Here is a 68,811-nt window from a genome sequence, read left to right as displayed (position 1 = left end):
CACACCTTTAATATGTTGGCTTCCCTGCCTGCAACTTTATTGTTTTGTTTCAGTGTCACTGCTCTCATCATTTTTAGACATCGAACAACACTAAACGGAAGATAGTCCAATGTAGCAGCTAGCTGGTGAACCTAGCGAAGCATTTATCATCTTCAGAGGTATTTTCCTCAGGAGTTGGTGGAGACCAAACACAGAGCCAACAGAGAGTAAAGATGTGACTTTAATTTGTCATTTGTTGCACAAACAGGACTAAAGCAATGCTAATGTTGTTCAATTTCATGCTGGACGTGCAACTGTATTGCCGGATATGTCTGCCTTCAAGTGGCCAAAATATTACTTACTACAGGTTAATGCAGTCTTTTCAGATCAAACCATTTTGTACAGAGCCAGATGCAATTCTCCGGTTTACTGGATTTTCATAGTTTTTCATTTTTGGGGTGAATTGGAGCTGGGATCACATTGTAATCAATGGACATCATAGTTACCTGTAAAATCATTACCTGAACAAAAGAAGATGGGCTGCATAGATTGAAATTGCAACATGAATCCTCTGTAATCTGCTTACAGCAGCTTTGCAGTGAGTCACCACACGCTCTCTGTGTGTTGTTGTTGTTCTAGGAATCTGCCCCTGGCCATTGCCATTTCCATGCCCATCGTGTCCATCATCTACCTGCTGACCAACGTGGCGTACTATGTGGTTTTGGACATGTCATCTCTGCTGGCCAGTGATGCCGTTGCTGTGGTAAGAGACACTCTGTTCCCTGAGAGTGAGGATTCCCTCTGCTGCTAAATATAGTCCTGAAATTGTTGACCCAGGATGTTTTGCACTCTGACTTGAATGAACCATGTCAATCTGAAACCCTCAGACATTTGGCAATGCAACCCTCGGGCCATTCAAGTGGATCATCCCTGTTTCAGTGGCCATGTCCTGCTACGGGGGACTCAATGCTTCTATCATCTCTGCCTCACGGTAATCAGGAAGTGCTGAACAGACGCTGACTTTAGGCTTCTATCGCTAGGAGTGTTTTGCTAGTAACTTTCCATCTTTGTTGATTGTGCAGGTTGTTTTTTGTCGGAGCCAGAGAGGGCCACCTCCCCAACAGTCTGAGTCTGATTCACCTGCAGCGCTACACACCCATACCTGCACTGCTGTTCAATGTGATGATCATTTATCTTTACAATCAGATTCCTCTACTGCATACATGCACATGTCACTTCCAAGTACAAACAGTTTTCACATGTCACAACTGGAACATGAATTTATTATTTGTGCTCTGCAGGGGTTAATGGGTCTGATCTTCCTGTGTGTAGAGGACGTGTTCCAGCTCATCAACTACTTCAGCTTCAGTTACTGGTTCTATGTGGGTCTGTCTGTGGCTGGCCTCATCTACCTGCGCATCACTCAGCCAAACAGACACAGGCCTGTGAAGGTGCTGCTTTTCATTGTTCAGATCATGCTGAGTGAATTACATGGATATGGTACTTTGTGCATACTGTACATGCACAATGTTACAGGTCCTGTGTACTAATATTTAAAGTATTGTCATAGTTTGAAGGTTTGATTTCTGTAATAATTACATTTTGAACCCCATATTTATACATCTGCAGTTACATTTTTGATGCAGTGAAATGCAGAGTGACACACTCTCCAGGCTGTGCAAAAAGGAATAATAATTAGAACAAAAGTTAAACAAGAGAATAATAGAAAAATAAATATAATATAATATAAGCAAAATATGTATTAAGACATTAAAGTGTATGTTTGCCCAGTGTGCAGGTGGCCCTTACATATATACAAATGTAAAAGGTACAGTTGTGAGGCAAACTACACAATTAAATGTTTTAAGTTGATTCTCAGATATCAGTTTACAAACTAACGTGAGCTGTGTTTTTCTCTCCACAGTTGTCTTTGTTCTTCCCCTTCATTTACTGTCTGTGTAGTCTGTTCTTAGTGATCGTTCCTCTGTACTGGGACACCATCAATTCTCTCATAGGAATTGGCATTGCACTGTCTGGGGTGCCCGTCTACTATGTGGCCATTTACCTGCCTAATGAGAGGAGACCCAAATTCATACGCAAGTTAAACGGTAAGCTCAAAAGTCTGTGTGCAGAAAGATATTTGTGCAGCAGAATGTGTGTTTTAATGACGTGGAGCCGTGTTCAAACATGTGAAGAGAGAGGTGACAAAAGGAAGACATTTCCCTGACGTGAAGCATGAGATTATTAACCACAAGCATACACCCTTCACCCAGTTTGTCAAATATGTGTCACATGATTTGATAGCACGATACAAAATGCAGCATTAATCATCTTGGATTATGAGAGCAACTGTTACTGACCTCTCCATGTCCACATCTTCATTCCTCTCACCTCTTTTCCTCCTCCAGACTTTGCCACCAGATCTGCTCAGATGCTGCTCTACTGCTGTCTGACTGAATTTGACACTGAGACCGAAGCACAAGCAGGTGGTAAAACGCAGTGAGCTGCAGACAATCCATCGCTCATTAGCCAGCTTTCTACTGGAGGCCTCCGTCTTGTCCATGTGTCAACGTTCATCGCTCTCACGAATGCAGAAAGGCAAAGGTCTTGCATGGACAGAGTGACGTGGTGCAGGCTCACAACATTTGTGAGGATTACTCCTCCCAGGTCAAGTTAAAAAAAAGTCCGGACATCTCAAATGACTCACCACAAAGGAGCAGGCACTTGAGAAACTGCAAACTTTGGCTTTCTTGTGAAAAGGCGAGATCAAGGAATATCTTCTATGAGGATTTCATCAAACTATGGAATAAATATGCTCACTTTTTCATTTTTTAGACTTGTGTGAAGATACAAACCAATTACTTTGTGCCTGACATTGTTTAAAACAAATGCATCAGATAATGAATATGGGGTTGGAATTTAATCAATCAGTCCGGAGATATTTGTAGAGTTTGTTTGTGCAAATGGAAACAGCAAAACATTGTCAATGTCAACCAATATTCTGGGATTGGTTCCTATGAAACAGTCCTTTGTTTAAGGGTTATTCATCTCTCAATTTAAATGGTTCATGTCATTGTTATGTTTCATGAATACAACTTCAGAATCATAGTGTATTTCAGACAAGAATTTAGTTTTGACCAATTTGATGAAGCTTTTCACCAAACAACAACACACTCATGCAGACCTTCCACTGCAGTATGTGACTGATCTTTGGTACGTGCTATGTTCTCACCATTTTATTTCAGAGCAGGTTTATAGAAGCAAACAACCTCCTGCTACTGGATGGAGTTCACTCACAAACTCACTCATTCGCCATTTGCAGGCTTCAGCCTCTCCACAAGGGGAAGCTGTTTCCTTATTGTCAGATATGGCAACCTGAGCCTTTTACGGGAGAGAAAACTAGGACTGGCCTCGATTAAAGAAATCCTTAGTTGAACACTCATACAATTTTGTCAACTAATCGATTGATTGATCGATGAGCTGAGTTCCTCCACAACAGAATCACACTAAAAAGCACCACTATGACCATAAGCCATTCAGCATGAAAAATGCATTAACAATACATAATCGACTAAAGAAGCCTTTGTCCACTGAAATGAAAATGACGAATTAGTTGATTAATCGACTAGGAGGTAGCCCTAGCAAGAGATGGTGCACGTCATGTCGTTGCAATTTATTTGTCTGCTTCGAGGTGGTGCAGGTTGGACTGGAGCTGCAGGTTAATGTATGTATGGTCCCATTTATAAGATGAAGCATGGAGTGCTGACTTTGACAATCGCTACTTGTTTTATAAACTGTAACACTTGTAATTTTAGACATTTCGTTTATCTTGAATGTATCTGTTTATATTTCTGTTTCTTCGTCACATTGCCTTCTTAAAACTGCATATGTGTTAATGCATCCTATTATTGAATTATTTTTAGTATAATTTTCTAAAAGCCACTGTTAACATTCACAAAACAAAAGGAATGTTCTTTACAACTTTGCAATAAATAATGTATTCTTGTCAATCAGACTGACAATTAAAATGAGATGTCATGATGAAACCTGACTGTCTGTCAAATGGACTGACAGACTTCATACGCACTCACAAGCTGGTGGAGTCACATCACATATCACACATATCACCCTTTCATCGTATTATTGAGTTATACTTTGTTTCCAACAGAAGCTCACAAAAAGCTATATTTTTGTTCTGTTTCAATTCATTTATTGTACAATCATCATGGTTCATCAAATATTTAAACACTGTTTAGGGGCATCAGCTGTTAAAACATCCTACAGTTTCCATATCGTTGGGTTTCATGTAAAACAAACAACTGGTTCCAGCTATTTGTATCAAATCATTTTAAACTGCAATTACAAAGCATGTTTTAGATTGATAACACATATCTTGATGAGGTCCATTTGAACATAAAAAATATAGGAGCCAGTTTTCTCTGAGCCTTATTATTCCCACACATGAAGCGACATTAGAAGATCTCTTTTTAAAGTAAGGTGCAGTTGGCGGTATCGAACTCAGGACAGATCCACTTGTTGCTGAACTGATTGTATCCCTCAGCACTGATCAGGTCACTTCCTGACCAGAGAAAAGCACACAGTTATTAATTTTCATCGTTTCTTATGAAGTAAAACATGGACATAGATTATTGAATGAACACTCATGCTGTCAGATGAAATATTTACCGTCCAGCAGGTTCTGGAGGCTGCAGTAGTTTGTGCTGTTATCAGCTGGATCTTTGGAGAACTCAGATACTGCCTCTCCCTGCACATCAGAAACACGAAAAGGGAAACAGGTTGTCAAAGAGGAACGTCAGTGACTGAAGCTGATTTACTTCTGAACTCTTGAGAATTTTATTTCAGTAGCTTTAAAAAAAATAACATCTCCCCTCGTTGTGTCACATTTCATCTGATTATTAAAATCCATGCTGCGGCTGTTAATGTTCACAGAGAAAATGCTGCATCTTCTAACCAAGTCGAGATGGATAATGCTTTATGATGCTGTGTGTGTTGCTGGAAACCCATTGGGCTAAAGGGTCAAATGCATGTTAGACAAGGTGCTTGTGAATTCAAAGCTCTGTGCAGCCTAATTTCTCACATGTTATCTTGGCTATGGGGAGACCACAGGACTCACAAGACACTCATTAGTCATGTTTGGGCAGAGAAATAGAAAGCTTTGATGATCAACCGTATCTAAAGTTGATCTATTATTGATTTCCTAAAGTTTTGAACGCTATATGAGCCTTTAAGTTATGCCAGTAATAAACATAACGCTCACTGTTTGGCATCTCGTGCAAAGACGTCACTGGAAAGCTGGTGAGCCAGATTAAAGCCTGGCAGATCGGGGAAAGCTGTCTGTATGCAGGATCGACCTCCGATATCTCATTTCTGACTCATGTATTGTTGAAGTATAATACATCAATTATTTTTGTGAAAATAATCCACATTTCCAGCATCAATTTGTGACCAAGTAGAGACAGATAATGCTTTCTGATGGTGTTTCAAGATGTCATCATACATGCGGTGACTTAAATATATAAACATGGTAATAGTTGCACCATTAGATCAAAACATGTATATAATTACATCTGGTATAAGTCCTGTGGTCTTGAACAAAGCTTTTCCAGCAGAGCTCAAACTAAGCTTTTAATTGAAGACAGTTCCAGTTCTGTATGAGCTGCAAACGTCTGTTTACTCATTCAGAAAAATATTTTAAAAAGCACTTACAGTCATTTTGCAAACGATGGACTGCTCGAGAAGAAACTGGAGGTCGTTGACTTGTTTGGTTGCTGGAGACGTGTGCGTGGCCTTGATCAGGTACGGAGCTGTCGACACAAGCTGCAGAGTATTTCACATTCAGTCAAGTCAAGGTGTTAGAGTTACACTGTGCACCAGGTACTACTTATCATAGCATCCACTGGCTGGCAGTAGGGAACACAATATGAAAGGATAAATATATATTTGATTCAATTTTAGTTCTTACACCAGCTTCTTCAGACACTGTTGCAAACAAGTGGCCAAATGCATTATGGCCTATTTTAAAAATTTGATTAAGGACAATGTACATTGTCTCTATGAGGACATACTAACATGTTTACATCATCAGGTGGCTTCCTGCATTCTGATTCTCATTTAACTTATTAAACGGAAATGTGGATTCTTTTCACAACATTGTTTTAATGTATTATACTTCAACAATGACTGAGCTGTTTCTCACCTCGTACGAGCACTTCTCTCCTGCATACAGACAGCTTTCTCCGATCTGCCAGGCTTTAATCTGGCTCACCAGCTGTCGAGTGACATCTTCGCACGAGATGCCAAACATCCTGCAGAGCAGAGCAGTGCGCGTAGGTGTATTACTGGCATAACTTAAAGGCTCATGTAGCATTCACAACATCTGAAAATTCAATAATAGATCAACTTTAGATACAGTTGATCATCAAAGCTTTCTATTTCTCTGCCCAAACATGACTAATGAGTGTCTTGTGAGTCCTGTGGTCTCCCCATAGCCAAGATAACATGTGAGAAATGAGGCTGCACAGAGCTTTGAATTCACAAGCACCTTGTCTAACATACATTGGACCCTTTAGCCCAATGGGTTTCATGCAAGGCACACACCATCATAAAGCATTATCCATCTCGACTCGGTTACAAGATGCAACACTTGCTCTGTGAACATTAACAGCTGCAGCATGGACTTTAATAATCAGTTGAAATAGAGAAAATACAGAAAATTAGCTTAAAGATTCCCCAAAAGCACCCACATAGCACTCACACACAGTTTGATTCAACACAATCAAATCTATAAATACTAAGAAATGAACATTACCATTTGACTTTGCACTGTGAGGTTTTGTCAGCCAGTGAGATGGTGAGTGTGGCCCCCAGAAGGAGAGCTGAAGCTATGGACAGGAATCTCAGGTCCATACTGGATGCAGGTGGAGCCGGCCAGAATCCAGTGTGTGGTCAAGTGGGAGGACGACGTCTGAATGTGTCTCCTCTCTGCACAGAGGGTTTGAAAGACCAGCTCACGGGTCATGTGGAAAACTGGAAGAGAGAAGAGCACAGCATCGATTAACATGCACCACAACATGGGAGAGAAAGAGGAGTGGAGGAAACTAAATAGATCAATATAGCAGAGGTAACGCAAGCAAAGTTATTTTCACAACAATTAGACTATTTTATTATGTGGAACCATTTAAAATAGGTCTGAAAAAAAAACACGTTTTAAATCGATTTCATACATTCTGCAACCATTGCTTGCAATTGAGGATGGTTTAAACTTGCAGAGAAGTGGATCTTGGTCATAAGGAATTAATTACATATCTCACATTCCTCCAGTGTACATGCAGATAGTTTGGGTATAATTTGCATGAGCAGGTTTTGAGATTAATATAATAGTTGTGTTTGTGGTGCTCACTACATTGACAGATTACATAAAAACAGCACAAAACAGAAACATTTCTCACTTCACTGGCTCGTCAGCTGCTAAATGATGTTAACTTTGTCTGCTGAGCAGGTGATGTGATGTGCAGGTGATGAGCCGTGTTTTCTTTGTTGCTGAAAACAGAAGCCTGCTGTGGCTAAACATTACATGAGGGCAGTGGGTGTGAACCAACAGTTAAAGTGTGGCTACACCAAAACAATTAGCTGAAAGAAGACTCAGAAACAAGTTTTCAAATTGTAAAGAATCTTTGACAAATAATTAAAATAACCGCCTCCCTCACAATGACCAAGATTCATATACATTTGCATATCGTAACTCAAGCACTGAACATAGAGTGGTGTAATCAGTGACCAGAATTTGTTTCACCAGAAATAATCAAAGAAAGAGTCGTCAGCAGCATTTATGTTTCTGCAACTACATTTCCACACTTCGCATGTGCATGATGACGTAACAGACGTCAGATGTACTGAGGAGCTGCAGTCTTATAAAACTAAGGTTCTGTTGTACTTGAGGAGTCTGATCAAATAATCGTTATCTGAGCTCAGTGACCAGAACCTATGTGAGCATGGAGTTTGAAAACCTTTTATATTGGACCCTAATGACCACCAAGTGGGTAGAACATTGTTATAAATGTATCATCATCTTATGATAAAGTGCTGAGCAATGAGTCCGAAAACCCGGAAATTAGCCAGCATTTTTGCACTTTCAGTTCCCATGAAAGTTGAGGTTTTTTTGATACGTTTTTGGTATGATGCCTGAAATGAGGTCTATGCTTAAGAGATTGTATAGTTTTGTTCTACAATATAAAATACGTCAGTAATAACATTTTGAGGCTTTTATGTGTCTTTAAAAAGGCAGCTGCTAGCAAGTGGCTAAATGAGACTACAAAACGTCATCACACAAATACAATGGAGTAGTTAATTAGCATAACAATAGCTTTTCAAAAATCATAGAAGTGGCGTTAATTTGTGAAGATTATCTTGCTGATCAAAACATGTATAGTATAATAAACATGTGTTTGCCACAGAAGTTTTTTTTTTCAATAATCCAAGATGGCCCTTTGTCGATGCTAACTTCCTACAAAAATAAATCATCTCTGCAGCACTCTACGATCTTTGTTCAAGAAATCGAAACAACACTTTATGGTCATTGGAGTACTTGATCCTCTTCCCCTTGGTGATAGCAACACGGTTTAACAGCACCACTGACACCACACTGGAGATTATCTGTTCTCACACTGATTACAATCTGTTTTCTTTTGAGACCATGACACAGATACTGCCTATAAATAGCTTTTGTCATGGAGCATGATCCACATGACTGTGCCCACAGAAAAGAGTCCTTTGTATTCTCTTGACATAACATTTCGGAAAGGTGTTATGTTAAAATGAAATAAAAGAAAATATAAAAAACTCTATATTTGATATTGGGTGGTTAAAAAAAAAGTAGGCTTATAATGTGAGCAGGTTGTGTCAGAGAAGGGCCATCCCAAACCTCTAATTTTCAGCCTGCCCTCTACAGGCTAAAAGCGGAACTGCAGCAAAAGTACATAAATCTAACATTCATTGGAAATTCCCTGATAATTCTTAACTTTTTTTATGGCCATATTAATAATTACATTCATATAACTGTCTGTAGTCAAATAAATGCTGTCTGATTTTAAATCTTAACATTATAATGTATTCTAAAAATGTAAAACAATCCACAAATATTAGTAAACACACAGACAGTTAGTTTTTTCTTACCACACAAGTTTGCTGATGTGTCAGTGCACATGGCTGAAGCAGCCTATTTTACTTTGTGTATCAGTGTCCTTCCTTATTGTCTAACCTTTTTCAATCAGCCCTTGTTTGAAGATTGTGATGCCGCCTGGGAAACTACCATGATGTCACTAGGAACATTTCCTGATCCTGAACTAAACCCTCTTACTATTTGGATTTTACTGAGTCAAAAATGCTCTTCAGGACAATCGACAGTGACATTCATTTATCTGCTTTAACTTGGTTGATTGTTTAGGCTTTTTTTGAGTGATGTACCCCCTGTAAAGTACCTCCTAACCAGCACAAAGCATTCTCGGTTGAAAAAAAAATGTAATACACAGCGCTGTGCAATCAGTGTCTGATTTAATATAGAATATATACAATTCAGTTTATGAACTTACACTTATATTTGATTGAATATGTATTAATTAACTATTTTTAAAGGATTTTTGAACGGATGTTACTTTTACATCTATATTTTGTAAATCTCATGTACCCAGTACACGTACCTCTATTCGAGAACTACTGGTTTAGGCGTACTTGGCTGGAAGTCATTCATTATTCCAGTCATTATGTTCTGCAAATCATTTTCACTTCTGCCAACAGTTTTTCTGTCACTAATGAAACACGGCATTGCCTCAGTTTCCGAGCATGTTTGTAACTGAACATGAACATTGTTGTTGTGTGTTTTCTTCCTGCCATGAGACTCGCACTGCATGCAAGCAGAAGTTTAGAACGAGTTATTGATAATCAAGAAATTAAAAAACAAAGACACAAATCACTTTAATTTCTATGTATTTCTTTGACTGCAAAGTATTAGGTTTTTATTCGTAATTTGTGTTTTGTAAGATGGTCACAAAACAGTTGATTGTGTACAATTTAAGAATGATTTTTTTACAGAAAAATAGTGCACGTATGGATGCGTAAGCTGTGTGTCATTTGAGTTATATAGCAAAAATAACACATTTCTCATAACGTCTCATACGCTCGTGTTTAAGTTGTAGTCATACTTTGTCGATGTTCTTCACTGTAACTATAAACTCCACATCAGGAAGCCTCTGCTGGATGATGCGCTTCAACTGAAAGACACAAATTATTTTTACTCATCATACACAATTCAGTGTTCACCATACAGGCAATAACCACACAGATAGATTATATCAGATAGCACTATCAATTATGACTCGTATTATCATAGAAATGAAAGCCAGAATTGGACATTTGTGAAGACAGTGAACAAGGTTATAGGGACTTACCTGGTCCATGACTGGAGCTATTGTTGCTTCATTTAGCTCAATGTAGGACTTGACAGTTGTCACAAGGTAGGCCAAAACTGTCCCTACAAAAGGAAATTCATTAAAATCATATCAGACATCAAGTTGAATCATATTGTGCGAGCTTAAAATGCACTTACCATTGTCTGTTGACTCAAGTGGAGGCAGGCTTGCAGTATTTAACATTATGAGAGGCGGTATCCCACCTGGGACAGTGGAGAGGGAGGGGGAGGGTGCTGGGGAAACGTTCAAAGAAATTAGACCCCATTTCAAATCTAGACAGTTGAACTACTCCCTACAAACTACATAAATGTACTCACAGTATACACATTTAAAAGGATCTCCTTTACATCTCCCAATAATTTAAATTACTCACATGTTGTTTGTGCAGCACATGAAGCCAAACACCCAGCAAAGAGAATCAGCAGCAGCATGTTGAAGCTTAATTCCCCAAGAAGTGTGAAATCTGTAGTGAAAAGCCTTCTGCCCTCTGCTGTTCCCCAGGGTATCTGGCTACTTTTGTCCTGTACCAGGAAGTGTAACCCTTATGCAGAGGGTGTGGCGTTACACAACAATAGCTCAGTTTCTCAAAAAAAAAGGGCTGGGCAACACAAGCAGGTAATGATGAACAGATAATGAACACATACTGTTCAATGAAACCTGAGAAAGAAGTTTACCATCCTCTATGCAAATTTAATATCAGCACTGCGTGTTGTTTTTTTACTGATTCTTCCGCAAAGCGAAATAATTCCAGACCCTGTGAATTATCCAAAGAAAAGATCAAGAGTGGGATATTTGCGATATAATACATTTTTGATTAAACTTAAAACACGCAAAAGCCAATTGAGGCAGGAAATTCTGATGGGCGCAAACAATAGCTCTACGTTTTTTCTGGTACTTTTTTTTTTAATTGAAGAAAAACATAAATCAGTTATTTAGATTTTTGTCAAACTAAAGTCTGTTCAGATACATATTGTGGGCACATCCAGCCTTTTTTTTTAAGAATAATACTTAAATGAACAATAACATACTTTTTAATGCATTAAAATACATTATGACACCAAACACAAGAACATCTTTTTACAACTTAACAGAATTACACATCACATCATATAAGGAGATGGTCATCTATTAGTACTGACTGCAAACAACTGTAATCCTCTTATATCTAATAATCACTATGGGTTCTTTAAGCTGCTGCTGCTGCTTGCAGAGCTGGAACGTCCGGAGGTGGTGGTAGGAGGGGAGGTCATGGTCAGATCCAAGCACAGTTCCACAGTCTTCATCACGGGGGAGTGAAGTGCAGAGGCCCTGGGGCTGCTGCTGGCTGAGGACGAAGAAGACCTGCAGCACAGAGGGACAACAGCAACATAAAGCTACAGAGGAAGAGCGGCATAAGTGAGTCTCCAATCTTTTGCATGACAAGTACACAGGGTGACATATTTTAATGTTTTATATATGCTTCATATTCTAACATTATATCAATTCTATATGTGAATTCTTCTCAATCAGACTGTGGAGCATACCAGTACAACCACAGTCTTTTTCAGCTAAAGGTTATGTTCCATTGACAAGAGCAGTTTCCTCAAGCACACTTTTACGATAAGTCTTATAATTTAAACTCATGACCATCTGCCAAAAAACCCTGATTGTTTCTCTAACCTTTATTATTACCTTCTCTGTGGAACAGTTTTAATTAAGAATGAATCAAGTCTGACCTGAAAGAGGCACAACTTGTCTTGGAGCTCCGATGGCTAGAAGGAGTGGAAGATGGGGATGGAAGAGACAGATTGGCCTGAAAGAGCGAGACACACTCAAAGTAAAGGCATTTGTTTTTGCAACTCCATGAATCCCATAAATGACAATAAAGAACAACTTATCATGGCTAAATGCTAAATCAATCCTCTGAATTAAAAAAGTGTCAATTTTGTATATACCTGCAGGAAGTATTTCTCCAAAACTAATCTGAGGTCAGGTTTGTCCTCCATGGCCTCGTTCAGCATGCTGTTGATACTCTTATTGAATTCTTTCAACTCCCTCAGCTTTATGTCCTTCTCCTCAAAAGTCTCCGTCTTGGTGTTTTGTCCTGAGCGGATCTCTTTCGTCAGTTTAGAGCACTGGCAGACGGAGAGGACACACAGAAAACAAAAATGTGATTATTGTGACAGATAATATTGGGGTCTAAGATACCCATAATATAAATACACACAACATTATTCCTTTATCCACTCCTAAGCCCCAGTGTTCAGGAAAAGTAGGACAAGCATCAAACCTGCTTTGTGGCTCTGTCAACCTTCTCCTGCTGGGAAGCGATTTCTTTATTCAGTTTACTGATGAGTGAGTGTTTGTGTTCGATCTTATCTTTCTCCACATTCTCCTCTTGCAGCAAACTCTCCAAAGTATTGTTCATGTCCTGGAAACAGAGAGGTGCACACCGACACACATCACACAAAAGCAAAGCATAGGGGCCGACGCAGGCCAGCGCAACTTCACTGGAGGACTTGGGTAGACAGAGTTGTTGAGTGAGTTTATTCATGGCCCACAACTCTTGCAGGGAAATACCTAAACAATACACTATGCTGCTTGTATACGACTGAAGAGGAGAGACAGGAATGAAGAGAGACTGCTTTAACAAGGAAGATAATGAAAAATACAGAGTGGAAAGTGGTAAGATTAGAAACAACATAAATTGTGCTGGAAACTGGGTTGTAATGAAATAAGTATGTTTTATATACAAAACATACAACCATTACTGCTAAATTTAGACTAAGTGCAGTTTTGTATAACCTACTTAGTGTGAATAGTAAAAGAGGAAGTGGGATTTAGTTGACACATCAGACCTGATACTTGATTAAAATGATGTTTGATTAAAAACTGTTGAAATGCTGCTGACGGTAGCATGTTTCCTCTGGAGGATATCTTCAAAATGTAAGACAAATAGGGGCGTGTTGTCAGGGGCCATGTTACTTTTTAGGATGAGTTATTTAGTGATCATGAACTGATTGTATACAGCTCAAAACTGTCTATGAGGAGGAGTAACCTGTAAGTCCTGTTGGAGCTCTTGGACTTGTTTTTTCTTATACTTCAGCGTCTCCTCAGCCGCCCTCAGCTGCTCTTCTAGCTTCAGTTTTTCCTGTTGCTCTGGACCTGAAACAGAAACAGTCTAAATGACTTTGTGATCAATGAGCTTCTCTACTGATTGAACAGACAAAGAGGGAAATTACACATGAATCATTTCCTGCTGATGATCCCTGTTAAGAGTGTTGTTGCTGATCTAGTTTCATTCCGTCTTCCTGGTCATACGTACTGGATGTATTTACTTTGTTGAGGGATTTGCGAAATGCTGAGTTACTGTTGTTGAACAACTGAATGGTGTTCTCAAGAGCTCTATTTTCCAGCTCCATCTTGCGGATTTTAGCATCCAGACCGTCTCCCTTCCGCTTAAGCTCCTCTTTCTCTTGTGCAGCCTGATGATAAGCACACATCAATGATTCAGCGTGCTGGTGTTCAGCTTCAGAGGAAATTAAATTAAAGACCTCTTACCTTTGCGATGTAGTAAGCCTGTGATTTCTCCTCTTCCCCCTCAGGAGCCGCCATCGAAAGCATTACAACCTCAAAGCGTTTCTTCATCATGTCGGTCTTGGACAGTTTCTCATTCAGTTCAGCACTGACACAAAATCAATCGGTAAATAAAGAGATCGTTCTTCTGTACAAAATATTCTCAATCATGCAAGAATGACATGAAACTGAGAGCAACGTTTTATAGAATAGTGGGCCGGATGAGCAAAGGCTGAAGGAGAGTGAGATTTGTGGTCACAGCTGTTTTTTGTTTGTTACCTGAGTCTCTGTCTCTCCTGTTCACTGATCTTGAGCTGGTGGCTGAGCATTTCTCTGTAGACCTTCACCTCTTCCTCCCTGTCCTTTATGGCTTTCTGCAGCTCCAGCTTCCTCTTCTCCAAGGACAGCACGCTGTCCGCCTTGTTGTACAGCAGATCCCTCATACGCTTGACTTCTATCTTCATGATGTTGTGGTCCACCAAGTTGTCCTGATCAGGAACAAGTTAAGTCAACATAGTGCATGGTTTTGTTATGCATGCAGATGGTGCTCATTTTAAGATACATGACATAATGTCAGCTATATTTTTGTGTAAAACCCTTAAAAAGATTATTATCAGCTGACTGATGACATCAGCTTTTTGGTATCTGGTATCTACAGATAACACTGACATCTGTGGTTGATTGCTGAGCAGCTTGCATTGAAGTCCTAAAGGTGAGAGCTAGAGATGTAACTCACAAGCATTTTGATTATTACATTACTTAATCATCATTTCTTTAAAATGTCAATAAATAAGATGTGCTAAAATATCAGTTGTCACTATGTCCTGCAATCTACAGGCTAAACTGACTAATTAAATAATACATTGAAAATAAGTGTTGCATTTACGATTATATGAAAAACAGAAAAATTACACTACTGGCTGTAACCACCAGATATCTGGTAGTTTTACTTGAATAATAAATCATTATTTCAAAAATTGGAGGAATGACCTTCCAAACTGAGATATAACCTTGAATCAAACCAATTGAAGAGAACCACACACATGCCCACAATACTTTTTATGTTTATGTTTTATGTTATATGCAATGGCAGCAGTTAGTTACTTACCTGTTTCCTGAGCCTGAGTCTCTTCAGCTCCTTATCATTGATGTTTCGGAGAAGGATGAGATCCTCTACCTTGTCGGTCAGATCTTTCTTTTGAGTCTCGAACTTCTCCATCTCCTTCCTCAAATAGCGAATATCAGCCTGTCAGAGACCAAGACATGTGTGAGAGGGAAATATTTCACGGGTTCAGTGTGTGAAAAAGCAGAATGGTGGAGAGGTGACAATTAAACCGACCTCAGACTCTTTGAGGGTGTTGGTAAGCATGTTGGCGGTGATCTTCTTCTCCTCCAGGGCGTTCCGTAGGTCAGCAATCTTTACGTCGAGCATTTGTTTTTCATCCGTTTCCACGTTACCTTGCAGCCGTGACAGTTTTCTAGCCAGGCCGTCAATCTGTGAGTCCTACACAATGCAGGAGAACGAAAGGAAAGTCTGAGTCTATGTGTTTCTATTGCAGAGTTTAGCAGCAGATTAGAGAAAGCTGGGTAGTGTGATTGTAGAAAGTCACATTTGTGTGAGATTTTTGGTAAGCGTGCCTGTTCACTCATCATCATCTTCTGTTTTAATACATCCTTCTCCAGCTTTCGGAGCTGGCTGTCGAGGCTGGTGATGGTGTATTTACTCCTTGAAACCTGTGCAATAGAATCCTTCTCTTTGGTCTTGAGAGCCTGAAAACGCTCTTTGCGACAAAAAAGCTGCTCCCCGCAGTCAAGCAGCTGGACATCCAACTCCTATAGCAAAGCACAGATAAGACAGGGTTACACACTAACAGCAGAAAGCATTTGCATCTTGAGCACATTGGGGGTTTCAGAGTTAGTTGATCATGTATTTGCATCTTTACAGAAAAAAGAAATGTCTCATCTTTGATTAATGGTCAATTATTGTGTTTTTAGGAGCTGTTAATCAAAATATAAATACAAAATAAAAAGTGTTTAATAATTGTTGGTCAAGTGTCTGCAGTTCACGACACATAAAGCACTAACAACATCCACCAATCACAAGGTATGAAGTCCTGTATATAGCATGAAAGGGGTTAGCACAGCTTTAAATTCATGGCTAAACCAACACAAGTTTATGTTTTGATTGTGCCTAAAGCCAACAAAAAAAGTGTTCTGAGATGTAAAATGGTTCTGAGATGAGGAAGTGAACAACAGAATTATTTTCCAACTGGCGACATTAACGGTTTATGTTTCAGGATCGTCAGGCTGCTTACCCTGATTGTGTGTTCCTCCTCCTTGAGGAGGTGCTCCATCTGATCAGCTCGCTCCTCCTCACTGAGGGCTGTCTGAGTCACAGCTTTCAGCTTCTCTTCCAGTGCACCGTTGTAGGCCCGGGCCTGCTTGAGTCTACAACACACACACATATACCGACGGAGCTTGTGTACTGAAGCTGAAGTGATAATATACCAGCACACATGTGTTGTAAGATTTCACTGACTTGTCATTGTTATCCTGGATGTCTTTCTTCATTCTGGATATGTGGGACGTCGAAGACTTCACATCGGAGTTTGCTCGGTCCAGTGTGCCTTTGCAACTATCAAGCTGCAAATCAAATGACAATCAACTCACTCATTCTTGAAAGACACATTCAGTTTTGCCCACAACGGAAAATATTTGATTACAGGATTCAAAAGCTGACCTCATCCTTCAGCCTGCTGCAGCTAGTCTCCTGTTCCTTCAAATCCTGCCGCAGCTTTATAGCCTGTCGGTTGTCTATGGTTATATTCCTCTCAGTTTCCTTGTTGTTGTTCCTTTGAGTATCCAACAAGTGCTTCCTCTCTGCGATGGTAACGTTCCTCTCCCTGATGTTTTGGTTGGCCTGGGCAAGTAGCTGGATGTAAGAAGGAACAAGACAGGTCTACACTTTTTACTTGAGTGCACATCAGTTCAACGTGCATGCATGCATTCATTCTATTGGTTTTAATTGCTCAGCGCTTTATAAAATAATAATAAATGTATTTGTAATTGCTTTAGACAAGTCAGCATGTCTTTTATCAACATATGTGTGAGGTCACAGACTTTACCAGAGCACACTGCTGCATCTCAGCGTCTCGCTGCTTCATCTGCTTGATCGTGTTTTCCCATTGGTGAATGAGCTGCTGCGTCTCCAGGTGCGCCTGCTGCCAATTTTCTGTTGTTTTATCCAAAGCAATCTGTTTGGAAAGCAGAACAAAAGTGTATTCCCATAGACATCGTGAAAGTCTTAATGATTTCAAATCTGTCGTATGAACTGTGAGAATGTACAGTGGTTTCTTGTAGTACCTGTGCAGATAAAGTCTCAGTCAATTCTTTGTCAAGTGCTTTGCGCTTTTCATTGGCCTCCAGTGTCTTCTTTTCTATAGCCAGAGTGAGCGACTATATTTGAAAAATTACAAAGCTCTTAGTTCAGTTGTAAACAGCATTTTAGTTTACAGGAAACAGAATATGTGCACAGCCTGTTGATGCTAATCTAACAAAGCCCTTTTCTCCTCACCTTGATCCTCAGCTCATCTTGCTGGGCATACTTGATGATGGCCATTGTGTCCTCATCTTTGCGTGCAGACTCCTCTAAAAAGGCATCCATGGTCTGCTGGTCCCAGTTCATCTGGTTCCTGAACTCCTCTAGCGTCTGTTTGGCCTTAAAGATATGGTTCTAAGGATATGGACAAAGGTTAAGTCGTATGTTAGCACCAAACAGCTATAATTGTTTCTATGTTAAAGTATATAATTTGTGGATGGTATAGACCTCTAGCTTGTTCTTCCTTTCTGCTAAAGATCTATGATCATTCTCCATCTTAACAGTCTCCTGTGCTAGGCGACCTGTCTCCCTTTCTGCAAGGGCGGTGAGATGTTTCTCCAACTCTCCTTCCCTTCTCTTTGCATTGCACAGAGCCTGTGTGCAGCAAAATCAAAAAGAGAAACCAATTACAAGAGGAGACATTTGTCTGACATTTAATAAATACATAACGCATTCTGATATACCTACCTCAGTATTATCCAGCTCTTGTCTAGCATTTTTGAGGTATTCAGTTAGTAAGTGCTTTTGATCCTTGTTCTTCTCAAGTTTGTTTTCCAGTTGCACCAACGCTGTCTCTTTTTTACGTATCTGTTGTTGAGGAAGTCATTATTTTAAAAGCACAACATATATGACGTAGTCTGCAACATGTTTGTTCTTGTCAGCTGTCTCATATGGTTTGTCAATATGTATACATGCATTTACCAAAAACACAAGTTACAACTTGTGAATCCTAGGTATGACGTGGGCTAAAGATAATAATGTAATTATTGCAATATGGTCGCAATGTATAGAGCATTATATACATGTTACTGATGAAGCTCATGTGGGCCACATGACCTGGAATCTATCAATTTGATTATTTGAAGTAAAAATAACAACTTCAGACAAAAGTTAAAATAGGCATCACTGGCCACAGTTCAATATAACTGAGAAACATGACAGAAATACAGAGAACATCCCTTAAAGCAAATATGTAGCTGTTAGACCTACATTTCTAATACAGGAATTAGAGACATTTTTGACACTTTAAAATCTTATATTTGCCAGTTTTCAACAACGTGTCAGGTTTACTTTATAAGGAAAAATACGTTTCGAGGACACACACACAATAAGTATATCAAAATGAGTTTTGTCTAAACCGCAATACAGGCTCAACCAGCTGATACCATTGACGGTTGAACTGAAACGTAATGTACCTTCCGTTAACTGCCAAACATCCCACTAGTGTGTGTAGTATCGGTGTTGTGACCTCCTCACACTCACCTCTTCTATCAAAGCCTTGTTTTGAGCGTTAGGCTCGGGGACAGCGAGGCGCTCGTCCCAGCCCATCGCAGTCAAGACCGAGTCAACCGCGCTCAACATGTTCCTAAACTTCTCCGGAGTGAGGACACCGTCCGACCAAAGGGAATGAGATGAGTGTTATAATCAACTGCTGCGATCAACGGTTTCCTTCTTCAGTTTGCTGTTGCAAGCTGTCTGTTGTTCAGTTGCCCTTAGCAACCGCTTCTGCCGTAAAACGGTGTCACCACAAGGAGGCAGCGCGTCACCTCACATCGTAAAGTCCATTGAGCCACAGACGTATTTCTCCCCTTCTCAATGAACAAATTAAGTGTCAAACACGCTCAACGTGGAAGTTGTTGACTATACAACACATACAATGTTAAGAGTTATACCTTAAAACGTATCATGCAAAGATGCAGTATAAGAACCTATATGTATGTCGAAAAGAAAACAGAAGTCATCTAAATTTTTGCAAATGGCATCTCCCTAAAAGTCACTTGTGTATCATTTTTTTATGAGATATAATTTAACATACCAACCCAAACATTATCAGATCGGCTGACAATTAAGTTATACAGACTTCGCCAAGGTAAAAAATGACCTGCCTGTCATTAATAAAACATCATTGGTGTGGCAGAATACAGTTTTAAATTGTTTATGGTATTTTACCTCATAAACCAAAACATTCTTCTCATTTATTAGAGAAGGCATATGTGCCTTAAATCAGAAGTATTCTCTAACCAGGGGTTACTGAGAATTACCTCTAAATTACAGAAAAATAGAGGCCTGGCAGCTTTAAAGATACCAAATTGAAACATTTATTTTATCTTTATACATTTGTGTTTAAACCAACAGCATTATGCTTAAAAAATTACAATCAATGTTTTATACTGACTTGTCGCACAAATGTATCATAAAACAAAAACAGGAATGCACACAAGAGTATTAAAATTCAATATTTAAAGAACAACATCCCCTCGCGAACCCTCGTGTTTAGATAACAACTCAAAAGTGTGTCTATCTATCTGCTTTTGAGCGGAGCCCAACCACATCAATGGGCCAAGATGGTGACTCCTCTCGAGTTGGCTTGAGCGCACACAAAAAGCCCAATACTTAAGATAAAAGTTCCAAACCACCACAAGTTGACCAACAAAGAGATATGCCTTTTTATATATATATATATATATATATATATATATATATATATATATATATATATAAATACACACACACATATATATAAAGTCTCTGTTGTGTAAAATATTTTAGTCCTGAGGGTTGAAAAGGCAACATAGTTCTCAGCTCAGTGCGGTCTTCTTGTCCTCCGTTCACTGCGCTCTCTGGTTTTTAGAAACCTCACATGGATGTTCCCATAGTGAGAGCAGCCCTCAAACTGCTGTGCTTTTGGTCCCGATGTGTGGTCGTGCAAACTCCACAAAGTCATCAATAAGGACAGGCCATGCACCTATTAAAAGAACAAATAAAACAGATTCAATGTGTGAAGACATGATTATGGACTGATCTGATATTTTGATACTGAAAGGCCATAATAAGCCTGTGTGACGCCGGGTAGAGGCCCCTAATCTAATAGGCTGTAAAGGAACAATTACAGGTCATGACACTTCCATCCACAGTGATAAATGGGTTCAATTTTAGCCGACTGTCACTACAAACCTTCCTCATCATAATTCGACATGTCATCTGTGATCATAGTGCTGAAGTCAAGTAAGAGGTTCCAAGTGTCCTTAGGAATTGATCTTTTGTGGTGCTCCTGCAAAAGATGTAGGGCCAAGTTGAAAAAAAAGCAAACGAGAAGGAACAATGGTTGCATTTTTAGAGTAATCTTGAGGGATCAACTTACAACTAAAAATGTGTTCCACAACTCAAGGAACTTAAATCTTCCAGCCAGTACTAAATTCCAATATGCAATTGCCATTTCTAAATCTGTAAGAACCAGAAAAAGGTCAATATACATTAAAAAAAATTAAAAAAGGTTGATGATAAGTATAAAAAGATTCTTACCCAAACCCTTTTGGCCCGGATTCTTTGCAAAATTAAATGTAAACTGGTAAAAGTCCTTAAATTTCCCATGGTCCCTTAACTCTTGATCCATCTTTGGCAGCTGAGCTTTTAGCTTCTCTATGCTGTCACACCTGTGGAAACACAAAGCAGACTGTTATGTTTTGCTGCAAAAAAATGAATGTTTTTAAAGTGCAATCATCATTGTTTGTTGTAAACCGAGCAATTCATAAGATTCATTAGTAAGTTTAAATGGTAACGTTGGCAAACTTACAATTAATCAATCAGTTTATACTTGAAACCTTGCAAACAAAACCTAGAATATCAATACTGACAATCCTTTTCTTGCCGCACATCATATGTCTACATACAATATTATATAACGTATAGTATCTCTGTAAGTTTAATGATGAAGTCCACTTCACATAAAACTGTTTCATGGTTGCTTGTAACATCTGAAAATATATTCTCACCCCTGTTCTGCCATGCCATCCATGAACTCCTGTTTTGAAAATTCACACTGTGTTGCTGCCCTGAACTTCCAGGCTATGAGCAGGACACTTATACTGGCTGGGTCCAGAGCCAGGTCGTCACAGAACTGCTGGATCCCATCAATGCCGATCTTGTTATCATCATGAGGATCTAAATATTAGTGTGAAGACGGCTTGATTAATTACTCTCCAGCCAAATGTTTTTTTTTCAATGAGTAACAGTCAAAATGTTTAGTATTGCAAGTGTATATATATCAACATCTCGTACCTCTATATCTGTTGTACAGTAGATCAAGCTTCTTCTTGTCTAAGGCCCCCTTTAGATTTGAAACATAGAGCTCTGGATTTTGGAAAAACTTATCCGTGGCAACATCTAGTTTCCAGTCATTCTGTGACAGGCAGGTCAGCGCAGTCTTCTCATTGGATTGTGTGAAAATCATGAACTGACGAACTTTATCCTTCTGTGAGGACTTCAGCTTGTTCTGCACAAAGACATACAAAACACTTGTTGTTGCAACACACGAATAGACTCACGTTAGTGCAAAGAACAGCAAGAGCAAAAGCAACAATCTGATTCAGTTATAAAACAAAATGGAACCTTCGACTGCAGAAGGCTTACAATAGCCCCAAAATAATGTTCGGCTATAATAAACCCAGAATCACCGATGAACACGTTTACGCTACATAACCATAAGACAAGCAGCAATAACATGTCCCCCTGACAGCAGACACCGACTGGAAACGTGTTGAATGGCTGGCTAGCCTTAAATGTATAGCATCGTTACATGTGTGATACCACTGAACCACCAAGATAGTCACATGATCCACACCACATCAGTAAATATGTGAAGCAGTGTGTGTAACGTCGGCTGTTTGTGTTGGTCAGTTGGCTTTCAGGCGAGCAGGCTTAGCTAACGTGAGCTAACGAGGCTGGCTAGGTTCACCGTGAGCTAGTTGGCTAATGCTAATGTCGAGAGCACCGTTTGTTTTCATTACGTAAAGGGAAGGTGGGATACTGAGCGCAGCTTTGGGACTATAGGATTCTCTCCAACGGGATAGTTTATGTTAGCATCAGCAGACCGGAGTAAAAAACTATCATTTCTTACCATGTTTGTCTTCGCCCGACTCCCTTTCCGCCCATCCAGCTGGCTAATGCGGGTAAAGTTTTACGAGGCAAGGGGAAAGTTCTTCCGGTTGAAGTATCATGTAGTAAAATAAAAGTATACAATTGGTCACTGCTTGGTTACGCCATATGTTAAATGGAATTAGTTTTTCCATTTTCTAGTCCTTAACGAATATAATTTACACACTTATCGTTCAGTGAAAATATATTAATATTAATATTGACAAATTCTGATAAAAATTGTGCTTTTATTTGGGAGCAACACGTAGGAAGTGACTCTAGAATTCAAGAAAATAAGCTCTTTGCTAGATGTCCGACCTGCCAGACGTTGATCTGGATGTTTAGAACTGCTCTTCAAATATTTCACAACAAATGGAAATCGTACAGACACAGGTTTGTACCTTGGGTGGTACTGAACCTGTCTAAAAATGAGAAGACTTTGCGGCAGGTGACCGAGCGCTCGAAGGACAAACTCGTCCCGGATGAGGAAGTTTCCAAGAGCCTGCTGCAGCTCTTCAGGGTCCTGCTCCGGAACCATGGGGCGGATCACGGGGAGCTCCGAGCTGTTCAAGCTCGCTTTCTCGGGCAAGTAACAAGTGAAGAGGACCAGTGTGGAGGAAATGCAGTGTGTGGAGATGATGCCATGTTACAGTCACTGGGATTCTGCCTCGACCGGAAACCGAGCTCTTTGCCCTTTGCAGGCACTGGAGTGTTTGTCACCAAAGGATGTGTACCCAAAGGAGCTACAGTGGCCATGTACCCTGGCACAATTTATCAAGCCTATGAGCCAATTCTCCTCCAGTCCATCAGAAACCCATTTGTATTCAGGTGTATCGATGGTGTCTTGGTTGATGGAAATGACAAAGGCATCTCCAAAATGGTGTTCAAGTCATGCAGTGGCAGGGACAGAATAGGGCCTTTCATAATGAGTGACACCAGCTGGCTGACATCCAGACCACAAAACCCACTTGCTGTTGGCCAGTATGTGAACAACTGCTCCTACGAGACGCCTGCTAACGTGTGCTACCAGGAATACGACGTTCCGGACAATTTCCCCATCCAGCTCCACCAGTATCTGCCTAATGTCAACTACAGCAATGACACACAGAGGCCTCTACGCTGTGTTGTCCTTGTATCACTCAGAGACATTACAGCAGGCGAGGAACTCCTCTCCAACTACTACACCATTGTGCATTAGAGTCAAGGTACACACCACTGTTCTGCTTTGTTGTCAGAACTGAAGAAAACATACTTGTTTTCCTAAAAAAGAAATACAATTTTCAAAAACCTCTGTCTTTGTACACTAACATTGTTCTGTAATAAAGGCAAAACATACCTTGTACGGTTTACTGTAATATGCAAGACACAAAACTGCTCTTATTTGAAAGTGTTGCAGGGTATATCAGGAATATATAGAACGATCCAAGATTAATTGGGCCAGGGAAACAGACCACATAGGCCTTGCATGTTTCAGACCTGTACAGGGGTGACAGTCCACACTTTTTAACTGTAGTGACCCAAGTTGGCCCCTGACTGTTTTCAGTAAAGATATCTCTTGAATGTCTATGGCAACATTAACCAGCTCTTTGTCCACAACACAATATAGGCAGACGGGGAGGAAAATATATAATGTAAATGTTAATTTAACTTACTTATATTGGCATTTTATCTCTTCCGGGTTTCTTACATTCCTCTGTTTAAACTCAGGTCCTTCCTCTGATAGGGCAGATTGCAAATCATTGTAATCAGGAGGCACCTATGTGGCCAATCAGATTTCAGGGTTAGACACTCCTTGGTCACGCCCATGCGTGGTGGAAGAGGTATTAAAATCCTTTACTTACAGTTGAGGAATGTTTAACTCGTTATGAAATAGTCTAAATGAAATACTGATGCCTCTATATGAGCTCCCGCGGTATGGGGAAGAGCTCCACACCCGGCAGCAGCACCTCCAACCAGGAGCAGAGCTTCAGCTCGTGAGGCCCAGGGCATATGCCTGGGCTTGCTGAAGGGGAGTTAGAGAAGGGACAATCAGTACCAGGACTGCGGGTGGAGACTGTCAGATCCTGCTGTCAATAATTACACGTCGTGCTCAATAACACTGAGCTTTTATCCACATAGACAACAAAAGTCAACACAAAATCAAAGGTCCTCTACAAGGGTCTGCATTAAAAAAAAGTTATCAGCTAAATGCAATAAAGTGTCCAAAAATAAAACTATATATATTTTTGCAGAATAGCCCTTTTTATGGGTGTTAGTGTTATGTTAATTATTTAACACGTGAAAAATAGATTTAATATTAGTTGATTCATTCTAATCTGTTGATGTGTAAAAAGCATGCTGTCTAGGAGGAGCTAATACTATTGCAGTTTATTAAATCTATAACGTGCACATAAAGGTGCTCATATGTTTTGTTTACAAATATGAACCTGTAAAATACCCATGTAACTTAAGCAGCATAAAAGAAATACTCGGGTAAGGTCAGATTCAAGTTCAGTTCCAAAAATGCAGACTTTAATATCACAGGCAAGGAATTCCATGCAGACTATTTGGTTAATCAGGGATTAACGTGAATTTTATCCACATCTGGGGGGTGTGGGGGGTTATAATCTGCAGACATGGTTAAATGTCTAATACAATGGAGGGTGCAGATCCTCCAGGTATCTTGAGTAATTCAGAGGCTGAACTTCACACAAACAAAAATGAAGGGCTGAGAAGGGCGAGGACGAAAGAGAAAGACATTAGTCATTTCAATTGGTCACTAAGAAAAACACCAGAAAAGTATAATATATTATGTTGGTTATAGTCTAATAAGGATCAGCGTAAAATAAAAGGTGGAAAGTAAGCTGCAGAGAAAAATATATTTACTAAATGTCAATTTGGAGTTCGTCAAGTCTAGCAGTGGAAGTTTACAATATAATTTTGTCAAGACTGAAAACTATAAAGACTGGTGAGACAAGTTTGTCTGTCGAATCAGGTTTCTTGAGGATGTGCAACGTACCACCTCTCCCTCTGCTGCACCTCTTTCATTACACATGCCAGTTACAAATGAGAGGGACTCTTATCGAAATAAATAATGTATTAAGTACTCCTCGATTGTGATAAGCAACTTTCGTTCATAGTTAGCTAACTCACTGGAATCTAATATTCCACACATTTGCCTAAATCTATTAGAATATGTATGAATAAATAATCAAAACACTGCATCCACTGCTGCATTCCTCTAAACTTCCTACCAACTACATTTGGTTTCATGATGATGAGGATGTAATTTCCTCTTCTAATTTGTAATTTATCCTAATCTCGTAATTGTATCATCACAGTAATTGTATTTCATGTACTCACCTTGTATCGGCCTCACACGAACCCAAAGATGTTGCGCAACCTTGTCATGACAAGTTCTGTCCTATTGGAGACGCTGTAGCAGCCCAAGCACTACTTATTACTGCAATATCCTTCCGCTAAGAAATATAGTTTTGATACATTTTCACATTTTAATAGGTTATTGTAATATCGATTTGTAAAAATCAGATAGTGAATACAATTTAGTTTGATCCAAACATTAAGTCAGGGAACTGAGACGATATTGTCAACGAAACTGAGCATTTTCAGTTCGACAGTGAAAATAGTCCGGCTGCATAAAAGCAGCTGGCGTCGCCATCAGCGATCTTTCCAGTCGCATGCTGAAGTTGGGAACGGATCATGTCTAGCGATTCTGCTGATTACAACAGGTAACTATCGTACATCTGGTACTTCCCCCCCTCAAACAATAGTCTGTTCTCACGGGCACTTGAGAATACAAAGGTTTTGTGCCAGATGTCGTATTATGTGTTAAATCTCGAGAACCGTTAGTTAGGCCCCAACCACTGTGAGAGCGACTGGGCTGCTAACGTTAGCCTTGTGAGGTTAAAGCCTCGTTTCAGTTTTTTTTTACTAACGTTCATTACGCTTCGAGACGTTGGGATTAAGTTGCTTTGTCTCGACCTATATGGAGTTTATGAAACGCGGGTTGTATTCTTAAACTGCTTTTTGGTTTCTTAGCCGGTGGCTGTCGGTAGCCGACGGGCCTAGGTTGCGCAGGCCTCCACTCGGCCTAGTTGTGCAGCAGAAACCTTCGTTGGCTCCGCAAGCCTGACTGTCCGACATATTGTTTTTTTAGTTAACACGCTGATATGAATCCTCATCAGTTGTCGTATGAGCGGGCCTCTAACCTTTCCAACATACACGGTAACTTAGCCCGACTCGTGGAATGTGGCACGTGCGTCCAGCGGAGCCCCCGACTCTGACTAGACGTATCCGTGGATGTAGAAAGGGAACTGCGTGCAACGTTGCTGACAGAGCCCGGTCATCTCCGTGGACGTTACTTAGTATTTCATAAAGTTCGGCATCCGTAGGCCTGTCGCGCAAGCGCATTAACGATTCCTTTAATGTCGTCTCCCGCTCGGTCTCATTCACTTGGACGTAAGAAGGAAAATAGCGATGCCTTTTTACAGCTTTGAGGCCCGAAACATTAAATGAGAAAATCTAGTTTTACTTTTTCCAATGAAAGTCTAATGGGGGAAATTATTTTTTGGCCTAATGAAATCACCTGACGTGCCCCTACATTGTGATTCCACGTTTTGGTCTATGCAAATGGTGTTTTAAGGCTTGTCGTTGCTCCTGGGAGTTGGATGCAACAGACCGACAATACGTCATCCAGAGTAGGTTGTGGCCACGCCCGGTTTAGGGGGAGGGCAATCCGCGTGCTGCCCAGATGCAACATCCTGAGCAAAGGTGGTTGAACCATGCCTTCAAACTTTGGCTTAAAATAAACAAGTTCAACCTGTTTATGGCTTGAGACGACATCAGCACTGCACTGTTCAGTCTGTGGTAACTTGTCAAATCATGCTTATGACAATTAAAACTAAAGAGCAAACGGTTTGGTATGCTCTGTTTAAGCCAAAGTAATTACAGGATGGATTTATCAAGAGATAAATCAATTACAATCAAATTGATTACATCATCTTGTAGTTGATATTATCCCTTAACGTAATCTCCATTTTTGTGACTAATGATTGTACATTTACTTAACTATAATTATCACCTTCCACTTTTCTTACACAGCTCAAAAGACCATGAGGGGCCAGATGGAATGGAGCCTGATGGTATCATCGAGGTCAGTACATGACACAATTGCATTAATCATCTTTTCACCGCTAAAATGTACATTCAGCATGGAATTGGTGTGCTTACACTTTTTTTTTTTTTTTTTTTTTTTTCCTCCATTCAGAGCAACTGGAATGAGATTACAGACAACTTTGATGATATGAGCCTGAAGGAGACTCTTCTCAGGGGAATATATGCATATGGTTTTGAAAAACCCTCTGCTATTCAGCAAAGGGCAATCATACCTTGCATCAAAGGTACGGAAACATATTTAACTGATAAGTTAACTGATTGATAATTTGAGTGAAGTGATGCTCTACCATCTTTCGGGACTTACCCAATCATGGTGATAACTTTATTTTCTTACTGATCACTCAATACCGTTACCTATTTATAACTTGGTTACATAAAAGCTTTCTTGTTTGCTGCAAGGAGGCAATGCAACTTGACATATTGTCATGTTTATTGTATAGATGCATGAATGAATGCAGTGTTAAAATATGTTGGAAGACATCTTTTCTTACTGTAAATAATGTGTCCCCTTGCTATTAGGCTATGATGTCATTGCCCAGGCCCAGTCGGGCACTGGCAAGACGGCCACGTTTGCTATCTCTATCTTGCAGCAACTGGACACCGAGTTGAAGGAGACTCAAGCTCTGGTGCTGGCTCCCACCAGAGAGCTGGCTCAGCAGGTATGCTGTTTCTGAGGTCACAGTGACCTCAACTGTATCTCAGACCTAGACAGCATATTGAGGACACTAATTCAATTGCTAAGGTACACTTTTTTTTTTCAAAATGTTTAAAAATTATGAAACGCAGTATCTTAAGATTGGTGTAGTCTCTGTCCATGGCTGCATTGGTCTAAGATCTGGCTTTGCATTTGAAATATTGTGTTGTGGAGAACTGAGTGAGATGATGGCATACCATCTTTCGGGACTGACTATACACTGGAGATATTTTTTATATTTTACTGATCACTCTGAAAAGTTATTCCACACACAGTGGGAATGTCGTGCCATCTGTATCACCCATTAGCCTAAAGTTGTGTTTTTGCCCCTGTCCCCACTCATTAGATCCAGAAGGTCATTCTGGCTCTGGGTGACTACATGGGAGCAGCCTGCCATGCCTGCATTGGCGGGACAGATCTCCGCAGTGAAATAGCGAAGCTCCAGACTGAGGCCCCTCACATAGTGGTCGGCACACCAGGACGCGTTTTCGACATGCTTAGTAGGGGATATTTGTGTAAGTGACTGGTCCTGGTTACCATACTCACTCAAACAGTTGCTTCATTTCACAAATAAAAGCGTGACTTAATGCCACGTTTCTGCGCAGCTCCCAAATGTATCAAGATGTTTGTTCTGGATGAAGCTGATGAGATGTTGAGTCGAGGTTTCAAAGATCAAATCTATGAGATCTTCCAGAAGCAGAACACAAGCATTCAAGTAAGACCCTTTTGGATAAAAGTACAACCCTGACTGTTGAAATGTTAAATGTGGAACCCTTCTGCATAAACAGAATTCTGCTATAATTGTGTGACTCATATTTTGTTTCATGCAATAATGCTAGCAGAGTATTGCGTTGAAGGAGATTAAAAACTCACTGTACTGAAAATGAGACTTGGTCGAACCTCTTTCTTAATGTTCATTGACCTCTGTCTCAAGGTGCAGTGCAACAATTGGGTCTGAATTTGACAGTTTACGTTTGATTTTATGCTGGACCATTTATTGACATATCTTTTGAGCTCTTATGGTAACACGTAATGCCTTTTTTTTACAGGTGGTGCTGCTCTCTGCCACCATGCCAGCAGAGGTGTTGGAGGTGACCAAGAAGTTCATGAGGGATCCCATCCGCATCTTGGTGAAGAAAGAAGAGCTCACCCTCGAGGGTATCAAGCAATTCTACATAAATGTGGAGCGAGAGGTGGGTTCATCCAAAACACCATGCAACACTAGTCGGTAACATTTCTGCAAGCTGAATTTGTTAGAAATATCAAATGTCCCTTCTCACTAAAGCACCCTGCTAAAACTACAGGAGCCAAGCCTTACAGGTTTAGCTCATGTGGCCGTGTAAGCATGGGTACACCAGGGAAGGATATTAAAGGCACAGTATTAGAAATGAGGCTATGGGGGGACCTCTTTCTTGATGTCCAGTGTCCTTTGGCTCAATATCCTGTGTTACATGTTGGATGCTATTTTATTTTTTTAAATAAATGTTTGATAAGTAGGCTTCCATTATTAAATGTCAGCTTAACTGTGTGCAGCTGACAATGTATTGCTGCTTTTCATTGACATCTCCAGGAGTGGAAGCTGGACACCTTGTGTGATCTGTATGAGACACTGACCATCACCCAGGCTGTCATTTTCCTCAACACAAGGAGAAAAGTCGACTGGTTGACTGAGAAGATGCACGCTCGCGACTTCACAGTCTCTGCTCTGGTAGGATTTGTTCGATCTGCTTGGTTCTAAAACTGATCTTTTTGTTACTTTATCAGTACTTATACTGCACATTTTTCAAACTTAAACAGCATGGCGATATGGACCAGAAGGAGCGTGACGTGATTATGAGGGAGTTCCGGTCTGGCTCGAGCAGAGTGTTGATCACTACGGATCTTCTGGTTAGTATGATTAGGTGGGGGCGGGGGGGTATAAGAAATGTTAAAGCCCAAATGTTTTTAACGTGCAACAGTCCTAAAGTGACCAAGCAATCAAAACTCTGGGTAGATTAGGGCTCTATCTCCACAATGGGTTCTTCTCCTGTAGGGATCTGTTACTTGTATACGAGCGACAAGCGGAATAAGGTCCTAGAATTGTAACACTTTTTTTTTTAAATGGTTTTATTCAATGACTTTTTTTTTTTTTTTTTTTTCCCCCTTCAGGCTCGTGGGATTGATGTCCAGCAGGTTTCCTTGGTCATTAACTATGACCTTCCTACAAACCGAGAGAACTACATTCATAGGTAAGTGGTATTACATATTGCACTAGTAAGCAAACCTCAGTCTCCTGTGAGTTTAAGGTTGCTCATCCTCAGCTTTACTTTCTACAGAATTGGCCGTGGTGGCCGCTTTGGCAGAAAAGGAGTTGCTATCAACTTTGTCACGGAGGAAGACAAGAGGATTCTTCGGGATATCGAGACGTTTTACAATACTACTGTGGACGAGATGCCCATGAATGTGGCCGATCTGATTTGAGCGCTGAGATTATTCTTTTTTTTTAAACGCGGTGATAGCGATCGTCCACTTGCATTGTGCTTATTATATTCGAGGGGTAAAACTTCTCAATGCTGAACCCTGGATCTGAGTTTTGGTATGTGTTATAAAAGCGAGGTGACTTCTACGGTGGTCCCACTCGGACAGTTGTAGATTCTAACCTCGACAGGTGGCTGTTTAGTGCTACGAAGTCATGGGGTCTGAAAACTTAAAGGTTCTTATCAGGTATTTCTTTCCATGTTCAATTAAGATGTGTGTATTTGATGTTCTCCACCATTTAGTAATTTACTTGTGGACTAAAAGGTATAAATGCTGTATAAAGTCTGCAAATTATGCTATCATATGTGTGGTGTATTGTGGGAAAGCTTAATAGATGTTTTACTCTAGATTAACTTGCTTATCTTTTGTGGATGTTCATTTCTATATTGGTTTTTAATCACACTTGCTCTTTCAAAATTCATAACCAGTTGGCTGTGTTTTACCCTTGCTAACCCTCCCTCACCCCCAAATTATATGTCATAATAAATTGAAATTGCTGTGGAAACGCCTGCTTTGTCGTTTACTAAAGTGTATAATGTGAAGAGGGTGCTTGTGTTGCGCTTCATTAAACTAATATTGCACCATCCAGCAGGACCTGACATTGGCTCTGGTAAATTACTGGGCCGTTATTGATGTGTGACTGAACACCACCTGCTGGCAAGAGTAGTGTAAAACTATACTCTAAAATAATTAGCCATGAAGGTCACTCATGAGAAATCTGGTTAGTTTCTAAATGTCATAGTAAAGAGAAAATGCATATATATATATACACTAATTTCAATTTATATAGCGCTTTTCTAGATACTCAAAGATGCTTAAAATGTAAATAAAATCCAATTGTAATGAAAGGGTTCATATTTGATATAAAATCATAGTATGCTGTAAGAAACTGCATTTCAGAGGTGTCAAAAGTATTCACATTCATTACTGTAGAAGTATAGATACTAGGGTTTAAAAATACTTCTGTAGAAGTTGACGTATCAACTCAAGCTTTTTACTTAAGTAAAAATGTAGAAGTACTGGTTTAAAAACTACTTAAAAGTAATGTAAGGGGAATGTTTTTTTTTTTCCATTAAGGACAAAGCCGTGTCTCAGGGGCCTATAGTGCACTACCCCACCTCCCCCAAAACAATCATTTTTACAAAGGCCATAATGACTATAATGTTTTAAAATGTGTTATGCACTAGGCTACCCGTTTCAGCTGCATATATGCCCATTTAAAATGATCACATTTTATTACAATGCAAATACATTAAAGTACCATATGTGTACTACTGAGCATTAACATGCGATTCATGGAGTGGAAGACATAACTAGTTGCCTATAAGTATTGTAATAGTGGCGGTGACTCCGACACAGTTAAAGCTGTGGTTCTCAAACTTTTTCTGTAAATAACATAATTGTGTTACTCATCTGTGCTTTTATAAATAACAGATTAAAGAAAATTGCAATCACTTTCAAGTAAATCAGATTGCCCCATCAGACAATGTTTTGTTTAAGTTCTATCTGTGCAAAAAAATACTCATATTTAGTTACTACTAAATAGCTCATTGTGGAAAACAATAAGCGTTAAAAAAAAATTGCCAAACAAAACAGAATGAGTGCAGATATGTGAACCATCACGTTGTATCCGTATTAGTGGCTGCAGTGACAGTTTAGAGAGCTGCTCCGGGTTCAGAGAGCCGCTCCGGTGCGAGGAGAACTCCAGCTGCTCCTCACATGAGAGCTGCTGTTGCATCTTCACCCTGGGTGCGTTTAAAACGCAGATATAGCGGTCTACTTTTCACGCCACATATTTTTCGACGCTCTCTGTCCGCTGGTGTGTGTGCTCAGTGCTCACCTGTGTGCGCGCGCACGTATCTGTGGGCAACGGGGCGGAGAGGTTTTTTGTGTGTGTGTTTTTGAACGATGACAAGCCGGAATGAAAACAAACCAAAATGAAATAGCAACGAGGCTATTTTTAAAATGTAGGGAGTAGAAAGTACAGATATTTGCGTGAAAATGTAAGGAGTAGAAGTAAAAAGTCGTCTGAAAAATAAATACTCCAGTAAAGTATAGATACCCAAAATTTCTACTTAAGTAAGGTAACAAAGTATTTGTACTTCGTTACTTGACACCTCTGCTGCATTTGATGTCATAAGTATTACAACATTCTAAGGCCAAAGACATGCAGCTTAAATTAATTGGATGCTCTAAATTGCCCGCAGGTGTGACTGCTTGTCTCTGAGCCCTGTGCTGAACTGGACACCTGTTCAAGGTGAACCCTGCCTTCACCATGTCAGCTGGGATCTGTTCTGTGACCATGAATGGGATTCTATGCCTTTTTAAAAACCTCAAACAATATTATAGTATGCCATTAAAATGGCAAACAAACAATTTAATACAATAGTGCTGGCTCCCTAACTTGGCTCTCAGGCTTTGAGGACCCTCTTTGTTCCCCACATTACGGTAAAACATGAGAACCAATGTCTTTTCTTTCACAATGTAAGTGCTTGGTCTGGTGCAGAAGTCCAGTTTCTAGCTGCTGCTGGCTAAAACAAAACTATGAAAACATTTAATCTATCAAAAGTGAAGACAAATATGGTAGAACAAGGTGAATAAGTGTCATATCTCAGGTTGATAAGTTTGCTCTGAAGAGTTTGAACCTGATGTAGAGCTTTGTATTATGCAGTGAAATACACAGAAGTGAGCCTGGCATTGGTTACTGTGGAAAATGTACACTGCTCGTACCTTTTTGTGACTTACTCAACAATACCATAAATAATAACATTTATGGTTTGAGTGTCTGGCTGAATGGACAGATAAGATGTTCTCCACAGAATGTTCAGACTCTGTCAGGTCTCATCCTGTCGCCACCTTTGTTTACTCCCCCCTCCTGCAGACTGACTTGTACACTCTAATGATTGAACCTTCTCTGTGCAGAGAATAAAGATGATCTTAAAGACAAGTTCTGTGACACAGTATTCTATATTTCAGTCGTAAAAGACTCATCGTAAGCAGGGAAAGGATTACTCTCCGGTTTGGAATGTGCCAGAGTCCAGAGCGACAAGGGAGGAGGAGACAGGGGATCCTCCCTTTTGTTTTGGAGAGATAAAAGGACGGTGGTATTGAACAGAAAACCCCAAATTTGAACTGAAAATGTAGCATCATAATTAAAGAGCCAACCCTGTGTTAATAAGACCCCTGAGCTCATACAGTAGAGGACGTTGGACAACGTGAAGAAAATCCTTTGTCCTAAGATTTTTTATATTTTTAATAAAAGAAATATTATAATATACTATACTATGACCTTTTTATATTATTGTTATAGCACACAGTCTTTCTGACATTTTTATATGATATACTACTTTGAATGTTTTGTGATATACTATGACTTTTTTTGACATTTTTAATTGACGTATTATACTATGACATTTGTTGTGATATACAATAATTGACAACTCGTCATGACACCCTATTTTATGTGTTTTTGTTATTTTCTTCAATAAATCCCAGACTATTTTATGAAACACTCCTACGTTTTTCCCCATTTACTTGTGTGGAGATTTCCATAAACACACTAATGAAAGGTGTTTCTCTTTAAGTCTTGATTAATGACTAAAAGAACATTTGGACACAAATTGCAAAAATACCGTTTCTGTTAAGGATGAACAAATACAAGCAGCATCTTTGTCATGTTGGACCTGCCTCATGTACATCACAACTGAGACATTGTGAAATAGAAAGTGGTGACATTATTAGGTTTTATGCTCTTTCAACTGACATCTCTCTTTCGTATCTGTATCTCTAAAAATACAGCAGCTGGTTATTTAGCTGAACATAAGACCGCATACAGAATTGTTTTTGATGTCATGCTGTTTCCATCTGCTAGCTCAAATGTATTGTACACACAGAGCAGTATCAAACTTCTCATCGGCAAGAAAACAAAATATGCATAGAATAATGTAAAAACTATTCTTTTTAAGTCCCTGGCATGACCTACTTTACATAAATTGTGTAAACATGGTATAGAGATGGGTTTCTCTCTAAAGTTTCTTTCTTAATGAGCGATAGTTACAGCTCGTCCACGGGGCTCAGCTGGCACATTGCTCAGCGCTGCCTTCACTTATATTTAGCACGTCCACTTTGCTAACACAATTATTTTGCAAAGCCGCCTCTTGGGGAGTGACTGAAGATGAGCTTCATTGTTTCGACGACTAAAACCAGCGCCTGACTCCTCGTGGGCCGATTCTCCATAATGATCACTTCCAGTGAATCTAATAATAACAAACCAGCTCTTGTCTCCAAGGGAAATTATACTGAACCGCTCACATATTGTACATGATCAGATTTGACTCAAATTACAATAATGAAATACATTATGTCTATATCTTTAATACAAACCCACAGTTATAGCAGTTTCGCAAACAGATGGCGGCAGCTGGTTGTGTTTTTAGGTCTGCTTAAATCAGGGGTCTCAAACTGGCGGCCCGCGGGCCAATATACAATTGAAATAAAAAACAAAATTATATTAACATTTTTTGTTAAGTTTGGCTCAAAATAATGGCAAAGGTGAAAGGTGACCACACATGAAGCGAGCAGGTTACACGGGGCAGCTGTTTGCAGACCCTTCTCAGGATGTGGATAGTGTCACGAGTATGTTGCAAATGAAACTTATTGACTTGCAGTGCAACAGTGATCTAAAAGCTAAATTCAGAGAGGCACAAGGAAAACCAGACATGACTGGGTAATTTATGAGAGAATTGCCTCCATCCTTCCCTGGGCAGACAAAAGTGATCAGTCGGGTAATGTGCCTTTTTGGAAGCACATATCTGTCTGAGGAACTTTTCTCGACTATGAACTTTAATAAATGCAAGTACAGGTCCAGGCTTAGTGATGCCCATCTTGAAGCTGTACTCATGGTTTCCACGGTGACCTTGATCAGGGCCAATGTGGCTCAGCTGTGTGAGCAGAAGCACTGCCAGGTGTTTGGCAAGAAATAGAATAAAGTACAAAACACAGATTGCATTTGTTGGTTCGGTGCAATGTTTCAATAATAATAATAAGTTATTTAAAAAAAAAAAAAAAAAAAAGTGAATTCTTCTTCTTTATGTGTTGTCTTAGAAACAGAGCAGCTGTTAGGAGAACAGCTAATCCAGGCAACATCACATTTCAGGATGAGGTGGCAAAAATAAACATTTCGCCAATTCATAGTAGATCCAGGTGAAGTGAGGGACACTGTGTTTCTTACGTACTGATATCTAAAGAAAATGGGAATTTATTGAGATGGTTTAAGGTATGAACATTGCAAATCAATCATTTGGTGACGTGTGAGAGTGAACATCTTAATCAGTCTGAAATCAGCTCATGTTAGATATTTATCCCGGCCTGATTTAATCATCACTTTCAGTCACACTACTGAAAAAATAACCACCAGTTTGTTTTTTCTCCTCTGACATGCATCTGGTGTATGTGGAGCATTGACAGGAGCAGCCTCAGTAATTATTGTTAGAGTGGACCAGATGCCTCCGTGGAGCAGACACCCTGAGCTCAGGACTTTCTGGCCAGAGGTATTCTTGGCTCCACGTCAGATGGAAAAAAGAAAAAATAATCTAAATCAAGCTCACATGCTCTGGCAAAGCCCATTCCTTCACTCAAAGGCGTGTTTGGATAGTAAACGGTGGAGTGGTTTCATTCAAGATATTTGCACTTTATGAGACTTGTAGCACCTCTACAGACTGCTGCTGTCGAGAGGAGGGGCGCACACATTTGTGCAGCAATCTAAACTTAAGTTTCAGAGCATTGCTTCATACTGTATGTAAACTGCATTGTGGTTCCATGATTCATGAAATTGTGGTTATGACATGCTGAGGTCCTGGTTCCCTTGATGTTGTAATGGAACGAGTTGAGTAGTCAACCGTTCCAGTGTTTCCTAATAGATGTTACATTATTCATTCTACTAAGACTAATAATGAAGCAGTTGGACTTTCACATAGGAGATTTTATTTAATTAAAAAAAGCCCTTTCACAAATCTAATTACAAACAAAGATCTTATTACAAGAACATGTTAAATTAAGAGCCATTGCTTTGTTGCTCATCATTACATTCTTATTATTTTCAGCACACAAACTGTTTGTAAAGTCTTCTCACTGACACATCTATTCTACTTCAATGTGAGGAATTTGGCACTTCATGACGTGGAGACATTTTTAGATTTGACACATCACTGACTGACTGCATATCTTCATTATGCACCAGGAACAACTAGATCTGTTACTTCTGCATTTTACTTTTAAAGTAATGAAATTGCTGAATGTTAGTGAGAGAGCTGTCCTTTTTAGTATTACAATGTTTTGCAACCGATATGTGACAGCGGCAGAAATAAAATCCAAAATCAGGAGGGAGTCTTATAACCAACTGGCTGAGATGGAAAATAAAGTGTTCAATTGAAACCTAATTTGTGAGAACAGGGGGTTTGAGTTGGGACTAAATGTAAACAGCTATGTTCAGGAACTATTATAACACATTCTGCTATCAATGCAAAGCCAGCCTTATTACTTTATTAAACCATTGCGTGTTGTTCACGTGTGAGCTCACACTAGCAAAGACACGCATGTACCGGGTCTCTTTGCCTCTGGAAACACAGAACACACGCTCAAGTGTTTTGACATCGGTGTCCGACTGAAAGGACGGAGGTAATATTTGCAGCAATGATCCTCCATTAATTTTGACCTCTCTTCTGTCACACACTGACCCACACACACAAACCTGACGTACTACTACAAAAAGGCTGCTTTGCAGGGGTAGGTGTTAAAATAGTATGGTTTACAAAGGAGAGACATTTTCACAGCTGTGCAGTACAGCCTCCCTATGAGTCCAGACGTCTTCTGCTTCACCTGCGGGTGAGTCGCTGCCTTCCACAGGTCGTAGATATCCTCCACGTGACCATGTGAGGTCATCATCTGGTCATAGATACACATGTGGTAGGGTGCTTTGCCCTCACCTGAGAAAAATATGTGCTCCTGTGGAGACACACCAACAGCGTTGGCGCAGAGGCCCATGAACACATCGTCTATGTAGAGAGAGGCGTTCAGGGTCAGCGTGGCTTGGTAGATTTTGTCAGCTACGTCTCTGGAGACCACATACCCGGCCCCAGCTGTGTAGTCAGGGTACGACAACCACTGGTACATCTCAAAGGGCACATAGTACTTGCTGTCTTTGCTGCGGATTGGCGGCGCCCCTCTGTGCACTCGGCCAACCCAAAAGTCTGTGACGCCTCTGCTGCTCATGTCCTGCAGGTAGCTCACCAGGTTGGGCATGTGGACGAAGATGTCGTCGTCCGCCGTCATGAGGAAGCGAGCATGTGCACAGCGGATGTGCATCCAGTGGAACTGCAGGATCAGCTTCAGGGTCAAGTTGTGGAAGGAGTCTAAAAAGTCTTGTTGGATCAAATCAGCCCTGAGACGGTCCTCGTGGATGAGCTGCTCCTGAAGACCAACTGTGGCCTGAGGTGTTCCTAAGGCGAACACCACCTTGACTGTCACTCCGAGGGCATTTTGGATGTAGGTCTCATTGCCCCAGGTGGATCTGATGGCATTTCGCCTCTCAATGTTCTCCGGGGATGTTTTGACGAAGAGGAGGAGGAGGACGTCTTTGCCGTCGCACTTATCTGAGTGGTCCAGCAGGTAACGGAAGTTGCTGAAGCTTCTGGCTTGCTCACGTGGGATGGTGAGGCTCTTGTTGATGTAGGTGAAGCGGTTGACAAGGTAGCGGTAAGAGTAGGACTTGATGTGGCTGGCGACGTTGTTGTCCAGTGACTCCCAGCAAACCATCACCACTGACAGCACCAGGCAGGTGGTCATCAGCTGCACAAACTGCCATTTTCGTATCCGGCGGAAATTCACAAACATTCTGGAATCTTGTCACCCGGTGGCGCCGGCCCCTGTCTGGTTGGTGATGGTGGTGATGGTTGTGCTTGTGTGTTTGAGGGAAGAGGTGAGATGGTTGAGGTTGTGGAGGTTCAGCGTGTTGTTCCAGTGCCTCAAAGCAGCACTTGGTGGATCTTCCATCCTAGGCTTTTACCACATTCAGCAGGAGGCTCAGGCGGTGTTGGAAGTCACTGGTTCTGCTGGGAAACATTTTCCATCTCAACAGAATCACTCGCACAGTCGCCCGGCAGCCGGAGACTCATCTTTCACCCATGAAGCGTTCGTCCTTAAGTAATGAGAACAGAGAGTAAGTACACTTACTGTGGTCACGATTTCAAAATATACAAGTGTTTCACTGTTCTTTGTTTTCAAAAGGAGGAAGTAAAAATGTAAAAATACCATGTTTTTCCAAAGACAGCTTGGCCAATATCTTTCGTATTCGGAAACCGTTTTTCTGTACCAATATCTCGTTGGGTAATGATTTAGCATGCATTTACTTTTTTATGACGTGTGCAGTCTGATATGCAGCAAGAGACTCATTGACACAGTTTCAGCAGTAGCACAGCAGAAACTACGTTAAACAGACTGAATACCTGCTTGTAGTAAAGTGAGCTGAAAAGTCAAAAGTTAGTGGGTGGGGTGAAAGGGACGGATCGAGTGAATACAAAAGCCAACACAGCAAATGTGCCAATGCAAGCCAGTCCATAATAGAGGGGTTTAGGCTGCAGACCCAGTGAAATCGCTGAGAGTCATGGAAAGCATCGGACACAATGGAATAACTCGGCAGTACAATGCGGGACAAGAATAGCCTGCTTCCGGCCGGCCCTGGGCTAAAAGCGAGAGGGGATCATGATGGTCCTGGGGCCTGGGACTCCCACTGCACCCCGAGAGCTTTTTAAACATCATTGGATGGCCTGTGCCTAATGGGGTCACTGGCTCAGAATGGCTCCCTTTTCTCTCTGTCTAATAATGACTAACTCTGCCTCACATGCAATGATTTACTACTTTTCCAGATGGGCCACATACCTTACTTTACAATCCATTTCAGTTATAATTTTTTATTTAAAATGTATTTAACCAGGAAAAGCCTAGTTGAGATTATAAATCTCCTTTACAAGAGTGTCCTGAATAAATGCTTCCTGTTGTCAGTAATGTGACATATGGTGATATATTTTTTACTGGCCAATATGGATATAAGCACACACTCCTGCTTGACTTTGACCTTGGCTCATGTGACAGGTGTAAAGTGTCATCAGCCAACTATGTGACTCAACTAATATGGTGTTGGTCTGCACTACTTTTAAATGTTCTCTATTTTCAATATTAACACTTTTCCTTCATAATGGTGTTGTGTGTTCTGGTCATGTGCGTGAGTGCACAATGGTTACAAGTAGTTTCTTAGAATTCATTTTGTTTACAAGTAGATTATTGACTAAAAGCATTGCCACTATCCCATCCTCTTCAAAGGCTGTTATGCTGTCACTCACTCTGTCCCACAGATGGTGCGACACAAGGCACAAATACAAGTTGATCCTCACTGCTCTGTCTTAGCTGCATCTAAAACAAGCGTTGGGAAAGTGAACCAACTCACAAGCATATTTCCAAAGTCACCATTTGTATAAATAGATTTGAAACACACAGAGGGTGGGAGGGAGGGAAAATCACATATCACTCAAACTGATCACTCCAACACTCAGAGATGTCAAAAGTATTCACATTCATGACTCAAGTAGAAGTATAGATACTCGGGTTTAAAAATACTTCTGTAAAAGTTGAAGTATCAACTCAAGCTTTTTACTTAAGTAAAAGTGTAAAAGTACTGGTTTAAAAACTACTTAAAAGTATAAAAGTAAATGTAATGTAAGGGGAATTTTTGTTTTCTCCATTAAGGACAAACTCTTTAGCCATGTCTCAGGGGCTTATAGTGCACTACCCCACCTCCCCCCAAAACAATCATTTTTATAAAGGCCATAGTGACTATAATGTTTTAAAATGTTATGTTGAAAAATGTGTTATGCACTAAGCTACCCGTTTCAGCTGCATATATGCCCATTTAAAATGATCCCATTGTATTACAATGCAAATACATTAAAGTACCATATGTGTACTACTGAGCATTAACATGCGTTTCATGGAGCGGAAGACATGATAACTAGTTGCCTATAAGTATTGTAATAGTGCAAAATAGGCGGCGGCGACTCCGACACAAACACTTAAAGCTGTGGTTCTCAAACTTTTTCTGTAAATAACATAATTGTGTGATACGTTACATCTGTGCTTTTATAAATAACAGAATAAAGAAAATTGCAATCACTTTCAAGTAAATCAGATTGCCCCATTAGACAATGTTTTGTGTAAATTCTATCTGTGCAAAAAATAACTCATATTTAGTTACTACTAAATAGCTCATTGTGGAAAACAATAAGCTTTTAATTTTTGTTGCCAAACAAAACAGAATGAGTGCAGATATGTGAGCCATCACGTTGTATCAGTATTAGTGGCTGCAGTGAGCTGCTTTCCTCGACACATATGTTAAAAACGGGGTTGTAGATTTGATATGACCTCTCTCGATTCATGCTCAAAATTGAGCTTAGATCTGTTTTTTTATTTTGAGAAACGCAACAGCAGGAAAAGACGAGCTCACGGAGCTCACGGCGTCGCGTCAAATCGCGCATGCGCAAGCGTAACCTGTTAACGGCGTACCGTAACCATTTACCCGAAAGTACAGGCATTTGTCCATGTATTTATTAATGACTTCGTTTTATATCCGTGTACTTTTGTAATATGTGAAGCCAGCAGCTCATTGTTGGTAGAAGACACGAGCACCGTGGCTCGTTTCACGTGGAGCAGGAGAGCTGCTCCGGGTTCAGAGAGCTGCTGCGGTGCGAGGAGAACTCCAGTTGCTCCTCACATGAGAGCTGCTGTTGCCATCTTCACCCTGGGAGCGTTTAAAACGCAGATATAGCGGTCTACTTTTCACGCGACATATTTTTCGCAGCGCTCTGTCCGCTGGTGTGTGTGCTCAGCGCTCACCTTTGTGCGCGCGCACGTATCTGTGCGCAACGGGGCGGAGAGTTTTTTTGTGTGTGTTTTTGAACGATGACAAGCCGGAATGAAAACAAACCAAAATTAAATAGTAACGAGGCTATTTTTAAAATGTAGGGAGTAGAAAGTACAGATATTTGCGTGAAAATGTAAGGAGTAGAAGTAAAAAGTCGTCTGAAAAATAAATACTCCAGTAAAGTACAGATATCCAAAATTTCTACTTAAGTAAAGTAACGAAGTATTTGAACTTCGTTACTTGACACCTCTGCCAACACTCACCGGTCAAAAAGAAGATATGTGTGTGAATCCAACAGTCTCCTTTCCCACCGAGTCTCCTTCTCTGCTGCACAGATCCGACTCTGCTTGAAGTTTACTTTTCCTCAAGATGACAGGAGGTGAAATGGTTGTCAGAAGCAGCGAACAATCCCTCGTTAAACAGTGAAGCCCCTTTCCTCTGATCCCTCCTCTACCCTATGTGTAGAATGTAAGTTGTTAATGTGCCGGTTGCCTTGGTTCTTCTCTATTCCCTCCCACCCTCCCTTTTCGCTTTTTACTGTGGGGGTGGTTTGCTGTCTGTGGTAGAGAGAGAGGGGAGGAAATGATGAGAGAAAGGTCTGCCCTCTGTGGGTCATCTTTGGGTGACACCCAAAAGGTGAATATCTGACTTAAGTATCTCAACAACGACCAGATTGTTTGTCATTTGTCATGTTATACTGTCATTCATGGTCCCCAGAGGGTGCATCCTAAGGACTTTGGTGATCCCCTGACTTTTCATCGAGCCCCACCTTCACATTTAGTTGTTTTGCTTTGTGAAGTCTAAATCACTATTTAATTGATTTAGATGGAATTTGGTATAAATATTCATTGTCCAGAGGATACACATATGAATTGTATTATCTATCTTCTAGCACCACCAGCAGGCTGATGTATTCACTTCCCAATAAAATACAAATATATTTGTAAATACAACATATTCCAGATGAATTGTCTCAAAAGATTGGTAAAGATATATTCATGGATGATTATGATGAGGATGATGTATTCTGATGTTTTTCGACATCTGCTGACTGTTTCATTCACCACTGTACTCCTGTTTTAACCTTAATGTGACGAAATCAACCAAATAAGGCATTTCCATGCGCTCTAGTGGTTTTAGTCACGCAGAAGCTCAGCGTGTGAAAATGTCATGGTGGTCCGGCTTCACTTCCTTCCTCTCCTGTGCAGCCTCTAAACAGTCAAGCCGATTCAATGAAACTGCCCAAAATTTCACCTGAGAATTTGCAGACGACTGGCGCTGGAGATGAATATCTAAAAATATACTGACTGACCTGATTAGAAGAAATGCTTGTCAGGAGGTCACAGTAGGAGACTACAGTACAAGACTGCCAGGTCCTGCTGAGCACACAACAATTGGATCATGGGATGTTTCAAGGAAAGTGTAAAAAATTAAAAGAGGTATGTTTAGTTTGTGTGCACACTTTCTCACGCATACAGAAATACATTTGAGCTTATAGAACTTGTTTTTAGTTATTTCAGTTTTTTGCACAGTTAAAGATAGATTTGCATTTATTTATTGTTTATGTGAGTACAATATTAGCATTTAGAAAGAGTTAGTTGCCGTTATGATTCCACCGCTTATTGACAGCCCTGAAGTGATCCCTTCCTAACTAAATGTACAGTGAGACATAAGAGTTCAGTGTTCAACTCTACTCTAAAGTTGAGCAAAGGATCAACTCGGTATTTTCTAAAGTTAGCTCTTTTCAGTATGAAATGACTTCTTTGTGTCCTCCCAGACTTTGTTTCCTTGCTGACGGCAAAAGGGGATTTTAAAAGACTAACTTTAAAAGTCAAACACAAACGTAAGCATGTAGGAAAGCGACAAAACAAGCAGATACGTTGATTAGAAACTTATTTGTAATATGTCAAACACATACGTAACGACCTAAGACTTCAGATTGGAATCCTGCTGAGGAGCTGGCACTCCAGCACCATCGGGGTAGGCCCATAGTGGAGGGCATAGCTGGGGAAGCTTCTCTGGAGAGGGGGGAGTACTGGGAGGAGACCAGGGAATGTAATGAACACATCCACAAGTTTCTTAAGCACCAAATAAACTATACGAACAGCACAACATGCAGCGGCTTTCCCGATGTTCTCCGCATCGCCGACATTGTACAAACATGTACCACTCGCAAAAAATTGCAAGGTTGCATACAGCCTGTCATCCAGTCTGTGAGACAGTCTATGCTTGGCTGCGGTGTGTGGTGTTCGCAAAGTATGGTTCGAGAAGGTCTTGTAAATAAATTATTCCTTGTCGGCAGAATCGGTGGCGCTTGTACAGGAAGTAATCATGATGTCACAACGGATTTTGCCGATCTCGAAGAACTCTCTCCCTATAAAACGCTCATTTAACTAATATCGCTCCTTCATTAGTGGGATCTCTGAGGAAGGGAGCTGCCATTTTTTTCCGGGGAGTGGCAAGCGTATCCAGCTAACTTAAGTTAGCCTGCGCTGGAGCAGGTTCAAGTTTATGGATGTGTTGCTAAGGTGATTTTGCCAAACTTGCTTCGTGGAACCGAAAAGCCTGATCTGCGTCATCTTATCCTGAAAATTATCCAGCTAACTCAGTAAGCCAGGTACGAGGAATAGGGCCCAGTACAACACCACAAACTCTGGCATCAAAAGAATGACCAAAACAGAGTGGGAGTTTTGAGCACACTTACAATGTTTGTGACTGAAAACAGGTTAAAACATTTTTTTTGTATAATAACCTGCAGTGACATTTGTGAGACCGCTGCATTGTGGTATGTGGCCTTCATCTGGATCAACATATTGTTGACCACAAGTCGTAGGTAAAAGTTAAACCAACTTAAGGGGCCGATCACACCAGATGCAACTTTTAAAAGCACAGTCGCTTCTAAAACGCCTTGGCAAAAACGTGCCGGGCAAAACAGCCCGGTGCGCCTGTGGACCAGGCCTTTGGAGCAGGCCTGTGTGCGCAACCGGGGGACATTAATGAGCTGTGCGACTCTGCGTCTTACGCTTTAAAGTTGAGAATATTTTAACTTTTATGTGCGCCTAAAAAACGCTAGAAAAACGTACCATAGGAAAACAATGCTTTTGCTAGCGACGCGTTTTTGAGAGTCGCATCTGGTGTGATTGGCCCCTTAGTTGTTCTTAATAAAAGTGTCACTGCACAATTAAAAATAATACCATACAGTTAGATCAATGCTGTGTCCAGCCCCTGTGCGCATAATACACATACACAGTTAAATATATGGAAGGGAGGAAAAAGTCTCAAGAAAGAAACTGTAAACAGTAACAACTCAAAACAAAAGCCTTGCAGTGAATACTTTCATGTACTTTGCTTTGATAGACACAGACAGACACATTCTCCGTCATCACTGACAAACAAATTACTCATGGAAACTTAAGCATTTCCGTGGTTGGCCTTCAACCTAAGGTGTCAATGCAAAGGGACTTTTCTAACTTTGTCTCTCTGTGTTTTAGCTTCAGGAAGCTGGGCTTGCACTGCTGGTTTTAAAAAGGCAAGGGTCAAATATATTTGTGATGATGTAAATATGATTTTATTTAATTATTATTAATTTAAACAGATTTGTACTTTGACTGAGCACAACAAATTATGATAGTTAATTAAGTTATTCCCTGACACAATGATGTGTCCATCCCCTGTACACATAATACACATACACAGTTAAATATACTAAAGGTGGATACAGGAAACATTCTGTAAAGAAAAAACTCAACACAAAAGCCCTGCAGTGAATCCTTTCATGTACTTTCGCACCCTTCGCTGGTTACCGGTGGTCGCCCGCGTCCGCTTCCGCTTGTTCGTGCTACGAACAAATCGGGTCTGACCTACATCCCGGACATGATAAAACCTATGCATTGTCGTGGTTGGGCTTCAAACTAAGGTATCAATATAGAGGGGCTTTTTTAAAAACTTTCTTAGTTCTCTTTTTTACATTTTAAATTAGTCACTTCCCTCCTGGAAGCCCATAGTGAGGTCTGTTCTGAGTAAAAAGCCACCTGAATGAGTTTAGTTTGTGGTACAAATGATTTATGTTTACAACGACAATTACTTAGTTACAGTAGCTGTCAGTGTCGTTCAAGAAAAGGCAGAGGCGACTAGCCTCTCGTAAACCAATGATCAATCTGTGGGCCTCCATCTGTCTCTAGCTGGGACAATCACACACAAACCAAATAAGCACAAACATATATGCCACTAACCCAACCTTAATCACCATTAAATATGTAATGTATATAAAATAGCCCAATATAATCTTTTCACAGCAACCCTCAAGATTATGATACTACAGGCAGGATCATAAAATATAACTTTTATAGGAATCACATCAGCACATTACTTACAATTACCGTCTTTATTTGCCAAATAGAATTAGACATATTTTTATTGAGAGCCTTGATAGTGTGGAATGTAATTGTTTTTTCTTTTGCCCTGATTATTTAACATACTTAATATTTCGATCTCAAGTTAATTGAGGGTTAAGAAATACAGCCACCGGAGATGAAAAAAACACAAAAAGGCTGAAGTTATAACATTATTATGTGTGTTGTATTACCTTGTATCCTTAAGAAGCACTTTTGGGTTTTTAATTGAGTGTGAAAGGGAATATTTCTGTTTGGCATACTGTGATACTATCTCAGGTTCAAACCTAGGTGCCATATTTTCATTAAATCAAATTGAGAAGTTGAAAATGTTCCTCGCTTTGGTCGCGGCTTGTCATTCAGGGTGATGGTGGGTCCTGCAGCCAGATCAGTTAAACCACTGCCCCAGACCACATGCATGTTCTTAGAGTTATGTCCTTCTCAACTGTGACAAAAAAGCTTTGAACAAAGTTAATATAATAATGTGTGTTTAATCTTTGACTTTGTTATTTTCATCTGTTTTAAGTTTGATATTTGATAGAGTAACAGTAACAGTAACTGAGACATTTTAATTTTTGGCTCACGGGGGGGGGGGGGGGGGTGGCTCTTTGCAGTAACACAGTAAAAAATGTGGCTCTTAGTCTCTGACTGGTTGGCCACCCCTGGTCTAAGGTGTCAGTACAAACCTACATTTCTCACTCCGTTTTAGTCTCAGGAAGCTCAGCTTGACTTATGTTCACACTAACACACTTGTTTTATGATGGTTACTAATATCCCATCAACTTACAGGAATAGGTAAAGGGTTCACGAGGGTCTGACAAATGCACCCAGTCATGCGATGTCATGACTGTTTTTCATCACACTCCTCTGTTCATTTGTAGTTGCTGTCAGTGGGGGAGGTGCTAAACATTCACTGGACCCACTGGTCTATTTGTCAATGCAGATTTTTTAACCTTGCTCTTAAGTTAGGTTTGCCTGATTATGTGCAAATAGGTGAGCCAGCCTTGCTTAAGTCTCTGCCTTGAAGGTTGATCAAAGGGTGGAAAAATGGCCCACCACAGCTTCTGTTTGTCCGTGCAGCTGTTCTTCTCGCTTCATGCAGAAGGCATTTACAAAGTGCTGCGAGACCAGAAAGAATGACGGGTTTATTAAATTGAGTAGTTGCCCCCCTATATTTTTACATTTTGTATGTTATAACATGGAAACTAATTGTGCCTACAATCTTAAATGCGCCGCTTTTTTTTTTTAGCCATGCTTTGCTCTACAGTCGTGGGAAGTTCTGGGTGACATCTACACAGCAGTTCATTTGTGATAACCACTGACAGTCGGCTATTTGATCTTTCACTTTGTGACTGAATGTGCACATGCATTTCAAAGCAGACATTTAGACTTGTGAAATACACAAGAATGTATGATGCTACTAGTTATAGCATCATACATTCTGTTATAGGTTTTACAAGTGTTTTTTGGTATAATAAATCAAAGTATGTTTTAAAAAAGAGGAAATGATAAACAAACAAAACTATTTCAGAGTGCTTGCAAGACCATCTAGATTTAGATCAAGATCAAGAGGTGATAATAAAGTGAACAAGGTAGTGAAATAGAATAATGAAGAAGTCCATTGTGCTCTTGGGTTCACTGCCAAAAATTTTTATTAGTTGACACAACTGCAATACTTTATCATAATGACAAATTGTATATTCACATGAGCCCTCTGTCTCTCACTTTAACCTTTGACATATTATTTGTGGCTTTGGTCAAATTTCGTCTCACCTTTCCACACAACAGTCTTTAAAACCTGCAGGACCTCCTTTTCACCTCTTAGTGTTGACTGGACGTCCAAATTTAGACAATTATCAAAAGTGCATGAAGCATCACTGTAAAACTGGACTTCAGCCATTGGGACGAGTTATTGTTGCTCAATAAATGGCTCCAGTGTGTAAACCAACCGCTCATTAAGTCACAGATTTTTTTGCATAGAATATTTATTCAGTGAAAGAAGAGCAAAGAACAGCACTGAAGGCTTTTCTCAAAGGAGAAGGTGTTTGTGTCATGATGTGAGTTTGTCTGTTTCCTGTTTTATTTTGTAGTCCTTTGTTTTGGACAATACATTTACTTTGAATCGTTGCAACGGCATTTGGGTACACTCCTTCATACCAGATCCTAGTGACGTGTCCTTTCGTGTCGAGGCTTCGATGCGCGTGTCGAGTAATCCAGGTAGATTTTGCTGAAGCGCGTATCGAGGCTTGTGTCGATGATGTATGTGGTGACGTTCGAAGCCTCACGAGCCGGCCGTACCACGTGACTGATTCAGAAAATGGTTCGTGGGTTTTGAAATATAAGGGGCATCGAAACTCAATGGATTTCCCCCTTCATCTCTGTACCCAGCTTCATGTGTGACTGTGAAAGGGTATTTTATAAAGCAGGCGAAATAGTCTCAAAAAGCCCAGCACTGTGAAAAAGTTCTTATTTTTACTTGAAAAAAAAATTGGACACATCAACCAGCGGAGTCGAGTTTTGATTTTGACTCCGCCATTATATCATAAATATAGACACAATATTAATAAGTTAATAATTGATGTATTGGCGTCACAAACAAAATGTATTCAATTTAAAGCTTCACACACCAAAGCCATGGTGTCGTTATGATCTTTTTGCCTGTTTTACATGTATTGTCCACTTGGTGGCGCAGTAGAGCAAATGAAGCTCCATGACGCTTCGGCCCATGAGCGAACCAATTGGATGGAAAGCTTCAAAGCTTCAGGAATCTTCATCTCGCCATCACTACAAAATAGTGAAAAGTAGTGCAGATGGAGGAGTCTGATTAATTGTTCATCAGAGTGACGGCCAGTGGGAAGAAGCTGTTCCTGTGTCTGGTGGTTTTAGCGCACAGTGCTCTGTAGCGCCTACCAGAGGGGAGGAGTTGGAACAGCTTGTGTCCAGGGTGTGAGGGGTCTGTAGTGATCTCCAGCCCGCTTCCTGTACAAGTCCAGGATGGAGGGCAGGCTGGAACCAATAGTTCTCTCTGCAGACCTGACGATCCGTTGTAGTCTGTCTCTCTCCTGTTTGGTGGCCGATCCAAACCACACAGTGACGGAAGAGCAGAGGACAGACTGGACGATAGCAGAGTAAAACAGGATCAGCAGCTCCTGAGGCAGGTTGTATTTCCTGAGCTGGCGCAGGAAGTACAATCTCTGCTGGGCCTTTTTGCGGATGGTGTTGATGTTGGAGGCCCACTTCAGGTCCCGGGAGATTATGGATTCCAGAAACCTGAAGGTGTTGTGTATGGTGAAGGGGGGTAGTGTTGGGGGGCTCCTCCTGAAGTCCACTGTCATCTCCACAGTCTTGAGCTTGTTCAGCTCTAGGTTGTTCTGACCACACCAGAGGACCAGACGTTCAACCTCCCGTCTGTACGCAGACTCGTCACCGTTCCTGATGAGGCCGATGACCGTTGTGTCGTCTGCAAATTTATAGGGTACACAGCAATCATAAATATTTATAGGATGCACGATGCACATATTTGTCTATGCTGTTGTCATTGAATCAATTAAGAGTAATACACACTTTACATTATTAGATGAGATAATTTGGCAATTACATATTTGTACATATTACATACATTTAGTGTTTGTTTATTGAGACTTTACAGCAATGACTGGTGCGACAAATCATCTTCATATCACTGCCTTCTGTTGGTGAAAACCACATCAGAGTCACACAGTCAAACAGCAGATAAAACTTACCTAACTTTTTGTTAATTCGCTCAAGGGATATCAATATGTTTATTTATTTAATTAATTCTCAAAATTAATCAAATCACAAAAAAAATCACTTGATCACCACTGACGCGTGGAAGGTTGGGCACGTTTGTGGGTTGGCTGCTAAAGTGAGGCGTGATGTCAAACCCCATTTACTTCTTGTCATTCTCACCATTTTCATCTTAGTGATGGGGTTTATGAAGCAAACAAAATGCTGTAGAAATAAGTGTCATGGTGCAGACGGGTTTTATAAAACCATACCAGTGCCCTATTCTTCGTAGCTGGTTTACTGAGTTAGCTGGATAATTTTCAGGATAAGATGACGTAGGTCAGGCTTTTCGGTTCTTCGAAGCAAGTTTAGAAAAATCACCATAGCAACACATCGAAATCCCTTAACCTGCTCCAGAGCAGGTTTAGTGAAATTCACTGGATAAATTGGCCACTCCCACCGGACGAAAAAGGCAGCTCACTTCCTCATTGATGAAGGAGCGATATTAGTTATATTAGTTTTATAGGGAGAGAGTTCTTCCAGATCGGCAAGATCTGTTCTCACATCAGGATGACTTCCTTTATGAGCGCTCTAGATTCTACCGACAAGAATCATTTATTTACGAGAGCTTCTCGAGCCGCGGGCATTGATCACCACAGGCGAAGCCGATCGCCCGTCTCACAGACACAGACTATCACCCGCTGCATGCCGCGCTGTTCTTAAGTTTCCAAAGACATCAAATAAGTCAGGCTGAAATTAGGATATATATGTATATCCTAATTTTTTTCCAAAACATGTATAATTTTCTTTGTACTTCACAATTGTGTGACACTTTGTGTTGGTCTTTCACATAAAATTCCAATAAAATATATTTATGTTTGTGGCGTATAATGTAACAATGTGGAAACGTTCAAGGGGTATGAATACTTTTGCAAGCCACTGTATGTATATATATATATATATATATATATATATATATATATATATATATATATATATATATATATATATATATATATATATATATATATATATATATTTCACTTTGTGTAAAAATATTATAGCTTCAACAAAGAGTCAAAGCGAGATGAAACTTAAGAAACTACTTTTAGTCGTTCAAACCCTTTGTTAAAGCTTGGATCTTTAACTTGAACTCAGAGATACAGAACCGGATTTGGACTGTCATTTTAGCCCCGATAGATATACTTCCTAAAAACTGGGAAAATTTCTACGCAATCCATAAAAAAATGTGTTGAGCCGTTTAAGACACATTTATCTGGAGCAAAATGATTGTCATGTTAGCCACGTGGCTAAAAACTGAAAAGTGTCCATTGTATTTTGGTTTCTCTTTCTGATATTACACAGGCACTTCTCTCACAAACACATGTATTAAAGAACTCATTCAAAAAAGAAATGGCGATAGTGCAACGCCGTGGAAAGCAAAAGCAAACACATTGATATTATCAAAATAGATTTTATTCTAGACCTTCGTAAATCTGAGTGATATTACAACAGTCAGACCAGGAGGCTGCAGACTGAAACATGTGAGTGAGAGAGAACGAGTACAACACAGTGGGGCAGAGACGACACAACAAAAACAAATCTGCAAATTGATATTTACATGTTCTGGGTGATAATACAATGAGAATTAAATCCAGATTGATTGTGTGTATATATATATATATATATATATATATATATATATATATATATATATATATATATATATATATATATATATATATAGCTACAAATAAATCATTATTACAAAAGTTTTGAAGTACAAAACCTTCAAGGGCTCGCTGACGTAGCAAAGATAGAATTACCGTTAGTACTTACGGGAGGGACACAATAGCAAACACATTTGAATGCAGTGTAAAAGCTGATCATCTAAAAACAAAACTTTATAAAATACCATTCCACTGTCAGACATCATTTGAAATAGTGTCTTTGTGGTACGATCCAATCGCCGCTGACTGTATTAAGCAAACTTCAAAATAGTCTTTAGCTTCAGTACAAAATATTTCAAAACAAGTAATTGACCACACGCTAGCGTGCGTGCGTGTGTGTATCAAGTCGATAGTTATGGCTGGGAGATGAGACCTGGAATGCCATAAAGTTGTCTTGGTTAAGCTGACGGACCCCGAGGAGGCAGACAGGACACTGCTCACCCTTATTTACCCACTGCACACTTTCTGCACCAATTCTGATTCATCTTTAAGAGCATTGTAATTAGATGCGTCTACGATGGCTTGAATACACAAATACACCTCCCCGTTTCTAAAATCTTAAGTGCAGGGGGAAAAACACCCTTCAAAAGGGCTTTCTCTGTCCTCTACCCTTTTTTCTGTGACTGTTTAATGATATTTTATAATAATTAAAAAAAAAAACATTCCTCAAGGTCACGACCCCCGGAGACATCACGGACTGTAATTCAAGCGTGAAGTAACTTTAAAAGCCTCCATTAGCATATGAGTGGCAAACAAAAGACTCCCCTGTGACACCACAGATATATTCATATATAATATTACATTGTATGCAGATACCATGTTACATCAAGTCATATGCTGCCGTTTAACAAGCACAGACTTCCCTCAAGACACCAACTTTGAACACCGCGAACGTAAGCGGCGTCTGTCCGTGCACAGGCCTAAATATAGCCCGTCAGTGTGTCTGTAGTGTGTACTTGCTGGACATGAAAGCTGCAAACGTGACAGACAGTCAGTCCCCATGTAACAGGGCGGAGTCCATTCCGCACAGCCCGGGTTCGAATGCGGCCCTTCTCTGCAAGCCTTCCCCTCCCTCTCCCTTTGAAACCGCATATCTTGTCAATCCAAAAAAGGAGATCTTTAAAAAAGTTGGGACATTTTTAAGGTGTCAAATTGTGATATAAACTCCAGCCAGGATGTGACACAAAACACATCATCCGTCTATCGCAAGCTTGAGACGGATCCAGGACGAGTTCAGTTCTGGAAATCTAAAGCTGACTGCTCTTCAGAGTTGGCGTTTTTCTGCCCAGCAGACTGAACAGACAAGAGATCGACATGATGTTTCACAGTTACAAAGATTATCTTTCAGCCGAGAGGCTTTGAATTCTTTAGAGCTCTATATTAACCTGATGAATTGTGAACACCTGAAAAACATTTGAGGCTAGTTGCAAAAACAAAGGACAGTTCAGCCTTTGATTAACTGCTTTATACTTTGTTAAAAAAATGTCAATTATGACACAAACCTATTATAGATAGAAATAGTCAACAAAATTCTAAACCATTTTCATCTTCTAAGCTATATATCTGCATGTTTGAACCATAAAGACTGCAGAGAAGTGGATGATTGGATCTCCCAATGAACAGCTTTGAACACTCATTGTAAAAGACAAATCATTCTCCATCCCCAACTCCTCTTCTCTCCCAACCCACATGTACAGTAATATAAAACCTGCAGATATCAGTAAAATCCAAATTCAAAACAACAATGTCCACAGGACATCAAATGCTGACATATGCAATATGCACACACCAACCAAGAACAACAAATCTTCAGAATTCTGGTACAAAGGATAAAAAGAGGAAAGCGAGGAAGATCCTAAGGTTTTGGTTTGCATGTGATGGGTCCGACAAGTTTGTACTGTGTATGACAGACACGTTTCCTCCTGCAGGTCTGTGAGAGCAGCACAGGTGTCCACACAGACCTGTTGCATGCCTGACACATGTGCATAAGAACTGTATGTGGCGAAGGTGTGATCCTTCTGTGTACATATTGACTGTAATGGCGGGCCATGGCATCTGATGGGACTACAGCAGTGTGGCGGACAGGCAGGGACAGTCAGTCATTTTGGCTATGTACACATTCGTAGTCGGTCCATTGCTCCCCCTCACGAGTGTCATTTCCTCAGGTCTAATACGCAAACCTGGAAAACAGGAAGGAAGACAGTCAGACACAATGCTTCTGCCAAGTAAAGTAGGAAAGATGCTTCATTTTACATCAATTATGTTGTTAAAGTTGTGAGAGATTTGAGTCCCTTTCACAAAAAAAAATATCATCCAGGTTTCTTTTGGAAATTTAGCATGTGGGTCATTTAAACCATCATAAAAAGTTGATATTGATCAAACATAGCCAACGCTATACAATTTTAACAAATTAAAATAGGTCTTACTGCACGTTATAACTTCATTATTGTATCACATTACAGAAAAGGCAAATCTCAGAAATTAAAAAGAGCCATAGCAGCCAAGGGTGTAGAATTTGGTCGGGACAGTAGGGACATGTCCGTTCCATATCAAGCAACTACTGAACAGTCCCAAGCAATGATTTTGATCAGCAGAGAAATAACGTAATGCACAGCATGACTTTAATCCAATGAAATTAAGACTTTATTCATGAAATACTACGACTTTGTTCCTCAAAATATTTTAATTGTCTTTTTGACTTTCCAGAGAAAACAGACATGTGGGAAATGTTTTGAATGTGCAGAAAGTTTTGAACAAGAGCAGACATTTTGCTGTAACACATTAACTACTAAAGTCAGAGGTTTCCGATGAAGCATCATTGAGGTGAATAAAAGCCACGTGCAAATGTAAAAAGTACCCCAAACAAAAGAGGAGAGAATCATGTGCTTTGACTCAGCAGACATTAAATGAGTAAAGTTGATCTACAGGATGATACATATCATACAGCAATACAGAATGTCTGAGACCCCAATATATTAATATATTTAAAATGGTCACTTGGCGTCTGAATTCAATGTTTTCCTGTACATAAATAAAGACATCACCAGCAGAACCGGGTTTGACCTCAGCGTCAACCCCGATTCTTACCAGAGGCATTTTATGGCGTCATCTTAACCCGAGTCAGACCTTAAAACACATTGCTGACCCAGGGTCAGTAGCCTGGGGTAGAAACTGCATAGAGGCTGAAGTGTGTGGATGAGAGGCCGCTACTTTCAATATTGATTATGATGTGTGTGACGGAGCGTACGGGCAGAACAACTCACCGATCCATCTGACGCGCTGGCTCCTACTTTGTCCCCTGTGGCGTTCCAGCACACTTCGAAGATTCCTCCTGTCCCCCTGTAGCTGTGAACTAAAGCACCCGTCTGAAGAAAGACACACATAAGCAATGAAATATCTTTATCCTATGTTTTCATGCCACTGTTGTCTGAGTGTATGTGGTTAGAATTTTAAAGTATTATCCCAGACCTGAGTGTTCCAGATGTGGACACACTTGTCAAAGGAGCCACTGGCGAGGTGCCTGCCATCGGGACTGAAGGCCACGCTGTAGACGGGCTCCTGGTGGCGGGTCAGTGTGTGGATACACACCCCACGCTCCACATCCCACAGACGCACAGTGGAGTCAAATGATGCACTGGAGAGATGGAACAAGAGCGAGCTAAGTAGAGGGCGACAGATCTATAAATCTGAACAGCTCACATTTTTTACATTATCGCCAGAATAAAGCTTTGAGTGTTTTTTGATGGAGTAGAGAATTGCTTTCTGAAGTAAATCTCAAACTATCTCAATAATCGATTTCTATAACATAACTAAAAGTTGCATGCATGCATGCATTAGGTGAATGGATTCTCCAAGCAAAACTGTGATGTACGTCTCAGAGTGCCTGGTGGCGGCTGTGCAGCCAGCAGCCACTTTTGGAGCCTAGTGACGCCGATAACAATGGTTTGTAAAACGTCCTACGCGTGGATTAATCGCATAAACCGATTAATCGGCCCACCCCTAGAGCCAAGCATTCAAGAGTTGTGTTACAATATACATAGATACAGTATGTCAGCTGGACAGGACAGCTCTTAATAAAAAGGAAAAAGTCTACTAAATCACTTGTCTATATATTACATTTCCACTTACGTATCAATTGTAGGGCTGCAACTAACGATTATTTTAATAATCGATTAATCGGTTGATTATTTTTATTTTATTTTTCGATTAATCGGATAAAAACATTTTTTAATCAAAAAAGTGTTCATTTCCAACCCTTTATTCAAAAACAGAAGTGACAGTGCAAAACATCTTCAGAAAGTGCACAAACAGGTTGCTCCTTGAACATCCCTGAGCTGTTAATTAAAACAATAAAATGGACTAACACTAAAAACATACACATGTATACTTTACATCTGCCAAATGTGAGCCCTTTTTACTGTAATTGATCCCTCCAGAGGCTGCATTTAGCGTACCCTGCTTTATCAATATGTATGAAATACTGGGACAGAGGGAATCTGTACTGCTACATATAGAGCGTCCTCTTCCTTAAACTCGTTCATTCTGGGTCTCTTATGACCACGACGTCACGTTGTTGGCTAAGCCCAACGACGTGATTTGCTTCATTCTACTTTGAGTAAAAAAAAAAAGAAAACCTGCAGCCAGATCCACCGGTGAGCCGGTTTAACGTAAACGAGTGACAGCGTGAACTGAACCAGACCGGGGGGTGACGGCATGTTTCGTCACGTTACGTTTTTTTACAAGCAAGACTGAACTCTAACGGAACATAACGTAACTTTAACGACAATACACAACCCAAACACGTTAGCTAACGTGATAGCAAGCTGACTAGCTTCCATTAAAAACAAGTTTGAGGAACATGAAGACGCTGATTGGCCAAGACTCGACTCGTCAAAGATCTTCTATTTTTGAGATGATCACGACCTCAGCTTTTCTCGTGTCTCACTCCAATCTCAGAAACGGTGGCCGGCCAGTTGCTCTGCTCCGCTCTTTTTTTTCCCTCTGCGACTTATTGCCCGGCGTAATAATCGCGTGACACAACGAATCGATAATGAAATTCGTTGCCAACACTTTTGATAATCGATTTTATCGATTCGTTGTTGCAGCCCTAATCAATTGTCTCCAAATCTGAGACAATATCTTGGAAGGCCAACATGACATTTTATTTGAGACACAGAGAGATACTTCTGTCTTTAAGTAATATACCGTGAATGGTACAGTCAGTTTGTCAATTCTGCTCAGGAAAACTAGGATTTTAGGGTTGTTTAGATGGAAAGCCCACTCGGATCAGCTTGAGCCTGTGTTATTTCCTCGGGGTCCGTTGAGCCACGGTGGCATCCTTCACAGCTCCATCTGAAAAGCATTAAAGCTGGCGCGTGGCGACTCAGAACAGTCACAGTCGGCCAAAAGCTAAAAACCTCTGGCACCGGTTCTCGGTACCCAACCTTAGATGTGAGTGGACCGCAGCGCGAGGCTCCTGTGAGACTGACCGCCTGTGAGAGCTTCGGGACGGCGAAGGGGCTCGCGGCATCACCCGCTGCTCGTTGACGACAGAAACTGCATAACAATACGTGCTTTCACGTCAGTCTGCGAGTCGTCAAGTTCGCAACACTGCTTGTCGGTGAGGCTGCGTAAGTGCGCGCGCACGCACGCACATACATAAATCGCCTTCAAAGTAAAAGCAGTGCCGTTGTATTGCATTTATGGCGTGCATCTTATTTATTTATTTTTCCATTTTTGCTTGACCTCACGTGGGCCGAACTGGGAGAGCCCACGGGCCGTAGAATGCCCAGGTCTGCTGTAGCATATGATGTTGAGGTGCTGCTTTGTGTCTTACCTGGCCAGCATGAGGTCGGCGCTGGGATTATTGGTCCCAGGGCCTGTGGGGCTCCACTTAATAGTGTAGATTTCTTTACTGTGGGCCTGGAGGTCATGGACACACAAGTCCTGCTTCATACTCCAGATCTATGCCAGAGAAGAAACCAGCTGTTAGTATGGCTTTTATCACAATGTTCATCAACTCATTCAATGAGGAATTTGTCTAATTACGTCCATTTCTTAGGCTCATTTTAACCATGAAGTGACATCTACATGTTAATTGGACTGACCTTCAGTGTCATGTCATCTGAGCAGGAAGCCAGCAAGCTGCCAGTGGGATCCCACTTGATGGCGTTCACCTCATTCTACAGGTAGTAAGATTACAGTTAGAACAATTCAAAAACAGTATATTTGACTGATCTACATGAGCAGGCAATGATGGAAATAATGCACTTGGTATATTGCTACGGTTATGCCAATGAATCTCACGGCATAACAATAAGTGAAGTCCTGTTTTCTCACAGTTGTGAGAGGGATTGTCCTCTGAGGGTCCTTGTTAGAGTTATCAATGAATACCATCAGGGCACTATAAACTTTCATCAGAAGCTTTCGTGAGTCAGTGCCAGAATTCCTATGAGCTATCCTACAATGCTTTATAAACAGTAATGCGTTTTTCCAGTGGAGGGTTTCCATTTCCCTCGTTGTGAGGAAGCAGCCTGTCCTGTCTCACCGTGTGTCCCTGGAAGGTCTTGACAGGTCTGTCCTGACCCAGCTTACACACATGGATGCACATGTCTGTGCTGCAGGAGGCAAACGTGTTGTTGCTCTGCCAGTCCACGTCCAGAGCAGGTGCTGTTGGGAGGCAAAGACAGAGCTTAGCGCTGCTGCTGCAGCAGTGAAGTATGTAGAGAAAGCGCACAGAGAGAAAAGATGGCATGAATATCATGGTCTGACAATAGTTTTTGTATTGACCCCATTGGATCGGATCATTCACTTTAACAATACTAAAAAGGGCAGACATGCTTTCTGCAGATTCACTGTTGCACTTCAACAAAACAATGTCAAAATGCAGAGCTGTTGTGCTAAATGTGTAAAAACAAGTTGGGTAGAATGTGGCTCTCAACCAGATCAGTCAGTGTGTAAGAGCACTTAAGTAATATGGAGATTGATCTCACCACAATTCAGCAAAATGTAATCTGTCTAAAACCAGAAAGAATCTTGCATGAAAAGTCACATGGAACAATCCAGCCGACTCCTGTCACTCACCCGAGTGGAAAGGAAATTGTTGTTTTGCCTCTCCTGTGTGGGCGTCCCAAATAATTGTGGTCTGTGTGGAGGAGGGAATTTTCATTATTTATACTAGACCAGTAATGTTCATGCTATAAAATCAATAATAATAATTGAAAAACAATCACATAAAATGAGCATTAAAATGTATGATGTGCATGCCATTACATTTCTGTACACTAGATGGCAATGTTGAACACAAGACGTGAACATGTCTTGCTTTTGGTGGAGATGCACCTCTGTTACCTGTCAGTCCTTAACATTAAGTGTATGCAGAACCTGACAAGCAGATTTATACTGAGCAGTGCTCAATATCTGCACAGACCCATCTATGTTCTGCAGCATGCAGTTCGTATTTTGTGCCTTTCCCTTGGCATTGCTAGGAGTAGAAGATGAAGATTACTTTAACGTCTTTTACGCCAACCCGCCATACCAGGTATATACATATACCAGTAATAGGCAGACCGGTCCAGATCCGTCATTTGACATAACAAGCTGAACCTTCTTCACAAATAAATAATATAGACTTCTCTTCAAACAAAATCCCTTTGTTAAAGGCAATTCGTTTTCTGGATCATGTGTTAAAATTATACATAGTGTGCGGTTACGAGCAAACAAGATTCTGTGGCAACAGATGTCGCGCATCGTGTGTTACTTCCATCCTGCCCGCTTTCCTCAGTGACTCCATGAATTTAGCTTTGGTTGGAGTGTATCGCTGTGTCCTTAAAAAGGTTGAGCTGAATGTTGTAGATCGGTTCCAAAGTGTGCAACATTGCGCGAAAGCTCTGATTCTCAATGACTGAGAAGGTGCGCAAATCCTTGGCAAAAAAAGTCGTAATGTACTTTGAGATTTCCGTTGCCCTTCACAATTTGTGCGGAAGAAGAAGCGAAATGCTTCCTTACGTTGGCTTTTAAGCCAGGTGCTGCTGTTCGGATTATGTCCATATGCGAGTGCTCAAGCTCAGCCGACCTCACCAAAGCTCAGCTATTATTTTTGCCTCGTTTAGAATGTAAACAAGATGCACGTGTATTACGTCTGTTGCGTTCAGGGGCAGCGGTTAAGAATAGACAGCCCGGTGTCACACAATTGTTACAAGCGATCATAAGGTTGAGAATTGAGTTTAAAATGTCCCATTATTGAGTTTTCTGCATCAGGTCCTAATCTTTCAAGAGGGAATAATTTTTTCCTCCCCAACCCCGACTTGAGACGTTTTCGGAGGGGATCTTTAGGGGGGGATAGTAGGTTTAACAGGATTATGCCACATAGGTGGTATACATCATCTGAAGGCTTGGAAAGTTAAGTAATTTGAAATACAACACCATGTGTCAAAACAAAAAGTATTTTCAATGTACCTAGGAAAGTCATTTTGGTGATACATTTGAATTGATAGTTGTTTGAAAAAGAAGTTTCCTGAGCAATATAAAAAAGATACTAGAGGGGGAATTACAACCTATTTAACATCCCAACACTACCTCCAAGCATCTTATTATACATTATTAAAACTACTAATCTCAAGATTATTTTTAATTAATTATTTTAAGTATTAAAATAAAATAATTTACTGCCTAATTATTTGTATAGTGTGTTTTATGCAAATAGCCACTAGATGACAACAACAAAGTAAAAATATAACATTTATAATTTTTGACAGTTTACACTGACTTATCGGTGGAAATTTGGGACGGTGGTGAAAGACGTTAGTCTAAGCCTTGCTATCAATTATTGTGAAAATCGGAAACCTCCAAAATACAGAATCATGTGGTCATACTTTATCTGGCAAGAAAATTGCAATCTGTGCCATCTATAAAAATAAAATAAAACTCCAACCAATAAACCCTTCATATTTCTGAATAATTCCACCCCTCCAATCAAACATATATCACATTTAAGAAGCATCACTGTGTTACATCCCACCTCAACATAGTATGATAATGTTACATTTTAAGGTACCTTTAAAGTGGTAACCAGGAATAAACATTAAGTTGCAGTGCTCACAAGGTCACCCAAAAAAAACATTTAGCAAACATTCTACTCCAAAAATCCAAATCTTAAATCAGTGAGCCTTACCTTGTCTACACCAGCACTGAGGATGAAATTTCCTTTCTTATTCCACTTGAGTGCAAATATAGGACCTTTATGCTGACCCAAAGTACTGGCCAGGTTACCTGAAAATATTACAAATTTAACACAGCTTAAAAAGTGAGCAGAAACATTTCATAATCAATGCGTCCTTGCAAACCTATGATCTTACCGTCTTTTGTCCATATTCTAGCAAAGCCATCATACGAGCCGGTCGCTAGCAACGTTCCTTCACTCTGAAACAAAGAAAGCATTGATTCTCATTAGTTTGAAGTGAGCATCTTTCTCAGTATCATTTACATATTCTGGTTTGGGTAGAATTGGGCCTGGTCTTTCTGGTATATTCCACTTTAATAACAAGACACATGATGCACAAGATGCAAGTATTTAATTACAGACAAAATATTAGTGCTGATTTACCAGTGAGAACTGACTTGTACTACACTCAGGGAAACAAGTTTGCAGCTGTGCAGCATAAAAAGCCTTATTCCCCATGGGAGTGACTCGCCCCCATATATTTGGAAGAAGGAATGCCTTTAGCCGAAGTAGTGGTCACAGGCATGCGAGTGCACACACACTAGATTACTCAAAACTGCACTCAGTGGAACACACACATACACTTTGACACACACTTACATTCCAGTCTAGTGAGGTGACGTCTTTGTTGCTGGGTACGTCCTGACCCCCTTCCCGTATGCAGTGCCTCAGAACCAGCTGGGTGGACCCACTTGTACTGTTCTCACTCAGGTTCCAGATTCGTGCTGTTGAGTCCCCGGACCTGTCCAAATCAACACACACACACACACACACACACACACACACACACACACACACACACACACACACACACACACACACACACTTAGGCACGTAACATGGCTTTGACTCTTAAAATCAGTACTGAAAGTGATATTAAACTGACCATCGTTGCTCTTGAGTAGGGTTGGGGTTTGAAAGCATTTTATGGAACCTGAACCCAGTATCAAATCCGAAATCTTTTTAAATCCCTATCAAACTTTTTCACATCATCTGTTGAGGAAAAAGGAGAAAGAAATTTTACAAGCACAAAACTCATTAACTTTAACGTGGCCCCTAATGCAGCCCCTAACCTAATTTACAGGACTGTGCCTGAAGTTATTGCATTTTTCTCCATTTTCCTTGAGGTGTGCTCATGCTTGGAAGCAGGACTGCTGAATAAGTATGTTCACGCAGTTGAATACTCACAGGAGAAGGTTTAATGTCATTTTAGAAAGATGATGAACCATTCTTGTTCTTGATTTTGTTTTGTGTTTGGTAAAATCTATTTTTCCTTTTGGCAACGCCATCGTTTCATGTGCTGTGAAAGTAAATTATGTTCTGGATTACACTCAACTGTTAATTTTGGTTTATGGTAATTGCCATTTTAGAGTTTGACAAAGCCCATCATGGGAAGAGTGTTGAAGGGGCAATAAAGTTATCACACAAATTCACACCTATTTCTCACACATCAATAACTTGTATATATATAAAATAGTATTACTTTAGTCTAGAAAGCAACCAGTGAAGGGCAAACCACCGCGTGCATCTTGACAAATCATATGTATATCGTATTTGAAAAGGCTAGTCCATAGAGACTAAGGAGGCTGCTCTACCTCTATCTTTGAGACAAAAGGGAAATCAAAATATAACAAAAAAAAGAAAAGAGTAATTGATTAAAATAAACTAAGTGTATTCAATTGCAATTCAACGAGGTCCAGGGAGAGATCATTTTCTCATGCAAAGGTCCGGAACATCACAATAACGATTTAGTCTTATTTATATTGAGGTAGACTAACATTTGTATTAACGTCTGTTTGTAGTCAACAACTGACTGTCAAAACAAAAACATAAAGTTCAATTGAATAATATCTGAACAATACTTAGTCAGTTTTCAAATTAAAACGCAGGAGTTATAGATAATACATACTCTAATAATAAATAAATGTTATTCTTTAATTTTAAGTCAAATACATGATGCATTCAAGAATAAATTGCAGAACAAAAAGCTTAAAATAAAGTACTTCATTTTAGAAAAATTAACTGAACTGAAAAAGCCACGGTATTATATTCTTCTCATTTTCTATCTCTGTCAACATCATTGTTGGGCAGAGAATTAATGTGTTCTGATCATATTAGTTATTTTCAGCGACTTAATTTTGGATGCGAGTGGGAACGTTTGCTCAAAAGAGTTGTGCTTTGTCTCATAGTGACGCTTTACATCGCCGCTTTTAATGAATCGCCACGGTCTCTGAACACATAAGACAAACAGGTTTTGAACTGCTAGAATTAACATTGAAAAGTCTGTACATTCTTGGTTAAAAGCTCTGGTATCTCAATCAACATTCCTCTTTTTGGAGAACACCATGTAAAATAACTTCTGACTCACATACTTCTCCGACGATTGAGGGTCTTGCCTCAATCTCTTGCCTCAATCGTCCCCCCTCCCCCGTGTGTGTAAATCTCACCCAAGTCGTGATGCTTATCGAAATACATATTTGATTGACTGAGTAGCATCACGTTTACAACGCATGTAATAGGTCGGTGTGTTTCCTGGACCACTGATCGAGTGCCGCAAAGGCTAAAAAAGCTGCGCGGGTCAAGATGGAAGCACTTTGTCAAAATGGTATAATTCTCAATGATCTATCAGTCATAGGTCCAGGTACGGATATAACAGCGTCTGGATCTGGATTGCAATCTGCCTAATAGTGATGTCTTAAATAAGCCATTCGCAAATCTCTGTATCATTTATTTAAAAAATAATAATCTTTGATTAAAAAAAAAAAGTCCATTTCGATTAAAATGCTTCAACAACTACACCTGCAGGACAAGCAATGGGGGTGGGGGTGGTGGGGCCAGACGAGGACGGGCTCCTGCTGTCCTGCCTCAGGGCGGGACCTTTTATATCAATTTAATGTGTTTAATTGTTTTCATGCTAATTTGTTATTAGTCGAAACAAAAAGACGCTCTGAGGGAGTACATTCTCATTTGGGTCGTTACCAATCAACAATCAGAATACAATATTGACATTGCGTTCGTCCAATGAGGATTTCCAAATTATATTAGAAAATAAATGATTATGTTTTAAACACTGAAAAATTATATTCTATTTATGCATTTTCACCCGAGTTCAAAGTATTTTTTTTAATTGACATTTCCCTTTATTTTTTTTTCCCCTTACTCCTTTACTTTTTCGCTTTATCAAGCAGTAGCTAGCACTCGTCTTAGCCATTGCAACGGTTAGCTTGCTGTAGCCGCTCTGAAGAATTGTAAGCTAACAGCGAGAATAGATTTGGACTGGGAGGTAAGGCAGCAGCAGGACACCGCCGCCTTTGTCTCTATTCCATGTCACATATTGGATCGACACTAATATCTGTATGTTTTATAATAGTCTTTTGTCTTGTGGGATATACCCCTGGGTTTTTTGTTATTGTCCCATTTGTATACTATCCCCTCTATACTGACTATGTTCTTTTGTTTGATAAGAAAAAAAAGGTATAGTTAACTAGTCAAATAGTGTAAAATAACATGAATCCATTGGTTGGTTTTCCTCCTTTCAACCCACATTTTGAGAGTCACCAGCCACCTTGATTTGACTTTTTTTTTCCTTCTCTGTGACTGCTCAGAAATAAAGGGGTCTCCACTGAGCCATGTTGACAAACATACTAGGAGGCAAGTGTGGAGACCTAAACATATGACATCGTTGAAGGAGATTTGTTTGAATTGGGGACTAACAAAGTTGTGCATTTTGTTTAATTTGACCCTCAAAATAAAAGGAGAAAAGCAGTATTTGCAGTTTGGCCCAATCGACTAAGAGGCACATAGTGTGAACCCAACCCAACCCAACCCTACTCTTGAGGCTATTGGTCTGGTTTTGCTTAACACAGAATAAAAAGTCACAGTTGCTGATGGTGAAATTGCAACAAACTTTGACATATGGCACTTTAAATCCACCATTAACCAACCGATTTGGGGTAAAAAATAAATAAAAATCATCTGGAAAAGGATAATGACACTGTAAAAACAATGACTTGAGTCAACAATGATTTGTTTAATCATAATAAATTAGGAAGAACTTATGAAAACAGGTTTACTCGCCTCACATATCTTTTTTCCCTGAACAAGACAAAATTGCCCTATTAAGAAATGTTTTTGAAAAACAGCTAACTGACGAGTAAGAGATAAAGATTTAGCTTTAACTCAGGTAAGCCTACTCCTGGCTACAAATGGGACCAGAAAGACTATAGACCACTTGCTGCTGTGTGTTCAAATCATTATGCTGACATTAAAACTGCATTTGTACTAAATGCAAAGAAAATGCTAATAACTTGACTAACTTGTATTAAAGACACTGATACATTAACTCAACTTAACTGTCCCTGTGACAATAACCTGTTTCCATGATATTCTAACCACTGCATGACCAGTGAGAACCATGGGGAAGCGTTGTGTGATGTGGAGATACTGACCCGGAGGCAAGGAGGTCGTTTACTGGGTTCCAGGCACAAATAAAAACTTCGGATTCGTGTCCTCTCAGCACCATGGCTTTACTCTGGGGGATCTCCACGTCCATGTCCATCTCCATCATCTCTGAGTGGTAATCTATAGAAAGGAGTGAGAAACAAAAACGTTTACCACACAACAGTATTCATAAGCTGGAGGATGCCAGGCTTATGGAGTATTAACAAGATGTGATTAAGCACTGTTTCTAGAAAAATAGCTTATTAATTGAGAAATGAATAGTGTTTCGCTACTTTTTTTTTGGCAAAGTATATTAACAAAAAAAACATTTTACAGCAGATGCTCATAAGGACAGTCTGACGTTATCTAATTTCCTATGAAGCAGAGCAGTCCCACAGCAGTGCACATGTTTGTCATCGACTGATATTGTTAATTCAAAGAAAACGGCAAACTGTTTCTCAACAAGGCACAAGTGAACAGTGTTGTTGAGAGTGAAAACCAGCTTGAATACCCAACGGCTGCGGAATTGAAGAGCAAGGTGTGCTTGTTGTTGAATGACCAAGAGTGTTTGTACCAAACCCCAGCTTGTCCAAAAATAGACACTGAAAAGTTCAAGTTGTGGAGCCCATGTAAGACACTGTAAGTTAGTAAGCTAATGTGGGACTCGTCTTCAGCCCATTAGAACCGGAGTCTAACGGTCAGTAGCTCTCTGTAATTTGATTCTGATGCCCGGTGTGTTATTAGGGTCCGAGCGACTGACAGAGTCAGTCCCGAGAGGACCCTATTGAAATACAAAGGGTTATTATTATTATTCTCTATGATTCTTATTTTTGTACATTGGGCGCCTTTTTGGGGCACTTGTCAGGCCTGGTGAAAATAGGGATGAATCAAAGCCGGGAAAAAAAAAAAGTTCCAAAAAAATTACTCTAGCGCCCCCTACAAGTTGGACCGGCGACGCACCTCGCCCAGAATGTTTTTTTGACTTGAAAAAATTCACACATGTCCATCTCCATCTGCTCTACAAAAAAGCCTCTCAGACCCATAAAGTCCGCCTATGAATATTTTCCACCATCTTGAATTTTGTGAAAAACACATTGTTGTCGTTTATTCCTAAACGCTTGCTCCGTTTCATACCAAACTTGGTACTTATCATTATCGGTATCATTATTGGAGCCGGATCATCAATACTGCAAATTTCTTTGATACCTCATTGCGTTGAGGAGATATCGACCAATCAACCTCTTAGGGGCGTGTCTGGTTTTCAAAAACACTCATAACATTAAAACTATTTGTTCAAACGACTCCAAACTTGGAGTGTATGTGCATCACCTAACCTGCAATAAATCAGGCATCTGATTTGAACAATAGGGTACTTCGGCCAATTTGCCATTTTCGGCCCCATTTATGCTAATTTTAGCATATATTTGCATTTACGCCAAATACTCCTCCTCCTACAAATTTCAGACAATCGACTTAAATTCTGTTCTAAAGTGATATCAAGACTCTCAGGAGTATGGCTTGTGCTCCGTGCGCGTTTTCACTTTTGGGAATTGACGTTTACGGGGACGCAAAGACGCGCCTACTTTGAGCTAACCGCTATTATGAGAGAAAGCTGTTGTAACTCCTCCATACATGATGCTATTACCCCAATACTCCTCATGCATGATACTGGTCCATGCCTGAGGGCATGTACATGACAAATGTTCAGATTGTCATAGCGCCACCTACTGGCAAAAGTAAATCAGCCAAACAGCATCGGATTTACATCTAATTTACATGACCTGCTCTACTCTTCACGTAGAGAAACATAATGCCAAGTGTATGTTGCATTCTCTTCATGCACAATAGCACTCTTCCTGTATGGGCAGCCATTTTGGGCAAATAATTTACTCAGCAGGCATTTTGCCAATGTCATTTTCTTAACACCATTAGTCAAGTTAGTCACCATGAGATGTAAGTAGCGCCGTCCGCTGCACCTTCAATATCATTGTGAACAATCAATGTGAAAAATCAACCTTCAACATCAATGGTCAACATCAATGTGAATGTTCAATCTTGTCACCTGCCAAAAGCAGAGACTGGTATGTGAAATGTTCATACTTGAAACCGGTGTGTACTGTTTGAACTGGGCGAGTCGGCGACATGCCGGCTACCCCAAATGTGCCGGGATAAGCGAGGACCCGCTCACAGCTGCTCGCAGCTTTAATTGTGAAATACGTTGAAATACGCTGGGTGGTTTTGAGGGAAAACAACAAGACCACAGTTGTTACGCTAAAACAAACAAATTCTGAAAAAAGTGAATAAAAACAGTCCCCCCACCCCCACACTTTAACGCTACGCAATAGAAAGCGTCTTTTAATATACATTGCCATTACGTTACTGCACAGTATTGAAAATATACTGCACAGCGCTATAATTCAATTCTTTTGTGATAAAAAAAAAATCAACTTGAGCATTTCCTTCTGTTGTGTTATTTGACATTACACCTTTTACTAACTGTCTGCAGCATAAAGTAAGATGTACAACGCTGACACACAATCAGGTGAGTGGAGACAAAAATATGCAGTGACAAATCAAAAAACAGATAAAGGGGTGAGTTTCAAACAGCTTACACTGCATCTTATTAGGGCTGCAACAACGAATCGATAAAATCAATAAAAATCGATTATCAAAAGTGTTGGCAACGAATTTCATTATCGATTCGTTGTGTCGCGCGATTATTACGCCGGCAATAAGTCGCGGAGAAAAAAAAAAGAGTGGAGCAGAGCAACTGGCCGGCCAGCGTTTCTGAGATTGGAGTGAGACACGAGAAAAGCTGAGGTCGTGATCATCTCAAAAATAGAAGATCTTTGACAAGTCGAGTCTTGACCAATCAGCGTCTTTATGTTCCTCAAACTTGTTTTTAATGGAAGCTACTAGTCAGCTTGCTATCACGTTAGCTAACGTGTTTGGGTTGTGTATTGTCGTTAAAGTTACTTTATGTTCCGTTAGAGTTCAGTCTTGCTTGTAAAAAAACGTAACGTGATGAAACAGGCCGTCACCCCCCGGTCTGGTTCAGTTCACGCTGTCACTCGTTAACGTTAAACCGGCACACCGGCGGATCTGGCTGCAGGTTTTTTTTTTTTTTTTTTACTCAAAGTAGAATGAAGCAAATCACGTAGTTGGGCTTAGCCAACAACGTGACGTCATGATCATAAGAGACGCAGAATGAAAGAGTTTAAGGAAGAGGACGCTCTATATGTAGCAGTACAGCTTCCCTCTGTCCCAGTATTTCATACATATTGATAAAGCAGGGTATGCTAAATGCAGCCTCTGGAGGGATCAATTACAGTAAAAAGGGCTCACATTTGGCAGATGTAAAGTATACATGTGTATGTTTTTAGTGTTAGTCCATTTTA

At 40.3% G+C, this 68,811-nt stretch overlaps 9 protein-coding genes across 9 annotated transcripts in view; 3 read left to right on the top strand and 6 right to left on the bottom strand.

The window, feature by feature from the left end:
* Nucleotides 1–3,979, top strand: part of LOC306746597 (Y+L amino acid transporter 2) — a 6,415-nt gene extending 2,436 nt beyond the window's left edge. The window contains exons 5-10 of the mRNA XM_079229527.1: nt 619–742; nt 867–970; nt 1,062–1,158; nt 1,281–1,430; nt 1,904–2,087; nt 2,388–3,979. Coding sequence (XP_079085653.1) covers nt 619–742; nt 867–970; nt 1,062–1,158; nt 1,281–1,430; nt 1,904–2,087; nt 2,388–2,482 — 754 coding nt within the window. The 3' untranslated portion in view covers nt 2,483–3,979. The remainder of the gene's footprint in view (nt 1–618; nt 743–866; nt 971–1,061; nt 1,159–1,280; nt 1,431–1,903; nt 2,088–2,387) is intronic.
* A 204-nt stretch (nt 3,980–4,183) lies between these two features.
* LOC306751300 (uncharacterized protein) lies at nt 4,184–6,906 on the bottom strand (the record flags this gene model as incomplete). The annotated part of the gene is made up of 5 exons (XM_079234861.1): nt 4,184–4,558; nt 4,666–4,744; nt 5,707–5,817; nt 6,197–6,305; nt 6,809–6,906. The coding sequence occupies 5 exons, from the start codon at nt 6,904–6,906 to the stop codon at nt 4,467–4,469; spliced, it is 489 nt and encodes a 162-aa protein (XP_079090987.1). The 3' UTR covers nt 4,184–4,466.
* Nucleotides 6,907–9,576: 2,670 nt separating this feature from the next.
* Nucleotides 9,577–10,965, bottom strand: LOC306741353 (uncharacterized protein). Its single transcript, XM_079223633.1, has 4 exons — nt 10,837–10,965; nt 10,601–10,696; nt 10,443–10,525; nt 9,577–10,265 (listed from the first exon to the last, which is right to left on the bottom strand). The coding sequence occupies exons 1-4, from the start codon at nt 10,892–10,894 to the stop codon at nt 10,191–10,193; spliced, it is 312 nt and encodes a 103-aa protein (XP_079079759.1). The 5' UTR covers nt 10,895–10,965; the 3' UTR covers nt 9,577–10,190.
* A 673-nt stretch (nt 10,966–11,638) lies between these two features.
* Nucleotides 11,639–18,978, bottom strand: ccdc39 (coiled-coil domain 39 molecular ruler complex subunit; the record flags this gene model as incomplete). Its single annotated transcript, XM_079234746.1, has 20 exons — nt 11,639–11,804; nt 12,179–12,255; nt 12,398–12,577; nt 12,733–12,873; nt 13,501–13,607; nt 13,768–13,927; nt 14,004–14,127; nt 14,298–14,506; nt 15,127–15,264; nt 15,358–15,522; nt 15,657–15,851; nt 16,334–16,466; nt 16,558–16,661; nt 16,759–16,950; nt 17,144–17,272; nt 17,382–17,474; nt 17,593–17,751; nt 17,845–17,991; nt 18,085–18,204; nt 18,880–18,978. 20 exons carry the CDS (start codon nt 18,976–18,978, stop codon nt 11,639–11,641), a joined length of 2,838 nt encoding a protein of 945 aa, XP_079090872.1.
* A 728-nt stretch (nt 18,979–19,706) lies between these two features.
* Nucleotides 19,707–22,601, bottom strand: dcun1d1 (DCN1, defective in cullin neddylation 1, domain containing 1). The gene is made up of 7 exons (XM_079229844.1): nt 22,514–22,601; nt 21,676–21,889; nt 21,390–21,558; nt 20,920–21,050; nt 20,759–20,841; nt 20,572–20,668; nt 19,707–20,362 (listed from the first exon to the last, which is right to left on the bottom strand). Exons 1-7 carry the CDS (start codon nt 22,514–22,516, stop codon nt 20,286–20,288), a joined length of 774 nt encoding a protein of 257 aa, XP_079085970.1. The 5' UTR covers nt 22,517–22,601; the 3' UTR covers nt 19,707–20,285.
* Nucleotides 22,602–22,867: 266 nt separating this feature from the next.
* On the top strand, nt 22,868–23,851 carry setd9 (SET domain containing 9; the record flags this gene model as incomplete). The annotated part of the gene is made up of 1 exon (XM_079218246.1): nt 22,868–23,851. The coding sequence occupies one exon, from the start codon at nt 22,868–22,870 to the stop codon at nt 23,726–23,728; it is 861 nt and encodes a 286-aa protein (XP_079074372.1). The 3' UTR covers nt 23,729–23,851.
* Nucleotides 23,852–26,202: 2,351 nt separating this feature from the next.
* eif4a2 (eukaryotic translation initiation factor 4A2) lies at nt 26,203–31,422 on the top strand. The gene is made up of 11 exons (XM_079223885.1): nt 26,203–26,258; nt 27,631–27,682; nt 27,797–27,929; nt 28,225–28,364; nt 28,746–28,914; nt 29,005–29,114; nt 29,449–29,592; nt 29,970–30,107; nt 30,197–30,286; nt 30,548–30,627; nt 30,715–31,422. The coding sequence occupies exons 1-11, from the start codon at nt 26,230–26,232 to the stop codon at nt 30,857–30,859; spliced, it is 1,230 nt and encodes a 409-aa protein (XP_079080011.1). The 5' UTR covers nt 26,203–26,229; the 3' UTR covers nt 30,860–31,422.
* Nucleotides 31,423–37,675: 6,253 nt separating this feature from the next.
* On the bottom strand, nt 37,676–38,806 carry b3gnt5b (UDP-GlcNAc:betaGal beta-1,3-N-acetylglucosaminyltransferase 5b; the record flags this gene model as incomplete). Its single annotated transcript, XM_079220580.1, has 1 exon — nt 37,676–38,806. One exon carries the CDS (start codon nt 38,804–38,806, stop codon nt 37,676–37,678), a length of 1,131 nt encoding a protein of 376 aa, XP_079076706.1.
* Nucleotides 38,807–53,797: 14,991 nt separating this feature from the next.
* tbl1xr1b (TBL1X/Y related 1b) overlaps nt 53,798–68,811 on the bottom strand; it is a gene marked incomplete at its 5' end in the record, with an annotated part of 16,124 nt that continues 1,110 nt past the window's right edge. The window contains 11 exons of the mRNA XM_079232036.1: nt 53,798–53,933; nt 55,017–55,118; nt 55,222–55,387; nt 57,590–57,717; nt 57,861–57,935; nt 58,301–58,422; nt 58,837–58,897; nt 60,926–61,023; nt 61,110–61,173; nt 61,574–61,715; nt 65,422–65,554. Of these exons, the coding sequence (XP_079088162.1) occupies nt 53,907–53,933; nt 55,017–55,118; nt 55,222–55,387; nt 57,590–57,717; nt 57,861–57,935; nt 58,301–58,422; nt 58,837–58,897; nt 60,926–61,023; nt 61,110–61,173; nt 61,574–61,715; nt 65,422–65,554 (1,118 nt within the window). The 3' untranslated portion in view covers nt 53,798–53,906. The remainder of the gene's footprint in view (nt 53,934–55,016; nt 55,119–55,221; nt 55,388–57,589; nt 57,718–57,860; nt 57,936–58,300; nt 58,423–58,836; nt 58,898–60,925; nt 61,024–61,109; nt 61,174–61,573; nt 61,716–65,421; nt 65,555–68,811) is intronic.

The sequence above is a fragment of the Taurulus bubalis genome (assembly GCF_910589615.1).
Source record: "Taurulus bubalis genome assembly, chromosome: 1".
NCBI classification, from domain to species: Eukaryota; Metazoa; Chordata; class Actinopteri; order Perciformes; family Cottidae; genus Taurulus; species Taurulus bubalis.
This window is presented reverse-complemented; position numbering and strand designations above follow the sequence as displayed.

Bases quoted from the DNA above. Each gene is read 5' to 3' on its own strand.
- LOC306741353 (XM_079223633.1), bottom strand. From the start codon at position 10,894: ATGCTGCTGCTGATTCTCTTTGCTGGGTGTTTGGCTTCATGTGCTGCA. The intron at 10,697-10,836 runs GTGAGTAATTTA...ACGTTTCCCCAG, and splicing joins ATGTGCTGCACAAACAACAT to CACCCTCCCCCTCCCTCTCC. The intron at 10,526-10,600 runs GTAAGTGCATTT...TTCCTTTTGTAG, and splicing joins ACTTGAGTCAACAGACAATG to GGACAGTTTTGGCCTACCTT.
- dcun1d1 (XM_079229844.1), bottom strand. The intron at 21,051-21,389 runs GTGAGAATATAT...GTGTTTCCACAG, and splicing joins GATGGCATGGCAGAACAGGG to GTGTGACAGCATAGAGAAGC. The intron at 20,842-20,919 runs GTAAGAATCTTT...TGGTTCTTACAG, and splicing joins TCCGGGCCAAAAGGGTTTGG to ATTTAGAAATGGCAATTGCA.
- eif4a2 (XM_079223885.1), top strand. From the start codon at position 26,230: ATGTCTAGCGATTCTGCTGATTACAACAG. The intron at 28,915-29,004 runs GTAAGTGACTGG...GTTTCTGCGCAG, and splicing joins GCTTAGTAGGGGATATTTGT to CTCCCAAATGTATCAAGATG. The intron at 30,287-30,547 runs GTTAGTATGATT...TTCCCCCTTCAG, and splicing joins TGATCACTACGGATCTTCTG to GCTCGTGGGATTGATGTCCA.